The 71,783-nt window shown below is 41.8% G+C and overlaps 3 protein-coding genes, 3 long non-coding RNA genes and 1 gene segment (V, D, J or C); 1 reads left to right on the forward strand and 6 right to left on the reverse strand.

The window, feature by feature from the left end:
- Positions 1–5,646: 5,646 nt before the first annotated feature.
- Positions 5,647–10,209, reverse strand: LOC115133014 (zinc finger protein 17-like). The gene is made up of 7 exons (XM_029665829.2): positions 9,973–10,209; positions 9,488–9,690; positions 9,331–9,411; positions 8,840–8,935; positions 8,640–8,750; positions 8,349–8,469; positions 5,647–8,195 (listed from the first exon to the last, which is right to left on the reverse strand). The coding sequence occupies exons 1-7, from the start codon at positions 10,007–10,009 to the stop codon at positions 6,547–6,549; spliced, it is 2,298 nt and encodes a 765-aa protein (XP_029521689.2). The 5' UTR covers positions 10,010–10,209; the 3' UTR covers positions 5,647–6,546.
- Positions 10,210–10,298: 89 nt separating this feature from the next.
- Positions 10,299–18,967, reverse strand: LOC115133013 (zinc finger protein 419-like). Of its 2 annotated transcripts, XM_029665828.2 has the most exons (8): positions 18,861–18,967; positions 18,267–18,699; positions 14,207–14,409; positions 13,965–14,057; positions 13,526–13,621; positions 13,311–13,421; positions 13,015–13,144; positions 10,299–12,605 (listed from the first exon to the last, which is right to left on the reverse strand). In XM_029665828.2, the coding sequence occupies exons 2-8, from the start codon at positions 18,292–18,294 to the stop codon at positions 10,852–10,854; spliced, it is 2,415 nt and encodes an 804-aa protein (XP_029521688.1). In that variant the 5' UTR covers positions 18,295–18,699; positions 18,861–18,967; the 3' UTR covers positions 10,299–10,851. The 2 variants fall into 2 exon arrangements, with proteins under 2 accessions (XP_029521688.1, XP_029521687.1); XM_029665827.2 differs by lacking the exons at positions 18,267–18,699; positions 18,861–18,967 and adding an exon at positions 14,708–16,849.
- Positions 18,603–28,875, forward strand: LOC115133702 (uncharacterized). The gene is made up of 7 exons (XM_029667188.2): positions 18,603–18,685; positions 20,313–20,505; positions 20,644–20,700; positions 20,874–21,032; positions 21,248–21,404; positions 21,500–21,600; positions 21,843–28,875. The coding sequence occupies exons 1-7, from the start codon at positions 18,603–18,605 to the stop codon at positions 21,984–21,986; spliced, it is 894 nt and encodes a 297-aa protein (XP_029523048.2). The 3' UTR covers positions 21,987–28,875.
- Positions 28,876–32,783: 3,908 nt separating this feature from the next.
- Positions 32,784–35,907, reverse strand: LOC115133800 (uncharacterized). Its single transcript, XR_010464530.1, has 2 exons — positions 34,845–35,907; positions 32,784–34,722 (listed from the first exon to the last, which is right to left on the reverse strand). It is a non-coding gene; the product is annotated as an uncharacterized LOC115133800 (long non-coding RNA).
- A 3,033-nt stretch (positions 35,908–38,940) lies between these two features.
- Positions 38,941–42,060, reverse strand: LOC135572897 (uncharacterized). The gene is made up of 2 exons (XR_010464527.1): positions 41,004–42,060; positions 38,941–40,881 (listed from the first exon to the last, which is right to left on the reverse strand). It is a non-coding gene; the product is annotated as an uncharacterized LOC135572897 (long non-coding RNA).
- On the reverse strand, positions 42,061–42,571 carry LOC135572694 (Ig kappa chain V-III region PC 2485/PC 4039-like). The segment is given in 2 exon segments: positions 42,061–42,395; positions 42,523–42,571. Coding segments are annotated over 2 exon segments (384 nt in total).
- Positions 42,572–45,089: 2,518 nt separating this feature from the next.
- LOC135572898 (uncharacterized) lies at positions 45,090–47,277 on the reverse strand. Its single transcript, XR_010464528.1, has 2 exons — positions 47,172–47,277; positions 45,090–47,047 (listed from the first exon to the last, which is right to left on the reverse strand). It is a non-coding gene; the product is annotated as an uncharacterized LOC135572898 (long non-coding RNA).
- Between the last annotated feature and the right edge of the window lie 24,506 nt (positions 47,278–71,783).

Here is a 71,783-nt window from a genome sequence, read left to right on the forward strand (position 1 = left end):
TCAAGTCCTCAACTGGCAGTTTCATTAAATAGTACCCGCAAAACACCAGTCTCAACTTCAACAGTGAAGAGGCGACTCCGGGATGCTGGCCTTCTAGGCAGAGTTCCTCTGTCCAGTGTTTGTGTTCTTTCGCCCATCTTAATCTTTTTTTGTTGTTGTTATTGACCAGTCTGAGATATGGCTTTTTCTTTGCAACTCTGCCACCAGATAACTAAGGACCCCATGGAAGCAAAACAAATATCAAGACAGTCCACCTGTTGGTTCTGGCATGAGCAACCAATCGTGTCTGTATTGTAGCTCAAAGACTTGCATGACTTTTAAAGGGATAGTTTGGGATTGTTGCATTTAAGCCCTTTTTTCTACTTACCCAGAGTCAGAGGAACTCATGGATACAACGTCTGTGTGCAGTTTGAAGGACGTTAAAAGTACATTAGTTTCTGGAGCCATTGCTAACTAGCGTTAGCGCAATTACTGAAAGTCTACAGGGAGCAGGACGCACGCTACCTTCAACTTTTAACTTTTAAAAGGGTTTAGTTGCCAAAATCTTGAATTATCCCTTTAACCCACGTTAGTAAAAACTATGGCTCAACAGTTTGTATTATCTACACTACAATCTTTAACTTTGCATATTTCCCAGATGGGACATAGTACTCCATGTCATACTCATCATCCAATGTCCTTGTCTGCGCCTCCACCCACTCCTCATGGATGTTTCTGTAGGCCTCTGGAAAGTCTGTACCAAATGCCATGGTTCAAAGAATGATCCTCATAACAGGATGCATTGTTTCCTTAATTACTTGAAGAAACCAGCCTTTTACTTTGGGATCCATAACTGCATGTTTGGGCATTTTCTGGTCTGTAAGAAAAGGCAGATGGAAGTCAGTGATTATCGTTTTAGATAGGTACGGTATAGCTATTTTCATGGTAACAACTCCACAATAAAGCATTTTGATTTAAGTTGTGATTTATTTTAGCTAGGATTGCTTTGCTCTGATTTGTTTTTGAGTGAGTTCAAACCTCTGGTGATTTACATTCAAATAAAATAAAACAATGCTTGCTCAAAATAGACTCAAGAACAAATAATCTATAGAAGTTTTGATTGAGTTAAAAACTTATTTTAAATCTTACCATAACATTTGATGACTATAATGAATGTAACTAAACTCCCCAAAATAACAAGGGGGATCATCAATGTTGAATATTTTGAAGGGTTCTGCCACAATGTATTTGTTGATGAGTGTCCTTTTCATCAACTGTGAAGCCATCTGTAAAAAGAGCTACTCTATGAGAAACAAGCAATCAAGAATTTAATCAGTCAAACATCTTCAATATCTTCCAAAAGTATTCATACCCCTTGGATTTCTTCACATTGTATTGTTACAAAGTGGGATTAAAATATGTTTCATTGTCGTTTTTTGTCAACAATCTACTCAAAATTCTCTGTAATGCCACATTCTAAACATTAAAGATCAATACAAGTTTGATAACTAAAATACAGTCGTTGCATATGTATGAAGCCCCTTTGTTCTGGCAAGCCTAAATTAGTTCAGGAGTCAAATTTGGCTTAACAAATCACATAGGTTAAATGGAATCACTGTGTGAAAAAAATAAAAATGGACAAGTTTTTTTTAATGTCTTACCCTTCCTCTGTCCCCCATGCATACAATATCTGTAAGGTCCCTCAGTCAAGCGTGGAATTTCAAGCACAAATTCAACTTCAAAGACTAGGGAACTTTTTGAAAGCCTCATAAAGGGCAGTGATTGTAGATGTGTAACAATATCAAATCAGACATTGAATATCTCTTTAAGCATGGTCAGGTTCATAATTATGCTGTTGATTATGTATTAAACCACCCAGAAACATCAAAGGTACAGTCATCCTTCTGAACTGAGCTGCAGGACAGAAAGGAAAGTGCTCAGGGATGTTCCCATGAGGCCATTGGTGATTATAAAACAGAGTTTCATGTCTGTGATGGGATACAACTGAGGATGGATCAACAACATTGTAGTGGCTACAATAATGACCCAGGTGAGTGAAAAGAAGAATAAAATACAGAGTAAAAATATTCCAAACATTCATATTTTATGCAACAAGGCACTAAAGTAATACTGCAAAAAAACATGGCAAAGGAATACACTTTTTGGCCTACAATCAAAGCCTTGTGTTTGGGGAAAATCCAACAATATATCACTGAGTAACTGCCTCCTTATTTTCAAGCATGGTGATGGTATTTTCAAGCATGGTGATGGTATTTTCAAGCATGGTGATGGTATTTTCAAGCACGGTGATGGTATTTTCAAGCACGGTGATGGTATTTTCAAGCATGGTGATGATATATACACTGTATTTGCTTACCAAAAAGACAGTAAATGTTCCTTAGTGGCCAAGTCAGTTTTGATTGAAATCTGCTTGAAAATCTATGGCAAGTCTTGAAAATAGCTGTCTAGCCATCATCCCAACCATCTTGACAGAGTTTGAAGAATTATGAAAAGAATAATGGGCAAATTATTTGACAATCCAGGTGCTTTTATAGACTTTTGGCAGCTGTAATCGTTGCCAACGGTGATTCTAACATGTGTTGACTCAAGAAGCTGAAAACTTATGCAAAAACTATATTTTAGTTGTTTCATTTCTTTAATATTTTATATTTTTATTAAAATGCTCTTCCACGTTGACATTCAGTGTTTGTGTAGATTGTTGACAATCAATTAAATCCATTTTAATCCCACTTTGTCACAGAATAAAATGTGAAGAATTCCAAGGAGTATGAATACTTTTTTTCATCCAAAACACATGCATAAATTCATTTAGCTATCTATCTGAAAATGTCTCACCCCACAAAGCAGCGGTGTTGCTTGTGCTCGTTTGTACTTTACAGCGGTAACGCTATGTTTTCGTGAGGCCAGTGGGGATCTCAACACTCAGTCTCAGCAGGAATGATCCGGCAACATTGGGTAGAGGCCCAATGACTCTGACCCGATCTGTCATCACATCCCTATCTCGGGTCAAGTGGACCTTAAGTCCTGATAGGTCAGTGCTTGTCACATGACATGTTAAGGACACGTCCTCTTTGTGAGGTATGGGCTTGGCAAATTTGAAAATCATAGAATAAAACAATGTTGACTGATGTAAATACCACAGTTGTAACAAACAGGGAAGGCTAATTTATTCAGATGCACTATAACTCCACAACCCCAAATCCTGTTATTGTGCACATTAATTCGCAGGTCTTTGTTATTGCATAGTCGCTCGACTGTATCTGTTCATCTCACCAGTCTTATGTTCTACTGCGCCTGCTCCCTCCCGTCTTCATGATATTGGTGAGTGAAGAGCAAGTCATCCTGGAGAAACTCCTTAAACATGTGACTCCTCACTTTGTTTGAGATCCAACTCTGTTCTATGGGGTTTGCCTGTAGAGACTCTGACATCCATGTATGAGAGGTAGGGTCAAAGGTCAGGAAGTTCTCACCATTGAGACCCCATTGGTCAAACCCAGCGGAAGATTCATTCGTGATGTAAGTGCAGCCACGCCGCCTCTGAAGAACATCTAGAAAAGATGGTGTAAGAAAGACTTAGTTGACTGAACTTGTTCAATCAAATCCGGATTTCAGATTATATGAAAATCCCCAAAAAACTTGATAACTGCTGAACAACAGTTACATTTTTGTTTCACTCAGTAAACATTATTTTGTGAGTATAATAATAATAATAATAATATTTTATATAGTGCCTTTAATTATACACAATCTCAAAGATGCTTAAAAACAAAAGTACATGTAATATGAAACGTAACTAAACTGCATATCAGATATTTCAGGAATGAACTGAATACACTTTGAGCTCAAGAAGGTTGTATTGCAACAACAAAAAAGTGTTGCTCATCAAGTTTGTTTCCATTTTTGATCTTACATCACCAAAAATTGTTTTCAGTGAGCATATAATTGCTGACTACCCACATGCTTAAACCCATTTTGATATTAAATATGCAATCATTGTAAATTCTGCATACAAGATCATACACACAAAGACAAAGGGTACTCACCAACTGTAATATTGTTGATCATATGTATAGCTGCCAGAGGACCACTTCATGTTCTGTGTGGCTCTGAACAATCTAGGGTCCTCTCCCTCCATTGTGGGCTCTGATTGACCCAGTTCTGTCTGAGCTTTTCTTTCTTAGTCACACTGTCACAGCTCGATATGACAACTCCACATCAAACACAGTTGTCTGTTCAAACTGTGGTCGATCACCAGACTCTGAGACTATTATAGAGCTCTGAGATCGATATGAACCACAGTTAACATGACAAACATATTTTTCCCATTCTGTTTCGGATGTACTTTTTAATCAATACTGTATTTTCAAGACTGATATGTTTTTTTTTTTTTAGAACTGAGACATGGTCTGGTACATGTTTGAGGTGCCTTTGTGGAATGAAGTTCAACCTGGTCTTGAGGACTTCCGTTTTGTCAGCCGTAAGAGTAAACAATCAAATGAAGACAAAAACAAGTTTACAATAGGTTACAGCTCTAAACCAGGCTTTAATCACTGGAATGTGTGATGTTGGGCACAATATACACCTTGATTAAGTTGATATAAATCCCTATCATTAAAAAATAAAAAATAAACGTTTTATTTTTTATATAGCCTTCACTTTCTTGTTGAGAAAGTCTAATGTTGGTGGGATAAGCGCAGGTGTGGTTTACTGACAATGACCACAAGAGCAGCCGCTCACCGATGACCGCTCTTTCAACTCTGACACAGCCTAAACAAAAGCAAAGAAAGGCTGTGCGTTTGTGGGGGAACATGGCTTAAGCCTACTGTTGATTTAATTGAATCCTGACCTTTTGTTCGTATGAGGAATGCATGTGATTGCATTCGTAGTTGTTATAACCATTTAAAGTCATGTGTAAGTGTTTATTTATTACTAATTCATACTTTTTATGATTTCAAAATAAATGGCTATCAGACTCACTGCTCTTCCTCTTAGGACCACAAGGCATGAGGAATGACATGAGATTAAACAAAAAGATGGAGTGTGGGATTGTGAGTTGGAGAACAACATTCAACAAGACCAAAATGTAATCTGTTACATTTTCACAAAGACGGCTGGAATTCAGTCGGACCTGCATTGCAGAACAGTAGGGTACTGTAACTCTTCTTCGCCATGCACAACTAAAGAATGTATGAGCTAGCCTATTAGATTTCCCTCACAGGTAGATTCTTACACTTTCCAGAATAATACATTTGTGTGTGCAGAGGTTCTTAGTAGTTTTGTTGACGGCAAGTGTAGTTTTGTTGACTTTTGATTGCCAGAGAAATGTGTGAAACACATTCAAAAACAGATGTCAGTAGATCATAATTTAGAGTGATCCAACATTTCACACAGAAAAACTAGACATCTGTTGCAATCTTGTTAGCTATTATTATAAAAATAATATTAACTTAGTGTATTGCTTACCACAAAATGTTGTTGATATCAAAAGACTGATGAGGCAAACTGACAAAATGCCATGATTCATTAAAAAAAATATCAATGACAACTCCAGCATGGCCATAACACCTATGTTCACAATTTACTGTATGTGTGGCACATACTTCTTCAGAGACCGTTTAAGTCCAAAATAAACAACACAAATTCATGTAGCCTTTAAGCTTTTTAATTAAACAAGAACATTGCGATAGAACAAGAAGCACAAATTGAAGAACTACACTCTGTTGAAGTTTGGACCCTAAGATTTTCACTGTATCCGCAATTACACCTGCAACCCTGTACATGTGACTATTAAATAGTGAATCTGAATCACTCTGGTGATTATACTGCGGGAGAAGCCATGACACTACCCAAATCAGGGTTGGAGTAACTGAAATTATTTTCCAATAGGAAGATCCTGAATTAAAAAGTAATTTACCCCCAATCCTGATCCAAGTCGACAGATTAAAACCATGTTCTCTTGAGAGCATACTGTACCTGACAGTGGAGGATGTTTCACTGGTTTACCTAACACACCTCACTGAACATAGTTCCACAGATTCACAATATGAATTGCCGGTCCACAGATTTTCTGGGAGCCTTCAGACACATAACCGGCTTGTATGCATGGCTGTTAGGACTGCAATGCTGCTACCTCCCAAAATAGACCATGTATGACATTCCATGACTTGAAACGACTTTGGACCCTGTACTTGATATGCTGTGTATCATGTAATAAGGGTTTGTATAGTCCCAGTATGTTTGATCAGAGGAAGGGAGGATCATAGAGGGAGGAAGCTAAACTCAGTGAGCAGCAGTCCTGAACAGCAGAGACACTCTTCTCCGTTCAAGTCAATTATCTCACCATCCCCCATCATGTCGCCCCTCTGCACCACAGAGATATGACAGAATGGGGAATGGTGGGATAATGCAGCATTCCTACGACAACACAGAGGAACCCTGGGCTGCCCTACATAACGACCGTACAGCTAACGACATGGAATTGTGACAAAGTTGAATACTATTGTATATTACTGTAGCCACAGTGAAAGGTGTGAACATGTGAGAAAATCAACTCCTTTTGGAGGAATGTCTCCTGCGACGGCTGGTGTGACTGTTTCGCAGCGTGAGCTCAGATGGCTCGGAGTGCGACCGCTCGTGCAACTTCAGGAGACGCAGGTACCTGAAGGCTTTTCCACACTGGCCACAGCTGTGGCCCTCCCCTGTGTGTTTAAACTTGTGCTCCCTCAGGTGCGTGTGTAGTTTGTAAGTCTTCCCACACTCGTCGCAGCTGTAAGGGCGTTCGTTCGAGTGCAGCCCCCGCTTGTGTATGCGGAGGCCCCCGCTGTCTTTAAAGGTCTTGTCGCATATGTCACATCTGTAAGGTTTCTCTGAAGAGTGCCTGCGTACGTGGGCCTGGAGTAGGCTGTTGTTGCCAAACATCTTCTGGCAGACAGGGCAGGGGAGTTTGGGACTGGGGTCATGGTCTTTTTGGTGTCTCTTTAGGTCAAACTCATAGACAAAGGTCCTTCCGCACTGGGCACACAGGAACTGGCGGTTTCCGATGTGGTAGCCCATGTGTCTCTTTAACAAGCTTGGCATAAAGAAGCGCAACCCACACTGCTCACAGGCGTACGGGCGGTCCGTGGTGTGCCAGCGCTGGTGGGAGGACAGCTGGAATTGGGTTGGGAAGCTCTTCGGACAATGAGTGCAGAAATAGGTATTCTCACTTGTATGACAATCCATGTGTCGTTTGCAGTACTGTACCTGTGTGAAGCCCTTGCCACATATGGTGCATTTGTATGGTCTAGCATCCGTGTGGACGCGATGGTGATTCTGAAGGCCAACCTTTCTCCGAAAGCATTTGCCGCACTCGTCGCAGCTAAAGGGCCGCACATCAGAGTGAATTTTCATATGGTTGGTCAGGAGTGCCGACGTCCTGAAGAACCTGCTACAATCGGTGCACTTGAAAGGTTTCTCTCCGGTGTGTATGCGGAGGTGATCCTCCAGCCGTCCCCGAGACAGAAAACGCTTCCCACACTCTTGGCAGGAGTTGGTTGCAGGTTCTCTCTTTTTCAAGCACGCTACTCGTAGTGGCTTTTGCACCCTCTTCCTTTGGATAATGGAACTCTCAAAGAGATCAACCTCTGTTTCCTGACCCCCGATCACCACACTGCTCCCGAGCCCTGTGTCGGCCGACTCCATCTCCTTGTCCAAATGATCGTTTTGTGGAAGGGGTGGCAAGGACTGGAGCGATAAAGTGTAACTGGCAATATGGGGGACCCACTGGTCGACACTCGTCAGCTCGACCGGCTGGTTATCCGTAGCAGGGATGACTATCTGTGAAGGAGAGGCTTCAGTGATGGAAGTATTCATCAGTGATACAAGCTGTTGCTGTCTCATCGTTTGCAGCATACTCCTTACTGTTGGTGCCCCTTTTGATGGTGCCCCTCCCACTAGTCCGCTAACACCTTGAGGACTAGAGCAGACCACGGCACTCTCTGGCAGTACATCCTCATCTTCTCCAGCATGGTCAGAGTCATCTGACATCATTCCCAGATCCTCCAAGTTACTGAAGGGGGCAGGGTTCATGACACTTAGAGCGCCTTCTAATGATTCTGATGGCTCGTCAAAATCTGGCTCCATTGATGGCCTTCCACAAGCGAGGCGGAAGGACAGCGAGGACAGCACACAGTCACCCACCGAAGTCGTGACAGGTACTGAGAGAAAGGGACAAATATAGAAAAATTACATTCTGATTGGTTGATTCCTGTAAATACAGCTAGTTCAAAGTGATCCATGAGAGTTTGGGGAAAACTACATTGTACTTTGTTCAGCTGTTGATAATTCTACTTAAAGTAAAGTAAGCCTACCAAACTGATTCTTATTTAGCAGGTTCTGGTGCTGGAGGAGGATCTTCAGGTGCTCAGGGTCAGACACAGACTGTCCACACTCCTCCAGGTCAGAGGGGGCAGCACTGATAATGGAGGCTATCTGAGAAGAAGAGGTAGAAGCTAAGATCAGCATCCAGGGGGTTTCTTAGAGTGCGCAGGATAAACAACAACATGAAATGTGTTGGCACGTATAAAGTTGTCTAACAATGTCAACATTAGATATGATTGGTGAATTGTTAGTCATAGACTTGTTGTGTAACAGTTCATTACCTGGGAGAGATCTGGCACAGATAGCAGTCGTTCCAGTTTGAGGACCAAGCCTCCCACAAGGGCCTGCAGTGCTGTGTCATACTTGGAGCCATACTGTGTATGGAACTCCTCCTACGGGGAAGGAAACAATAAGTTTAAGTCAGTGTCTTTGAAATGACAAAGTGGACAGTGTGAGAGGAAAGGGAGAAAGTGTGCCGAACCTGGAAGAAGTGCTTCCTCTCGTAAGGGTTTTTCAGCAGGGTTTGGACCAGTGCCACAAAGTTAGCCTGTGACTCCTCCACTTCTGCATCTTGCTGCTGTAATCAGGATGTGTAGGGGTGACAGGGTTTGTAGAAGTCATAAGTCCAACCTGAAAACAACTTTTTATCTCTTACCCCATCCATGTTTGCCCTTTGCAGATCTAAGGAATCAGATGAGTGACAGCAAAGCAAGACAGATGGCCAAAAGCTCCCACAACCCCCACTAGGTGTTAACACTTATGTTGTTTACACTTATCCAGTACCCTCAGATTTTTACACCACAGAGCTAAAGGCTATTTTCAAACCAGACTAATGTGTTACTGCAAATGTTACTCTCTTTTAAGTAGTCGTCCGAGAATGGTATTGACAGAAATCTTTTTGTATGCTGTTACAGGTGTGAGTTGTTCACTGGTATGGGGCAGAATTTCCACACAAGAGAGAAATATTCTTACCCCCAAGATGTTCATCTTTTCCAGGAGACGTTGGATGTCCTGAAGGTTGGGTGGGTCATTGCGGAACAGCTCCAAGATCATCTAAAATAATGGGACAAAATTGTATATGATTTTTCTAATACACAAATGTGTCAAAACCACATATCATGTCACTCACCCTTGCTCTCAGGCCCAGGATGAGTTGAGCCCTCTGTTTGTAACTCAGCAACTTTGGAACAGCTTCAGTCACCACAGTTACAAACTCCTCGACCTTCCCATAGTGCATCACATTGCGTTGATTCACCACATGCCATACAAATGAATACATCAGCCGCAGGGGAGAAACCAATAGTCGCAAAGAGGAGAGAGGAAGTGGGGGAGCTATAGCAAGACGATAGAACAACATGTTAGGGTGTGTGGCTTCATCCTCTAGGTTCTTTAGCAATAAATAACTCCAGCAACATAGCTAACTATCTAGCCAACTTAAATTTAGAAGGCATGCCGAAATAGACATTAGTTTTACACTAAGTTATCCATTGAAGATAGTCGCTAGATAGCTAGCGCTCTGCACTGCAGTGACTTGGGTCTGTAGCCAGGTGCACATTTGTAAAATTGGTTAGATTGCTAATACATGGTTAGCAAGTGTCGTATAATGTAACCTACCCGTACTGGCTGTCCTCTTCTTGACTCGTTTGTCCATGCCGGAATGTTACCAAATATGTACGATAGGCAGAAATCTAACAGTAAAGGTAACTAGCATGATAGATCGCTATCACCAACTTACTAACGATTTATGAAAATGGCGACAACAGATGTAAACGGAACCAAAACCAGAACAGTTTTGACCAGACTATTAACAATAAGATTGGCAGCATAAGATCATTACTGCCACCTATCGTCCTGGAATAAGAGCCGCAATTGAATCCTACTGCTCTTTTCTTGAAATTACATTTGAGATTAAAACACAAATTTCATAATTTTTCTGTATATATTTGGTTGAGTATGAATTTTTATTTTGTGGCTTAATACACTTGAAATGTATTATAAAAAGTCATCACACAGAACCGTTCTAGCATACATTTGGTTTCCCTTGCTGTGAATAAAATAGCAAAACAAATGAGTAGTGGCACACAATTGTGACTATTTGCCTTTATCCAACATCAAATGTTGTGCATATTTTTTGTAAAGGCTTCCGGCAATCATTGACTACTCTCAGAAAGAGATTAGTGAGTAGCTGTCAATTTACATCTTATGTCATTAGAATTTCAACCTATACAAAAAACAACAACAAATAAATATGTTTTAATGACACAATCATGAATTGTTATCTAACAGGAGACATGTTTGTTGCTACATTAATTAAGCCAGACATTATACTATTTTTCAGTGTTCCGTCTATTTAGGATATCCTGAATTATGGTCCAAAATATAAAGTCTACAACAAAAAAATGAGGAATATTATTACAGCTATTGGCAATTTGTCAAGACATTAAAAATAGCATCCCAGTCAGTGTGTGTGGAAGGCAGCCAATGTGCAGAAAATCAACTCATTTTGGAGGAATTTCTCCTGCGTCGGCTGGTGTGACTGTATTTCCTTGGTTGCTCAGATCGCTCTCCTGAGTGCAACCGCTCGTGCGCCTTCAGAAGACGTGGTAACTTGAAGACCTTTCCACACTGGTCACAGGGGTGCCCTTCCGCCGTGTGATGGATAATTATGTGCTCCTTCAGGTGCTGATTTAGCTTGTATGTCTTCCCACACATGTCGCAGTGGTAAGGCCGTTCACCCGTGTGCAGCCGTTTGTGACTGCTCAAGCTGCTGCTCTGTTTAAAGGTCTTGTCACATATGTCACATCTGTAAGGTTTTACAGAGGTGTGCGTAAACATGTGGGCCTTGATGAGTCCGTTGCTGCCAAACACCTTCTGGCAGACAGGGCATGGGATCTTGGGCTTGGGGCCATGGTCCCTTTGGTGTTTCTTCAGGTCAAACTCATAAACAAAAGTCTTTCCACACTGGGCACACAGGAACGGGCGGTTCCCAATGTGATAGCCCATGTGCCTCTTCAGCCCACTGGGATGAAAGAAGCGCATCCCACACTGCTCACAGATGAACGGGCGCTCCATGGTGTGCCAGCGCTCGTGGACAGACAGCTTGTATTGGGTTGGGAATCTCTTCGGACAATGAGTGCAGGGAAAGTTATTTTCACTTGCATGAGACTGGGTGTGTATTCTGCAATAGAATGCTTGGCTGAAGCCCTTTCCACAGATGGTGCATTTATGTGGTTTCGTACCCATGTGGATGAGCTGATGCTTCTTCAGGTCAGCCTTTTTCCGAAAGCCCTTGTCACACTCATCACACTTAAATGGCCGTGCTTCAGAGTGATTTTTCATATGAGTGGTCATGCCTCCTAAGGACCTGAAGGCCCTGCCACACTCAGTGCACTTGAACGGTTTCTCTCCTGTGTGAATGCGGAGGTGATTTTCCAGCTGAGACGGATAGACAAAACTCTTCCCACACTCCTGGCAAATGATGGTTGCCTCAGGGATTTTCCTCTTCGAGGGTACCGTTATTCTTTGTGGCTTGGGCGCCCATCTCCTTCGGATAACAGCCCTCTCAAAGAGATTGGCTTCTGTTTCCTGACCCCCAATTAACACACTGCTTCCAAGACATGTGCCACCTGACCGGATCTCCTTGTCTACATCATTGTTTTGTGGAAGGGGTGGCAAGGAAGGGAGCGAGATCGAGTTACTTGCAATGTGGGAGACCCACTGGTGGACACTCGCTACTTTGACCGGTGGGTTACCCGGTTGGTTCCCAATGGTGACCGTGGCAGGGATGACTAATTTGACTATCTGTAAAGGAGAGGATTTGGTGAAGGAACTACTCATCAGTGATACAAGCGGTTGGTATCTCTCTGTTGGCAGCATACTCCTTACTGTTGGTGCCCCTTTTGATGGTGACCCTCCCACTAGTCCGCTAACACCTTGAGGACTAGACGGGCTCTCTGGCAGTGCATCGTCTTCTTCACTGTCACACACTGCATTTTTCGCCCCACTTCCGTTATCCTTGGCACCCTCTTCTCTCTGCAGAGTACTATCTTCTCCAGCATGGTCAGAGTCATCTGACATCATTCCCAAATCCTCCAGGTCACTGAAGGAGGCAGGGTTCATGACACTTAGAGCGGCTTCTAATGATTCTGATGGCTTGTCAAAATCTGGCTCCATTGATGGCATTCCACAGGCGAGGCGGAAGGACAGCGAGGACAGCACACAGTCACCCACAGAAGAAGTGAGAGGTACTGAGAAAAAATAAAATATGAAAAATATTGAAGTACTTTACATTAAGAAGACTAGGCTTTTTATATATATTCCTGTTTTAAAAAATCATTAAATGGTTCATAATGAACTGAAAGGACCCGTATGTAGCTTTGTGCCAGACCCAACCAAATGTACATAGAAATGTGAGTTATAGATCTGTCTTTCTCATTGTAAGCAAGTCTGAAAAGTGGTATATCGGTCCTATGCGTGCTATTTCTATGCCTTCCGTCCTTTAAGTTTAGCTTTTGCATCTTTTTATTTAAGGTTTTGTAAACTTGTAATGTACTTTGTCTAGCTGTTTATAAATGTACTGTACATACACAGGGAGGATAACAGATAATGATTCAAGTAGAGACTCCAAAGCTTCCTATGGACTGTTTTCAAGCCTACCATTTCTGTTGAACTGGGTTTTATTTAGCAATTTCTGGTGATGGAGGAGGATCTTCAGCTGCTCAGGGTCAGACATAGACTGCCCACACTCCTCCAGGTCAGAGGGGTCAGCACTGATCATAGATGCTATCTGAGAAGGAGAGGAAGAACCAAAGATCAGCAAAAGGGAGGTGGCTTAGCATGTGAGGTAAAAACAATAATATGGCATGTGACATAAATTGTTATCTAATAATGACAGAATTTAGGTATGATCAGTGAACCACTAGTTATAGACTTGTCATTTACCAGTTCAATACCTGGGAGAGATCTGGCACAGATAACAGTTGTTCCAGTCTGAAGACCAAGCCTCCCACAAGGGCCTGCAGTGCTGTGTCATACTTGGAGCCATACTGTGTATGGAACTCCTCCTACAGGGAAGGAAAGAGTGACAGTGTCTATAATAGAACCTACCTGAATGACGAGCCGCTAAATGCAAGTCAGAAGAAATTAAGAGAGAGGAAGTATGTCAAACCTGGAAGAAGTGCTTCCTCTCATAAGGGTTTTTCAAAAGGGTTTGGACCAGCGACACAAAGTTAGTCTGCGACTCCTCCACTTCCACATCTTGCTGCTGTAACACAGAATGTGAATAATTTGATACAAGTATAACTTTTCTGGTTATCTGAATTAAGCTATTAAAATGAGTAGCTGTTACACACTTTGAATGTATGTGTAACCGATGTGAAATGGCTAGCTAGTTAGCGGTGGTGCGCGCTAATAGCGTTTCAATCGGTGACGTCACTCGCTTTGAGACCTTGAAGTAGTGGTTCCCCTTGCTCTGCAAGGGCCGCGGCTTTTGTGGAGCGGTGGGTGACTGTTGTTGATGTGTGCAGGGGGTCCCTGGTTCGAGCCCGGCGAGGGGACGGACTAAAGTTATACGGTTACATATGCAGGAGAGAGAAAAATGTACTTACCCCTGAGGATGCACTGATGTTCATGTTTCCCAGGAGACTTTGGATGGCCTGAGGGTTAGGTGGACAACCCTTGCGGAACATCTCCAAGATCATCTAAATAATGGGAATCATTGCGATATTGAGTAAACTTGCATCTTCCCCGCCCACCTTACACACATCTAGTTTCTACTGGCATTGATACAAATGTGTCAATCAAAGCATAATAAACTACCCCTCCCATGACCACACAACATAACACTCACCCTTGCTCTCAGGCCCAGGATGAGTTGAGCCCTCTGTTTGTAACTCAGCAACTTTGGAACAGCTTCAGTCACCACAGTTACAAACTCCTCGACCTTCCCATAGTGCATCACATTGCGTTGATTCACCACATGCCATACAAATGAATACATCAGCCGCAGGGGAGAAACCAATAGTCGCAAAGAGGAGAGAGGAAGAGGGGGACCTATGGAAAGAAGAGAGAACCGAAAAAATGTTAGGCAGTAGTTGCATAAAAAATGGTTTTGTCTACAACATCAAGGCTATACAAAATATTATGATAAGACTATAACACAGATGGGCGTTAGCAGCAATAGATGGCTACATTTAGAAAGAAAGCCAACATGACATTAACATGAAATGCTATACTAGTAAATTACTTTACAGTTCACTTAGGGCTGCCTGTAAGTTGAATTTTGAGCTACTCTAGCTAACGTTAGCCGGGGTAAATAGCATAGACAGTTAAGAAAAAAAAACTGCCCTACCCGTACTGACGGAAGCTTTGACTCGTTTGTCCATGATGGAAAAGTTGTTATCAAATGTATGTATGGATAACAAACAACAAATCTAACAACATACAGCAGTATATCAACATGCAATCAAAATTAATAAATGTGGAAATGGCAACAACGGTACATCCAGAAAGTAATTAGTGTGTCGTCAGCAACACTAAAAAAGCACTTCCGGGTCAAGGTTTCGGGAAAATGTAAAAATAAGAGTAACGTAAACTCCTACATCGCCTTGGTCCGTACAATTGCCCTTATTTTAGCGCCCCACAAACGTAATATTTCCAGTATTGCATTCAGGACCTCTTTAATTCTTTTTGCAAGTAGTAAGGCTAATATCTTATAGTCATTATTAAGAAGACAAATTGGACGCCAGTTATTGATGAGCAGCACTTCTTTTTTAGGCTTAGGTATCAGTGTTATTAACCCCTGACTCACTGTAGGAGGGAGAACATTGTTTTTAATACTCTCTAAAAATACTTAAAATAGGAAGGGAGCTACTTGTTCAGAAAATAATTTGTAAAATTCTGATGTAATTCCATCAACACCTGGTGATTTATTGTTCTTTAGATGTTTGATAGACTATAATCTCTTCAACTTCGATGGGTTCATCACACTGTTTAGATTCGATATCACTGATAGAGTGAACATTATTCAGTGAGTTTAAAAAACATATCTGTGGATTCCTGACAATACGTAGAGCTATACAATTTTCTGTAAAAATTGCTACAGTATTTAGCGATTAATTTTTTGGTCATCTGTAATAACACCATCAATGTTTAATTTATGGATAGTGTTATTTTTAGAGTGAAATTTTAAAGTCTAGAGAAATAGGATACATTCTGTTCTCCCTCCTCAATCCATTTTCTCCTAGATCTAATAGAGGCTCCTTCTGCTTTTAATTTATATATATATTATCCAGTTTATTTTGTAACTCAATTAGTTCCATCTTCTCCTCCCCGAGAGGTTCGCTGGGGACCTCTGAGAAAGGGAAGTCATCTTAATGATCACATTTTCCTCCTCAGCTCTTCAGGTCTTAGCAAGATTACTACCATATTTACCTAAGGTATTTGGACACCTCACATTTAAAGAACTCCCAGTTCTTGCAATAAGATTTTTCTTCACAAGCCCTTTCCACAAAGTGTGAGAGCAGATCTTTAACCTCAAATGTAACTATATCATTATTTAATAATGAGCTATTTAGCTTCCAGTAGGATGCTCTACCAAGGTTGGTATCAGGGGTAAATATTTTGATATCAATGAGTCATTACATACCCATTTGATGGTTTGTGTCAAATTTGCATCAGTTTTTAGGGCGGTGCTAAAGTGATCTTAGAAGTAAACAGCGGCTTTGAGAATGATGATCGCATGCAACGATGATGCAAAAAATGACTTGGTATCCCCCCTTACCCCCGTCACTGTCCAATTCTTGTTTTTAAAAGATAGAAGTGCTACACCTGGTGGAGAGAGATTGTAAGACAGAAATAGTTGCTTTATGCGTGCCACGATGTAACTGAGGGTCAGTTTTATCAACTTTTCTCCAATACTGAGCCATTACCATGTCGATCAACCCTTCAATAGAAACCTACTTCACACCCCCGATTTTGACGTCAACGCAGTCGCTACAGTCCCACACGCCTTTTCAGTTGGGATTGAGGTCAGGGCTTTGTGATGGCCACTCCAATACCTTGACTTTGTTGTCCTTAAGCCATTTTGCCACAACTTCAGAAGTATGCTTGGAGTGTCCATTTGGAAGACCCATTTGCGACCAAGCTTTAACTTCCTGACTGATGTCTTGAGATGTTGTTTCAATATATCCACATAATGTTCCTTCCTCATGAAGCCATCTATTTTGTGAAATGCATCAGTCCCTCCTGCAGCAAAGCACCCCCAAAACATGATGCTGCCACCCCCGTGCTTCACGGTTGGGATGGTGTTCTTCAGCTTGCAAGCCTCCTCCTTTTTCCTCCAAACATAACAATGGTCATTATGGCCGAACAGTTCTATTTTTGTTTAATCCGACCAGAGGACATTTCTCCAAAAAGTACAATCTTTGTCCCCATGTGCAGTTGCAAACCGTAGTCTGGCTTTTTTATGGTGGTTTGGAGCAGTGGCTTCTTCCTTGCTGAGCGGCCTTTCAGGTTATGTCGATATAGGACTCGTTTTACTGTGGATATAGATACTTTTGTACCCGTTTCCTCCAGCATCTTCACAAGGTCCTTTGCTGTTGTTCTGGGATTGATTTGGACTTTTTGCACCAAAGTACATTCATCTCTAGGAGACAGAACGCGTCTCCTTCCTGAGCGGTATGACGGCTGCTTGGTCCCATGGTGTTTATACTTGCGTACTATTGTTTGTACAAATGAACGTGGTACCTTCAGACGTTTGGAAATTGCTCCCAAGGATGAACCAGACTTCTGGAGGTCTACAGTTTTTTTTCTGAGATCTTGGCTGATTTCTTTAGATTTTCCCATGATGTCAAGCAAAGAAGCACTGAGTTTGAAGGTAGGCCTTGAAATATATCTACAGGTACACCTCCAATTGACTGAAATGATGTCAATTAGCCTATCAGAAGCTCCTAAAGCCATTACATAATTTTCTGTTTAAAGGCACAGTCAACTTAGTGTATGTTAACTTATGACCCACTGGAATTGTGATGCAGTGAATATAAGTGAAATAATCTGTCTGTAAACAATTGTTGGAAAAATTGCTTGTGTCATGCACAAAGTAGATGTCCTAACCAGACTTGCCAAAACTATAGTTTGTTAACAGGAAATGTGTGGAGTGTTTATACATCTTCAGTTTATACATACTTTACACATTTTACAGACACAATCTATTTTACAATAGTTAAATTTAGTTTGTTTTTAGTTCTGGCCTTCCTCTATTTCTGATGTACATCCAGTTTCTATTTGTATCTGTGCTGTTTCACAACAGTTCTGAACCTATGTACATTTCACAGACCACGAATGTTTTACATTTGTTATCTTGCTGTTATTAGTCCCCACCATTCAGCTCCATTCAACCCCTCCCATCTATCTCTTAACGCCATCCATTTTGGATTTCTATTAGCCATATATTTCTGAACTGTGCTGTGATGCTTCACAAAAGTGCTGAACCTTTCTATTCTCATAGTTTCAACAGATTGTAAATTAAAGATAAACATTTTTGCTAAAATAATTATTATATTATTGATCAATTGATTTGAAAAATCACCAGTATTGCTATCTGTAGCGTTAATTCTAGGTAAATGTTGAAGTTCTTCAGCCATTTCTGGACCTGTGATCAAAAACGAGCTAAATATGGACAGTACCAAAATAAATGATCTAATGACTCTGCCTCCTCGCAGCAAAATCTGCAGAGCTGGGAAGATTGTTCTTACTAAACGAGATGTTCTTACTAAACGACACTAACTGTGCTCCCGTCTCTTGCCTGGTAATTTTCTCCACAGCACAAATATTACACCTAAATGTGCATAAATACACACTCACACTGGCATATTACCTGATATTATATTCAGATTGGGCCTTGAGCTTACCTGTATTTGTCATGATAATCCTTGTCATGATAAATATTAATAATGTATTTCAACACAACATTTGTGAAAGTCCCCAGTAGGCAGATTTAGATCACTTCCTCTACAGCTGAGGGAGGTTTTTGTTTGGCTCTGTATCACTGTGTGAACGGAGTAGCTTCATGCTGCTGACAGTAGTAATCTCCTGCATCTTCAGCCTGGACTCCACTGATGGTCAGAGTGAAATCCATATCATATCCAGTGCCTTGATATCGACCAGATGAGAAACCTGTGTTAAAGTCGATGATGAATTTAGGAGCTTCTCCAGGTTTTTGATGGTACCAGGCTAAGTCATCGTCAATGGCACTACTGGCTTTACAGCTGATCGTGGCAGACTCTCCAGACTGGACCATGACAACTGCAGGAGTCTGGGTCAATAGAATGTCCCCTGCACAGCCTGGAAGAGATAAACAAATATGAATTTGCAGTCTTTGATTTAGATTAAACCTGTTTCAGTTCAAATACGAATATTAGAATAAAGACTTTCTGTTCAAATTAGGATAATAATATTAAAATAGAATGCTTTAAGGTCAATTACTGAAGTAATTCCTAACTTACCATTTGTGTAAAATGCAAGGACCAAGATAGTTACGGAGATAAAAGTCATTTTTGTCTTATGTTGTGTGGCTTCTATAAAGCACACGTTTAACTCACAGGACTATAAACACTTTAAGAACACTGAAGCATGTGCTACCAATGCAAATTGTCTTCATATGCAAATGGGGCAACAGTCTGATGATACAGGACACCTGTGATATGAACGCGGTTGAAAACAGTGAGATGACCAGAATTTTAGTGTGGTTTATTTATTCATAAAAAAAAGCAGTATCAATACTGTCCCATATTGTAAGACAGACACTAATATAAAAACATTGTCTAGATATATTTGTGTTCACTTTAGAGTTACAGTATCTTCCTTCCCTTGTAAATACATCTGGCACCTTGTTTTTCTTGTTCTCCATGCGTTTCGTACCACCTCCCCTATTGGCTCCTAACGTCCTACACAGACACAGACAAAATGTACTTTGTTAAGTAACCTTGTGTGTGCCTGATCAAAACATTACAACGAGTAACAAGTGAGTGATTTGTCACGAGTTGTACGTTCATCCTCCACCATGATGTCTGACTCATATATGCTACCAACCACTCTGTGCACTCTCACCGAGCAACTTTTGTTGTCACAAGATCTCACAGACACTCTCCCTCGCTTACACACACACACACACACACACACACACACACACACACACACACACACACACACACACACACACACACACACACACACACACACACACACACACACACACACACTATGTGACTGAGTGTCTGACTGAGTGACAGTGAACTGGTACACAATGCTGTCCTTGTGCCGTACACAAAAGGTCAGATGAATCAAAGCATATGAATCACAGACTGTCTTTCCTCTCAGGCTCTCAGACATACTTCTAATCCATATCACAGCCAAATATCCTCCTCATATTCTTGGATACTACACTGGATATTGATTCACAATCTATTTGATAACATTTATGATAAATATTTAGCTGGAAATGTTAGGGAATCAGCACAGAGACGTTTTTGTGAGATGGTGCTTGGTACCTGAAGAGGCTCAGGGCAGGTTATGAACGGAAACGGGACTACAACTCTTTTAAAAAAAGCGATTCCCCCATTTAGATAGACCACAAATATCAAACAAGTAAGAGTTTCTAAAATGTGTGCGTGCGTGCGGGTGAGTGACAAACAGTAGTGCCCGTAGGCGGCCCTTGCGACACTAGTCAGCCGGACCCTGGTCTATAGTATTTACATGTCATCATGACAAGTCCTCTGCCTGAAGAAAGAAACATTGGATTTCAAGTCTTCCTCATTAACTTCTCAAGTTCCATATGAAGAGCAAAGTGAGTAGAAATCCATATTTTTTTATGTATTATCAGATTTTCCTGAATATTTTGTGATTTTTGTTTTTAGAACGTTTCTATAATTAACTTGAGGGTTGATGAGAAAGTGAAGTCATATACAGATTCAGAAAAGAAAGCCATGTACGGAGGGGCTGGGAGAGGAAAGTCTTCCCTTTCTGATATGCTTCCTCTGTCAGATTCGGACGGCCACGTGTGTCCTCCTATTTCTGTTCACAAGTCTTGGAGTATGCTCAGGAGGATTTGGGAATCCTGTCACAGATGACGTGAGCAGGCTGATGTTATTGGTAAGATACTCTAACCTGAACTCTACTATGCAAAACTAGTCTGGTGATTATTTAGAGTTTATTTCGTCTAAAAACAACTTTAAATCTCTTCTTTTGATACAGAAAAATGGGCCAAATAATACTAATTTATTTTTTCAGAAACACAATATTCCAAAGGATTATAACATTTCTATGCATTATATTCCCAAAGAGAAGGTGAGTAGAATTTCTCAAAAACAAAACATCATGCAGAAACTTTTAGAAGGAGAGAAGTTGGGTGGCCTTAAACTTTGGCAGCATTTTTGTACAGGAACATTTTTGTTTTATTTACAATCTGTAGATAGGAATCATATGTAACCTAGTCAGTTTTCTCCCTTTTCTTACTCCAGAGTGGTGTGTGCTGGGTTCTACTGAATATCTATCCACTGGAACAAAGCCTCAGGGAACTGGCCCGGGTGTTTGGTGCCATTTCTTCCAACAAAGATAATATTATGATCTTCATCACCATGCTGCAAAATCTACGCTTCAAATTTGATCATGAGGAGCTGGTAATGCCTGTCAGTTCTGCCAGTAGATCCAGTTACTGTAGACCCAGTTACTGTAGACCCAGTTACTGTAGATCCAGTTATTGTAGACCCAGTTACTGTAGACCCAGTTACTGTAGACCCAGTTACTGTAGACCCAGTTACTGTAGACCCAGTTTATTGACTGTATTAAGTGGTGCAACCATCCTGATGTTTACTTTGTTTGTCTGTACTTTCAGGAGGCAACAATGCAAGTCTTTAAATGCCACTATAAGGCGGTCAAATGGCCGTCTGGGCAGTATTTCGACTATATCAGAGACATTTTGAATTCTGCAGCTCAGGGAGAAGGAGGATTCCGCTGTGTGCCTCCACCCTGCCCTGCCCCTACTACACCAGGTAAGAAACACGCCCCAACACACAGTATCGATTCAGCCCCAACATACAGCATTCACAAGTCTCTTCCTCACAGAGCATGTTGTTGTCTCTCTCAGGAAGTGAAGCACAGGATCATGAACAGACTCGGTCAAGGGGGAGTCTGCTGTCCCTGCTACTGATCCCAGTCACAGCCTGCGTGTTCCTCATTGTGTGGGCGGTAAGTTAACAATGTGAATGGCTTGCTCAGGCTGTATGACAGTGTCTGGCCCAGAAGACCTACAGGGTATGCTGACTCTTGTTCCAGCCCAGTGCTACTACTACACACCTAAATCAACATTTCAACTAATCATCAAATGTGTTAGTACTTGGCCAGAACAAAAGCCTGCACACTGGCTCTCCAGGACTGAAGAGCACTGGTGTATGGTATTGAATGATTCAACGTGATATTCTGTTCCATAGATTAAATCTAGAAGAGGAGGCTCCCCAGAGAGTAACCTTGAGAGAGGCCATAGAAGGCTGTCCACTGATGTGGAACGGACCATAACCATCCCTATTCCACCAGTCACCAGTCCAACTGACACACCAATAATGGGGGAAGCCTGATCACCACTGAGGGAGCAGAAGAAGCCAACATCAAGCACTGCATAGAGATCAGAAAGCTCCCCGTCTGGACTGGTGTCACTCTGGACTGGTGTCACTCTGAACTGGTGTCACTCTGAACAGGTGTCACTCTGGACTGGTGTCACTCTGGACTGGTATCACTCTGGACTGGTGTCACTCTGGACTGGTGTCACTCTGAACAGGTGTCACTCTGGACTGGTGTCACTCTGGACTGGTGTCACTCTGGACTGGTATCACTCTGGACTGGTGTCACTCTGGACTGGTGTCACTCTGGACTGGTGTCACTCTGAACAGGTGTCACTCTGGACTGGTGTCACTCTGGACTGGTATCACTCTGGACTGGTGTCACTCTGGACTGGTATCTCTGATTCTTCTTGGGTGATATCCCTGAGAGAACAGAGCTGAAATCTCTTATTTTGTATCTTTGACATATCGTCGCTGATACCTCTATAATATAAGGGCTGATATAAGGTCTCACTTAAACAAGGGACAACGGCAATAAGACATTAATCAACCGCTTACTAGAACTATATAATTTGGACTGTCATATATTTTGACACAACACCATGTATCGCAGGTTCCTACCTTGTCTATGTCTGTCTAATCAGAGATTTTGACATTACACAACATCAGAGACATTCTCTACTGAGACTGGACTTTGTTGTTGCCTAAATATCTATTGCTGCTGTGTGGCCACATAGTGTGTGCTGACACTTTTTTGTTTCACCCCCTCTTTGAGTCACATCATCAGTGTGTGTGACCACAGTATGACAGTTTAACTGCCCGCTGTGTGTGTGTGTGTGTGTGTGTGTGTGTGTGTGAGTAAGCTATCCTGCTCTGGATGATCTCAGTGAGGGCCATAAGAGGGGCTTGTTCTCGTCACAAAAGAAAAAAGCCGTAGGCTGAAGGAAATACCAGTTCCATGCTAACCGACAGAGACAGATCCTTATGAATCAAAAAACGTTTGATCCTCAATCCCCAGACAGCAGGAAACCATGTTTCTCTGCCATCTCCTCTCATGTTGCACTATCACACGCATTATGAAGCCTTACCACTGGGCACAGACGTCAATTCAACGTCTTTTCCAAGTTGGTTCAACTTAATTTGATTGAAACGATGTGGAAACAACGTTGATTCTATCAGTGTGTGCCCAGTGGGATAGGACTGACTGATTTCAAGCATAAGTTATGGCTGCTTTTTAACTCCCCTCTAGTGGTCAGATACAATAACTATACTTGATTCCCTCAGCACCTACAGTAGGTCCCAGCTGTAGCAAGACAGTCACTGTGCAGTCTGACTGAGGGAGGTTTTTGTACAGATCTGTATCACTGTGGAACACCTAGACACTTTATGTAGATAGTGTAGTGTAGTGTAGTGTATTGTAGTGTAGTGTAGATAAAAGTGTGTATGTAGATAGTGTATGTTGTAGATTGTGTATGTAGTGTATGTACTGTAGTGTAGATAGTGTATGTTGTATAAATTATGTAGATAGTTTATGTAGTGTAGATAGTGTATGTAGTGTAGTTTAGACAGTGTATGTAGTGTAAATTATGTAGATAGTTTATATAGTGTAGATGGTGTATGTAGTAGTGTAGTGTAGATAGTTTATGTAGATACTGCATGTAGACAGTGTAGGTTGTGTAGTGTAGATGGTGTATGTAGTATATATAGTGTATTTAGTGTATATAGTGTATGTAGCTAGTGTATGTAGTGTAGATAGATAGTGTATGTAGACAGTGTATATAGATAGTGTAGATAGTGTATGTAGATTGTGTAGGTAGTGTATGTAGTGTAGATCATGTATGTAGTGTAGATAGTGTATGTAGTGTAGTGTAGATAGTGTATATAGACAGTGTAGATAGTGTATGTAGCTAGTGTATGTAGTGTAGATAGATAGTGTATGTAGACAGTGTATGTAGATAGTGTAGATAGTGTATGTAGATTGTGTAGGTAGTGTATGTAGTGTAGATCATGTATGTAGTGTAGGTAGTGTAGTGTAGATAGTGTATGTAGATAGTGTATGTAGTGTAGTGTAGATAGTGTATATAGACAGTGTAGATAGTGTATGTAGTGTATGTAGTGTAGGTCGTGTAGTGTAGATAGTGTATTTAGATCATGTAGGTAGTGTATGTAGATAGTGTATGTAGTGTAAATAATGTAGATAGTGTAGGTATGTCGTGCAGATAGTGTATGTAGATAATCTATGTAGATAGTGTAGATAGTGTATTTAGATAGTGTATGTAGTGTACATTATGTAGATAGTTTATATAGTGTATGTAGTAGTGTAGTGTAGATAGTTTATGTAGATACTGTATGTAGTGTACATGTGTCTCATGTTTGAGTCCAGCGTCATTCACAGTCTCATTCACAGATCTAGCAGTTAGTAATCTGCTCATGAAAAAAAGTTAATATAATGCTAGAAGATTGCATCAATTTAAATCAGACATTTGGTTAAAGGTCCATATGAGGACTTGTTTTGGGGGCTGAAGTGATTGTAACTTTGAAGTAATGTTGAGGTCATAACATATTTTGTTTTACTCCTATGGATCTTGCTTTGCATATGGACAGGTATTGTGTTTCAAAACATCAAGTAACTTTAATTGACACTTTCAGGCCATGACAAATATAACAAGTCATAACCATGATGATGATGGTCATGTGATCTGAATGATTGCTTTGTAACCATATTGTATCACGTCACAGTTGACCTCCTCTAGTGACCAGTGTTCTATGTCACTGTCTCTTCCCTCTCAGACACTGCAATCTGACCGAGGGAGATTTTTGTATGGCTCTCTATCACTTTGTGAACACATTACCACTGTGCCAACTCTGATAGTAGTGATCTCCTGCATCTTCAGCCTGGACTCCACTGATGGTTAAAGTGACCTAGTCCTGGACTGAATATCTTTATAGATTAAGTGTAACTAGTTGTTTATCCTGTGTGTATTGTTGATATGAAAGGTGTTAACTGATAATGCAGTGTCTCTTCTTTCCTCTCCGCTACAGCACCCTGAGCAAGGCACGCTGGGAAAGGGGAGAGGTGTACACCTGCAGGGTGGTCCTCGACGATATCAGTGAATTCCGCCGCATTCCAGAAAAGTCACTGTTGTCTAGAGACAGGAGAGGCAATTGTAGGGGGCTAGAGAGTCCCCACATGGTGCTAGTTCTGGAAACAGTGTTTTAGAGCTGACTGTTACAGTATAATAGTGAATAATATCATTAGTGCTGTGTGCTAAATTAACTACTTTGAGATTAAGTTGTACATGTCTTCTTTCCTCTGAGATCACATACAGCTTGTTTTAATTTAAATATAACCACAAAAGTTACTTTAATCACAATTCCTGTGATCACTGTCTAATGAAGGCAGCACATTTCATACACATTTTGATTAAAAGGGCACCTAACCTAATATCTGCTCTCAGAGATCACACTGCTAAACAGTACATTTCCATAACTTATTTATTTCAAATGTTTATTTACTAATATGATTTTATTAAATAGTTTCTGCTATGGTTTTTAACCATGTGTGGTCTACACTGTAGCTTCCCTGGGTTTTCTCTACCTTCAACCCCCTGGGGACAGAATGAACATCTGGTGCCAGTGCTGCTCTATTCTGGGACAAGCAGAACCACCCAACCCTGCCTATGCAAATCTCAGTTTCACTCAAATCAAGTCAAATGTATTTATACAGCCCTTCTTACATCAGCTGATATCTCAAAGTGCTGTACAGAAACCCAGCCTAAAACCCCAAACAGCAAGCAATGCAGGTGTAGAAGCACAGTGGCTAGGAAAAACTCCCTAGAAAGGCCAGAACCTAGGAAGAAACCTAGAGAGGAACCAGGTTATGAGGGGTGGCCAGTCCTCTTCTGGCTGTGCCGGGTGAAGATTATAACAGAACATGGCCAAGATGTTCAAATGTTCATAAATGACCAGCATGGTCAAATAACAAGTAGTTGTCGAGGGTGCAACAAGTCAGCACCTCAGGAGTAAATGTCTGTTGGTTTTCAAAGCCGATCATTAAGAGTATCTCTACCGCTCCTGCTGTCTCTAGAGAGTTGAAAACAGCAGGTCTGGGACAGGTAGCACGTCCAGTGAACAGGTCAGGGTTCCATAGACGCAGGCAGAACAGTTGAAACTGGAGCAGCAGCACGGCCAGGTGAACTGGGGACAGCAAGGAGTCATCATGCCAGGTAGTCCTGAGAGAGAGAAAGAGAATTAGAGAGAGCATACTTAAATTCACACAGGACACTGAATAAGACAGGAGAAGTACTCCAAATATAAAAGACTGACCCTAAACCCCCGACACAAACTACTGCAGCACAAATACAGGAGGCTGAGACAGGAGGAGTCAGGAGACACTGTGGCCCCATCCGATAATACCCCCGGACAGGGCCAAACAGGCAGGATATAACCCCACCCACTTTGCCAAAGCACGCCCACACCACTAGAGGGATGTCTTCAACCACCAACTTACCATCCTGAGACAAGGCCGAGTATAGCCCACAAATATCTCCGCCACGGCACAACCCAAGGTGGGGCGCCAACCCAGACAGGAGATCACGTCAGTGACTCAACCCACTCAAGTGACACACCCCTCCTAGGGACGGCATGGAAGAGCACCAGTAAGCCAGTGACTCAGCCCCTGTAATAGGGTTAGAGGCAGAGAATCCCAGTGGAGAGAGGGGAATCGGCCAGGCAGAAACAGCAAGGGCGTTTCGTTGCTCCAGAGCCTTTCCGTTCACCTTCAGACTCCTGGGCCAGACTACACTCAATCATATGACCCACTGAAGAGATGAGTCTTCAGTAAGGACTTAAAGGTTGAGACCGAGTCTGCGTCTCTCACATGGGTAGGCAGACCATTCCATAAAAATTGAGCTCTTTCGGAGAAAGCCCTGCCTCCAGCTGTTTGCTTAGAAATTCTAGGGACAATTAGGAGGCCTGTGTCTTGTGACCGTAGCGTACCAAATCGGAAAGCTAGGTAGGCGCAAGCCAATGTAATGCTTTGTAGGTTAGCAGTAAAACCCTGAAATCAGCCCTTGCCTTAACAGGAAGCCAGTCTAGAGAGGCTAGCACTGGAGTAATATCAAATTTTTCCCACAACTCCAACTGATAACACAGCCACAAAGTAAAAATTCCGTAGACAAATTAGCTTTCTGGTCTTAAATTTCAGGTGGGGTTTGTCGGAATAATGACTTTATTTCTGTGTTAAGTAGTGACGACCCAGTTTCACTCTCTGAAATACCCTAGACTGGGACAGATGTGGAGAGAGGGGTTGGGCTGGTATAAACGTTTCTATGATAACTACTACACTAACTCATGGAATTGTTCTAAAATAGTAATAACATGGTCCAAAAAGCAATTTAATTCTCTATTTTAGGACACCTGGGGCATCAGTGTAAAAATTGTGTGGCGCATTCATTGGATAAAGACAGAATGATTGCAATTAGGAGGACTTTTTTCTAATGTCTGAGCCCCACATCTTGTTCCTGATTGACAGATCCGGCAGTCCGTAACCTGCTCATGACAATTAATAATTCTAAATGATCAGAATAATTTTTATCACACCATATGAGGACTTTTAGGGGGCTGAAATGTTTGTAATGTTGATTTAAAATGTGATGATTTAATATTTTGACTTCCGTGGGGTTACTTATGTACGTACACTGAACAAAAATATAAATGCAACATGTAAAGTGTGGGTCCCATGTTTCATGAGCTGAAATAAAAGATCCCAGAAATTGTCCATAATTATGCACAACTAGCTAATTTCTCTTAAATTTTGTGCACAAATGTATTTACATCCCTGTTAGTGAGCATTTCTCTTTTACCAAGATAATCCATCCAGCTGACAGGTGTGGCATATCAAGAAGATAACTAAACAGCATGATTATTATACAGGTGCACCTTGTGCTGGGGAAAATAAAAGGCCACTCTAAAATGTGTAGTTTGTCACACAATACAATGCCACAGATGTATCAAGTTGTGAGGGAGCGAGCAACTGGCATGCTGACTGCAGGAATGTCCACCAGAGCTGTTGCCAGAGAATGTAATGTTCAACGTCGTTTCAGAGAATTTGGCAGTACGTCCAACCAGCCTCACAACCGCAGACCACATGTATGGCATTGTGTGGGCGAGCAGTTTGCTGATGTCAACTTTGGTAATGGAGTGCCCCATGGTGGCCGTGGGGTGATGGTATGGGCAGGCATAAGCTCTGGAATGGCCTGAATACTCGCCAGACATGTCACGCATTGAGAAGTTTGGGATGCTCTGGATCGACATGTACAACAGCGTGTTCCAGTTCCCGTTTTATCTCCATCTCTACATTTAAAGACTAGATCATGGACACTTTTTCTGACACTTGTGGCTGATTCGTGTGACATATTGTTGTATATACCTTTTTGCTCTTTATGCTGTTGTCTGTGCCTAACAATGTTTGTACCATGCTTGTGCTGCTACCATGTGTTGCTACTGTGTTGTTGTCATGTTGTGTTGCTACCATGCTGTTTTGTCATTTGTTAGTGCCGTGCTGTGTTGTCTTAGGTCTCTCTTTATGTAGTGTTGTGGTGTCTCTCTTGTCATGGTGTGTTTTGTCTTATATTTTTCTTTTTAATTCCAGCCCCTGCAGGAGGCCTTTTGCCTCTTGGTAGGCCATCATTTTAAATAAGAATTTGCTGTTAACTGACTTGCCGAGTTAAATAAAAAATATCCAGCAAATTCGCACAGCATTTGAAGAGGATTGGGACAACATTCCACAGGCCACAATCAACAGAATGATCAACTCTATGCGAAGGGGATGTCACACTGCATGAGGCATCTTTTCTGCTACTCTCGTGTTTTCAAACATAATTAAAAGGGAATCTGATCCAACAAATACTCTGCAATCATTTCTACAACTGAATGAGCCTGTTATAATGTAGCTCCAATACCAGTGAGAATAATTAGTGATATTAGATAATAAACCTCTAAGATCTGCTCTCAGAACTCACACTGCTAAACAATTACTTTCCATAACATATGTATTTATGTTTCATTCTCAATATGACGACAGTGCTGCTCTATTCTGGGACAAGCAGAACCATCCTGCCCTGTCTATGTAAATCTCAGTTTCACTCACACAGCTACGAGTCAAGCAGTTGAACAGTTTCGCTGAGTGAAATACTCTGGACTGGGCCAGATGTGAGGGAGTGGACTGGTTTAACATCTATGGTGGATTCACCATGTAATTAATGACAGATTCGACAGATATTATACTTTATGATAACAGTGTGTAGTGTATGTCTCTACATCAATGTGTCATGTTTGAGCCCAGCATCATGTCTCATTCACAGATCTAACAGCTCATGAAAAGGGTTAATACATGCTAGATGATCACATCATTAACTGGTTGTGAAGTGCATGTAGGGAATTGGTTTGGGGGGCTGATACGTTTCCTCTTACTTCTGTACATCTTACTCTACTATGGACTGGTATTGTCTTCCAAAACTACAAATAACTTTTACTGTATATACACTTTCAGTTCATGTCCAAAATAACAAGTTGTAACCTTGATGATGATAATAATGACGATGATGATGATGACGACGTTGGAGAACGTGTGTTCTGAATGATATTTTCTAACCATTTTCAAAGTTGACCTCCTCTACTGATCAGTGTTCCATGTCACTGTCCCTTCCCACTCAGCACCTGCAGAAGGTCCCAGCTGTATCAGTACAGTCACTGTGCAGTCTGACTGAGGGAGGTTTTTGTCCGACTCTATATCACTGTGTGAACACATAACCACTGTGGTAACTCTGACAGTAGTAATCTCCTGCATCTTCAGCCTGGACTCCACTGATGGTCAGAGTGAAGTCACTCCCTGATCCACTGCCACTGAATCTAGATGGAGTCCCAGACGGAAGGGTTTTAGCATAGTAAATATGGAGTTTAGGAGCTCCTCCAGGTTTCTGTTGATACCAGTGCAAATAGTGTCCATTGCTGTTACTGGGTACAGCACTGCTGGTCTTACAGCTGAGACTGACTGAGTGACCCACTGAAACAGCTTTCACTGCAGGAGTCTGAGTCACAGTGACCTGGCCTCTTGACTCTGAAACAGATGGCATGTATAATTAGCATTACATTATTTGTTCATATAGCATATTCACTAAAACAGTAATAAGGTTATATAGCCTAATATTGCAATTTTCCAGAAAATGTTCTGTAAAATATATTACCTTGGAGACAGAGGGCAAATATCCAGATGAAGATGGTGATACAAGTCATGATTGTTGTGGGTTCTGTTGTCATGAAGGACAGCTCTCAGTCATGAAGTGTTAAACTCACAGGGATATAAACACTACCAGAGCACTGAAGCATGTGCTGGCTATGCAAAGTGTTCTATATGGAAGTAGTCCAACATGTAAATAGTCTTCTTGGACAGTCAGAATGATGTGATGTAGATACATGATAGCTTTGTAATCACATAATTTGTTTATGTCATAAGTGCTGAATGGGGACTAATACATGATTATTATTATAGACATCGACAAATGGAGCATATTGTTATTACTGTCATTCGACAAGATATAGCAGATTCTATGTCTCCCTCCATTGATCAGGGACAGGAACTGCAGTCTGTGTCTGGACTGTGTGATGCTGCTGACTGACTCTGATGCAAAGGGGAGATCTCCAGAGCTCTGACGTCTACAGACTCCTGTTTCCCCTGCTGCTCTCTGGAACTACCACAGTGGTGTGAGGGAGGATGTCTGGGTAATGTTCAGGGGCTTTATTGTATGTGTTTGAATCATCTTGATTAAATTATAGCTATTCAAAACACATGACATCTTTAGGGGTTTGGATCAATGCACATCATCTCTATTCAGATTGGTTGATAGTTTTCCTTGAGTTACTCAACAGAGTCAACATGTAGTTAATGGTCAGAAGAAACATTTAGTGATGAGTTATGATCTAAGGTCTTCTACAAATAGCTCTAGTTTGACTCTATTGTTGTTCAGCTCTACTACACACTGCGTCATTGTCAAATATGTGATCACTGTCTAATGAAGGCAGCACATTTCATACACATTTTGATTAAAAGAGCACCTAACCTAAGATCTGATCTCAGAGATCACACTGCTAAACAGTACATTTCCATAACTTATTTATTTCAAATGTTTATTTACTAATATGATTTTATTAAATAGTTTCTGCTATGGTTTTTAACCATGTGTGGTCTACACTGTAGCTTCCCTGGGTTTTCTCTACCTTCAACCCCCTGGGGACAGAATGAACATCTGGTGCCAGTGCTGCTCTATTCTGGGACAAGCAGAACCACCCAACCCTGCCTATGCAAATCTCAGTTTCACTCCCACAACTCCAACTGATAACACAGCCATAAAATCAAGTTCCACAGCCACAAAGTCAAAATTGCTAAAGACAAATGAGCTTTTTGTTCTTAAATTTAAGGTTGGGTTAGGTGGGGTTTTTCAGAATTATGACTTTGTTGCTGTGTTAAGTAGTGACGACCCAGTTTCACTCTCTGAAATACCCTAGACTGGGACAGATGTGGAGAGAGGGGTTGAGCTGGTATAAACCTCTATGGTTGATTGGCTTCTGATATTTTTTTCTATGATAACTACTACACTAACTCATGGAATTGTTCTAAAATAGTAATAACATGGTCCAAAAAGCTATTTAATTCTCTATTTTTGGACACCTGGGGCATCAGTGTAAAAATTACGTGACGCATTCATTGGATAAAGACAGAACGATTGCAATTAGGAGGACTTTTTTCTAATGTCTGAGCCCCACATCTTGTTCCTGATTGACAGATCCGGCAGTCTGTAACCTGCTCATAACAATTAATAATTCTAAATGATCAGAATAATTTTTATCACACCATATGAGGACTTTTAGGGGGCTGAAATGTTTGTAATGTTGATTTAAAATGTGATGATTTAATATTTTGACTTCCGTGGGGTTACTTATGTACGTACACTGAACAAAAATATAAATGCAACATGTAAAGTGTGGGTCCCATGTTTCATAAGCTGAAATAAAATATTCCAGAAATTATCCATAATTATGCACAACTAGCTAATTTCTCTTAAATTTTGTGCACACATGTATTTACATCCCTGTTAGTGAGCATTTCTCCTGTACCAAGATAATCCATCCACCTGACAGGTGTGGCATATCAAGAAGATAACTAAACAGCATGATTATTATACAGGTGCACCTTGTGCTGGGGAAAATAAAAGGCCACTTTAAAATGTGTAGTTTGTCACACAATACAATGCCACAGATGTATCAAGTTGTGAGGGAGCGTGCAACTGGCATGCTGACTGCAGGAATGTCCACCAGAGCTGTTGCCAGAGAATGTAATGTTCAACGTCGTTTCAGAGAATTTGGCAGTACGTCCAATCAGCCTCACAACCGCAGACCACGTGTATGGCATTGTGTGGGCGAGCAGTTTGCTGATGTCAACTTTGGTAATGGAGTGCCCCATGGTGGCCGTGGGGTGATGGTATGGGCAAGCACAAGCTCTGGAATGGCCTGAATACTCGCCAGACATGTCACGCATTGGGATGCGTTTGGCATGCTCTGGATCGACATGTACAACAGCGTGTTCCAGTTCCCGTTTTATCTCCATCTCTACATTCAAAGACTAAATCATGGACACTTTTTCTGAAACTTGTGGCTGATTCGTGTGACATATTGTTGTATATACCTTTTTGCTCTTTGTGTTGTTGTGTTACGACAAATGAGTGAAGAGGTGTGGAGTCAGGCGCAGAGAGCAAAAGATGTGGAAAAAACACACTTTAATGTCCAGGAAAAATAACATGAACAAAAGTAGGAAAACAAATGATCAGAAATAATAACGGACAGCGTGAAACCCGGAAATGCAAAATACACTCAAACACAGAACAGACGAACAAGCCCGCACAAAACAGAAGCGGGCTGAACAAACTTATATAACCCCACCCTAACAACCAAACAAGAAACAGGTGAAAACAATCAGACAAAACCAAAGGAACACAGAACAACGGATCGGTGATAGCTAGTAGACCGGCGACGACGACCGCCGAGCGCCACCCGAACAAGAAGGGGAGTCACCATCGGTAATATTCGTGACATGTTGTCTGTGCCTAACAATGTTTGTACCATGCTTGTGCTGCTACCATGTTGTGCTGCTGCCATGCGTTGCCACAGTGTTGTCATGTTGTGTTGCTACCATGCTGTTTTGTCATTTGTTGGTGTCATGCTGTGTTGTCTTAGGTCTCTCTTTATGTAGTGTTGTGGTGTCTCTCCTGTCATGGTGTGTTTTGTCTTATATTTTTCTTTTTAATTCCAGCCACTGCAGGAGGCCTTTTGCCTCTTGGTAGCCCGTCATTTTAAATAAAAATTTGCTGTTAACTGACTTGCCGAGTTAAATAAAAATATCCAGCAACTTCACACAGCATTTGAAGAGGATTGCGACAACATTCCACAGGCCACAATCAACTCTATGCGAAGGGGATGTCACACTGCATGAGGCATCTTTTCTGCTACTCTCATGTTTTCAAACATAATTAAAAGGGCATCTGATCCAACAAATACTTTGCAATCATTTCTACAACTGAATGAGCCTGTAGCTCCAATACCAGTGAGAATAATTAGTGATATTAGATAATAAACATCTAAGATCTGCTCTCAGAACTCACACTGCTAAACAATTACTTTCCAAAACATATGTATTTATGTTTCATTCCCAATATGGCGACAGTGCTGCTCTATTCTGGGACAAGCAGAACCATCCTGCCCTGTCTATGTAAATCTCAGTTTCACTCACACAGCTACGAGTCAAGCAGTTGAACAGTTTCGCTGAGTGAAATACTCTGGACTGGGCCAGATGTGAGGGAGTGGACTGGTTTAACATCTATGGTGGATTCACCATGTAATTAATGACAGATTCGACAGATATTATACTTTATGATAACAGTGTGTAGTGTATGTCTCTACATCAATGTGTCATGTTTGAGCCCAGCATCATGTCTCATTCACAGATCTATCAGCTCATGAAAAGGGTTAATACATGCTAGATGATCACATCATTAACTGGTTGTGAAGTGCATGTAGGGAATTGGTTTGGGGGCTGATACGTTTCCTCTTACTTCTGTACATCTTACTCTACTATGGACTAGTATTGTCTTCCAAAGCTACAAATAACTTTTATATACACTTTCAGTTCATGTCCAAAATAACAAGTTACAACCATGATGATGATGATGATGACGACGTTGGAGAACGTGTGTTCTGAATGATACTTTCTAACCATTTTCAAAGTTGACCTCCTCTACTGATCAGTCTTCCATGTCACTGTCTCTTCCCACTCAGCACCTGCAGTAGGTCCCAGCTGTATCAGTACTGTCACTGTGCAGTCTGACTGAGGAGGGTTTTGTACGACTCTGTATCACTGTGTGAACAATCCACTACTGTGGTAATTCTAACAGTAGAAATCTCCTGCATCTTCAGCCTGGACTCCACTGATGGTCAGAGTGAAGTCACTCCCAGATCCACTACCACTGAATCCAGATGGGGTCTATGGAGTTTAGGAGCTCCTCCAGGTTTCTGTTGGTTACAGGCTAGGCAGGGATAAGAGCCATACACATCACTGTTGGTTTGACAGTTCAGAGCGACTGCTGTCCAACATGAGCAACTTTCACTGTAGGAGTCTGAGTCACAGTGTACTGTCCCCTGGATTCTGAAACAAAGAGAGAAAAAAAATATACCTCACCAGGAATAAATAGCACATTCTCAACAAAATTTCAGTTTACTCATTGCTTACTTTTTAGCATAAAAACATATAACTTTCAATTGTTTTACCCTTCATGTAAGAATACAAAAATCCAGATGAATATGATGATAGAAGTAATGGTTGTTGTGGGTTCTGGTGTCTTGAAGGACAGGGGGCGGGGGTACTGTCACGAATCCCGCCGAAGATGGTGCCTCTTCCTATTCGGGCAGCACTCGGCGGTCGTCGTCGCCGGCCTACTAGCTGCCACCGATCCCCTTTTCTGTTTCATTTAGTGTTGTCTGATAAGTTGCATCTGTTTCTTGTTTAGGTTTTGGTTTTGGGCTATTTAAACCCGGTAGGCCCGCCGGCTTTTGTGCGGGCTTGTTTTTTGTTAATTGGTGTGTGTGATTTCTGTGGACGTTATTTTTTCCCGAACCGTTTCGTCCTGTTGTTTTGGACTGGGTCTTTTAGCACCCGAGTGTGTGGCGTTGACCGACACTGTTGCTTTGGAAATAAACTATCCACGTATCTACTACCCTGCTCTCTGCGCCTGACTCCTCCACCCACTAGTTCTAGAAGTACTGACAAAGATGTCCTCATAGACAAACGTACCAGTGAGTCTGTGATCTCACATCCTGATAACTGATATAAAGGTACAGTGATGTGTTAGAGGGCTTGAGTTTGGTTACCAATCTAACACCATCATGGTAGAGTGACTATTGTATGCAGGTAAGATCCTGGGGCAGAATATCACCATGGTCCAACAGAGGCTAGAAACTGGCTGCAACAAGGCATTTTCTAACTCTAAATGAAAATGTTCCTAAACAAAAGGCCATCTTAAGTTTAGTGATCTGTTGAATGCACAAAATCATTTCTGGTATCATCTGTTTCAGAAGATACCAGATTTGAACCCATTGAAGATAGATGGGTTCATTGTTCTCCATGAGATACTCAAGACAAATGTGTGAAAATGATATAATGATGCCACGAATGACTGAATATGATAAGTTATAAGACAGATATTGTTGTTCAGCTCTACTACACACTGTCTTTGTACTGGATCATCTCCTCCCCTCAGCACCTGCAGAAGGTCCCAGCTGTATCAGTACTGTCACTGTGCAGTCTGACTGAGGGAGGTTTTTGTACGGCTCTGTATCACTGTGTGAACACATTTTTACCATTGATGTAGTGGTAACTCTGACAATAGTAATCTCCTGCATCTTCAGCCTGGACTCCACTGATGGTCAGAGTGAAGTCACTCCCTGATCCACTGCCACTGAATCTAGATGGAGTCCCAGACGGAAGGGTTTTAGCATAGTAAATATGGAGTTTAGGAGCTCCTCCAGGTTTCTGTTGATACCAGTGCAAATAGTGTCCATTGCTGTTACTGGGTACAGCACTGCTGGTCTTACAGCTGAGACTGACTGAGTGACCCACTGAAACAGCTTTCACTGCAGGAGTCTGAGTCAGAGTGACCTGGCCTCTTGACTCTGAAACAGATGGCATGTATAATTAGCATTACATTATTTGTTCATATAGCATATTCACTAAAACAATAATAAGGTTATATAGCCTAATATTGCAATTTTCCAGAAAATGTTCTGTAAAATATATTACCTTGGAGACAGAGGGCAAATATCCAGATGAAGATGGTGATACAAGTCATGGTTGTTGTGGGTTCTGTTGTCATGAAGGACAGCTCTCAGTCATGAAGTGTTAAACTCACAGGGATATAAACACTACCAGAGCACTGAAGCATGTGCTGGCTATGCAAAGTGTTCTATATGGAAGTAGTCCAACATGTAAATAGTCTTCTTGGACAGTCAGAATGATGTGATGTAGATACATGATAGCTTTGTAATCACATAATTTGTTTATGTCATAAGTGCTGAATGGGGACTAATACATGATTATTATTATAGACATCGACAAATGGAGCATATTGTTATTACTGTCATTCGACAAGATATAGCAGATTCTATGTCTCCCTCCATTGATCAGGGACAGGAACTGCAGTCTGTGTCTGGACTGTGTGATGCTGCTGACTGACTCTGATGCAAAAGGAGATCTCCAGAGCTCTGACGTCTACAGACTCCTGTTTCCCCTGCTGCTCTCTGGAACTACCACCGTGGTGTGAGGGAGGATGTCTGGGTAATGTTCAGGGGCTTTATTGTATGTGTTTGAATCATCTTGATTAAATTCTAGCTATTCAAAACACAGGTCATCTTTAGGGGTTTGGGTCAATGCACATCATCTCTATTCAGATTGGTTGATAGTTTTCCTTGAGTTACTCAACAGAGTCAACATGTAGTTAATGGTCAGAAGAAACATTTAGTGATGAGTTATGATCTAAGGTCTTCTACAAATAGCTCTAGTTTGACTCTATTGTTGTTCAGCTCTACTACACACTGCGTCATTGTCAAATATGTGATCACTGTCTAATGAAGGCAGCACATTTCATACACATTTTGATTAAAAGAGCACCTAACCTAAGATCTGATCTCAGAGATCACACTGCTAAACAGTACATTTCCATAACTTATTTATTTCAAATGTTTATTTACTAATATGATTTTATTAAATAGTTTCTGCTATGGTTTTTAACCATGTGTGGTCTACACTGTAGCTTCCCTGGGTTTTCTCTACCTTCAACCCCCTGGGGACAGAATGAACATCTGGTGCCAGTGCTGCTCTATTCTGGGACAAGCAGAACCACCCAACCCTGCCTATGCAAATCTCAGTTTCACTCCCACAACTCCAACTGATAACACAGCCATAAAATCAAGTTCCACAGCCACAAAGTCAAAATTGCTAAAGACAAATGAGCTTTTTGTTCTTAAATTTAAGGTTGGGTTAGGTGGGGTTTTTCAGAATTATGACTTTGTTGCTGTGTTAAGTAGTGACGACCAAGTTTCACTCTCTGAAATACCCTAGACTGGGACAGATGTGGAGAGAGGGGTTGAGCTGGTATAAACCTCTATGGTTGATTGGCTTCTGATATTTTTTTCTATGATAACTACTACACTAACTCATGGAATTGTTCTAAAATAGTAATAACATGGTCCAAAAAGCTATTTAATTCTCTATTTTTGGACACCTGGGGCATCAGTGTAAAAATTACGTGGCGCATTCATTGGATAAAGACAGAACGATTGCAATTAGGAGGACTTTTTTCTAATGTCTGAGCCCCACATCTTGTTCCTGATTGACAGATCCGGCAGTCTGTAACCTGCTCATAACAATTAATAATTCTAAATGATCAGAATAATTTTTATCACACCATATGAGGACTTTTAGGGGGCTGAAATGTTTGTAATGTTGATTTAAAATGTGATGATTTAATATTTTGACTTCCGTGGGGTTACTTATGTACGTACACTGAACAAAAATATAAATGCAACATGTAAAGTGTGGGTCCCATGTTTCATAAGCTGAAATAAAATATTCCAGAAATTGTCCATAATTATGCACAACTAGCTAATTTCTCTTAAATTTTGTGTACACATGTATTTACATCCCTGTTAGTAAGCATTTCTCCTGTACCAAGATAATCCATCCACCTGACAGGTGTGGCATATCAAGAAGATAACTAAACAGCATGATTACTATACAGGTGCACCTTGTGCTGGGGAAAATAAAAGGCCACTTTAAAATGTGTAGTTTGTCACACAATACAATGCCACAGATGTATCAAGTTGTGAGGGAGCGTGCAACTGGCATGCTGACTGCAGGAATGTCCACCAGAGCTGTTGCCAGAGAATGTAATGTTCAACGTCGTTTCAGAGAATTTGGCAGTACGTCCAATCAGCCTCACAACCGCAGACCACGTGTATGGCATTGTGTGGGCGAGCAGTTTGCTGATGTCAACTTTGGTAATGGAGTGCCCCATGGTGGCCGTGGGGTGATGGTATGGGCAAGCACAAGCTCTGGAATGGCCTGAATACTCGCCAGACATGTCACGCATTGGGATGCGTTTGGCATGCTCTGGATCGACATGTACAACAGCGTGTTCCAGTTCCCGTTTTATCTCCATCTCTACATTCAAAGACTAAATCATGGACACTTTTTCTGAAACTTGTGGCTGATTCGTGTGACATATTGTTGTATATACCTTTTTGCTCTTTGTGTTGTTGTGTTACGACAAATGAGTGAAGAGGTGTGGAGTCAGGCGCAGAGAGCAAAAGATGTGGGAAAAAACACACTTTAATGTCCAGGAAAAATAACATGAACAAAAGTAGGAAAACAAATTATCAGAAATAATAACGGACAGCGTGAAACCCGGAAATGCAAAATACACTCAAACACAGAACAGACGAACAAGCCCGCACAAAACAGAAGCGGGCTGAACAAACTTATATAACCCCACCCTAACAACCAAACAAGAAACAGGTGAAAACAATCAGACAAAACCAAAGGAACACAGAACAACGGATCGGTGATAGCTAGTAGACCGGCGACGACGACCGCCGAGCGCCACCCGAACAAGAAGGGGAGTCACCATCGGTAATATTCGTGACATGTTGTCTGTGCCTAACAATGTTTGTACCATGCTTGTGCTGCTACCATGTTGTGCTGCTGCCATGCGTTGCCACAGTGTTGTCATGTTGTGTTGTTACCATGCTGTTTTGTCATTTGTTGGTGTCGTGCTGTGTTGTCTTAGGTCTCTCTTTATGTAGTGTTGTGGTGTCTCTCCTGTCATGGTGTGTTTTGTCTTATATTTTTCTTTTTAATTCCAGCCCCTGCAGGAGGCCTTTTGCCTCTTGGTAGCCCGTCATTTTAAATAAAAATTTGCTGTTAACTGACTTGCCGAGTTAAATAAAAATATCCAGCAACTTCACACAGCATTTGAAGAGGATTGCGACAACATTCCACAGGCCACAATCAACTCTATGCGAAGGGGATGTCACACTGCATGAGGCATCTTTTCTGCTACTCTCATGTTTTCAAACATAATTAAAAGGGCATCTGATCCAACAAATACTTTGCAATCATTTCTACAACTGAATGAGCCTGTAGCTCCAATACCAGTGAGAATAATTAGTGATATTAGATAATAAACCTCTAAGATCTGCTCTCAGAACTCACACTGCTAAACAATTACTTTCCAAAACATATGTATTTATGTTTCATTCCCAATATGGCGACAGTGCTGCTCTATTCTGGGACAAGCAGAACCATCCTGCCCTGTCTATGTAAATCTCAGTTTCACTCACACAGCTACGAGTCAAGCAGTTGAACAGTTTCGCTGAGTGAAATACTCTGGACTGGGCCAGATGTGAGGGAGTGGACTGGTTTAACATCTATGGTGGATTCACCATGTAATTAATGACAGATTCGACAGATATTATACTTTATGATAACAGTGTGTAGTGTATGTCTCTACATCAATGTGTCATGTTTGAGCCCAGCATCATGTCTCATTCACAGATCTATCAGCTCATGAAAAGGGTTAATACATGCTAGATGATCACATCATTAACTGGTTGTGAAGTGCATGTAGGGAATTGGTTTGGGGGCTGATACGTTTCCTCTTACTTCTGTACATCTTACTCTACTATGGACTAGTATTGTCTTCCAAAGCTACAAATAACTTTTATATACACTTTCAGTTCATGTCCAAAATAACAAGTTACAACCATGATGATGATGATGATGACGACGTTGGAGAACGTGTGTTCTGAATGATACTTTCTAACCATTTTCAAAGTTGACCTCCTCTACTGATCAGTCTTCCATGTCACTGTCTCTTCCCACTCAGCACCTGCAGTAGGTCCCAGCTGTATCAGTACTGTCACTGTGCAGTCTGACTGAGGGAGGGTTTTGTACGACTCTGTATCACTGTGTGAACAATCCACTACTGTGGTAATTCTAACAGTAGAAATCTCCTGCATCTTCAGCCTGGACTCCACTGATGGTCAGAGTGAAGTCACTCCCAGATCCACTACCACTGAATCCAGATGGGGTCTATGGAGTTTAGGAGCTCCTCCAGGTTTCTGTTGGTTACAGGCTAGGCAGGGATAAGAGCCATACACATCACTGTTGGTTTGACAGTTCAGAGCGACTGCTGTCCAACATGAGCAACTTTCACTGTAGGAGTCTGAGTCACAGTGTACTGTCCCCTGGATTCTGAAACAAAGAGAGAAAAAAAATATACCTCACCAGGAATAAATAGCACATTCTCAACAAAATTTCAGTTTACTCATTGCTTACTTTTTAGCATAAAAACATATAACTTTCAATTGTTTTACCCTTCATGTAGAATACAAAAATCCAGATGAATATGATGATAGAAGTAATGGTTGTTGTGGGTTCTGGTGTCTTGAAGGACAGGGGACGGGGGTACTGTCACAAATCCCGCCGAAGATGGTGCCTCTTCCTATTCGGGCAGCACTCGGCGGTCGTCGTCGCCGGCCTACTAGCTGCCACCGATCCCCTTTTCTGTTTCATTTAGTGTTGTCTGATAAGTTGCATCTGTTTCTTGTTTAGGTTTTGGTTTTGGGCTATTTAAACCCGGTAGGCCCGCCGGCTTTTGTGCGGGCTTGTTTTTTGTTAATTGGTGTGTGTGATTTCTGTGGACGTTATTTTTTCCCGAACCGTTTCGTCCTGTTGTTTTGGACTGGGTCTTTTAGCACCCGAGTGTGTGGCGTTGACCGACACTGGGAATAAACTATCCACGTATCTACTACCCTGCTCTCTGCGCCTGACTCCTCCACCCACTAGTTCTAGAAGTACTGACAAAGATGTCCTCATAGACAAACGTACCAGTGAGTCTGTGATCTCACATCCTGATAACTGATATAAAGGTACAGTGATGTGTTAGAGGGCTTGAGTTTGGTTACCAATCTAACACCATCATGGTAGAGTGACTATTGTATGCAGGTAAGATCCTGGGGCAGAATATCACCATGGTCCAACAGAGGCTAGAAACTGGCTGCAACAAGGCATTTTCTAACTCTAAATGAAAATGTTACTAAACAAAAGGCCATCTTAAGTTTAGTGATCTGTTGAATGCACAAAATCATTTCTGGTATCATCTGTTTCAGAAGATACCAGATTTGAACCCATTGAAGATAGATGGGTTCATTGTTCTCCATGAGATACTCAAGACAAATGTGTGAAAATGATATAATGATGCCACGAATGACTGAATATGATAAGTTATAAGACAGATATTGTTGTTCAGCTCTACTACACACTGTCTTTGTACTGGATCATCTCCTCCCCTCAGCACCTGCAGAAGGTCCCAGCTGTATCAGTACTGTCACTGTGCAGTCTGACTGAGGGAGGTTTTTGTACGGCTCTGTATCACTGTGTGAACACATTTTTACCATTGATGTAGTGGTAACTCTGACAATAGTAATCTCCTGCATCTTCAGCCTGGACTCCACTGATGGTCAGAGTGAAGTCACTCCCTGATCCACTGCCACTGAATCTAGATGGAGTCCCAGACGGAAGGGTTTTAGCATAGTAAATATGGAGTTTAGGAGCTCCTCCAGGTTTCTGTTGATACCAGTGCAAATAGTGTCCATTGCTGTTACTGGGTACAGCACTGCTGGTCTTACAGCTGAGACTGACTGAGTGACCCACTGAAACAGCTTTCACTGCAGGAGTCTGGGTCACTGTGACCTGGCCTCTGGACTCTGAAACAGATGGCATGTATAATTAGCATTACATTATTTGTTCATATAGCATATTCACTAAAACAATAATAAGGTTATATAGCCTAATATTGCAATTTTCCAGAAAATGTTCTGTAAAATATATTACCTTGGAGACAGAGGGCAAATATCCAGATGAAGATGGTGATACAAGTCATGGTTGTTGTGGGTTCTGTTGTCATGAAGGACAGCTCTCAGTCATGAAGTGTTAAACTCACAGGGATATAAACACTACCAGAGCACTGAAGCATGTGCTGGCTATGCAAAGTGTTCTATATGGAAGTAGTCCAACATGTAAATAGTCTTCTTGGACAGTCAGAATGATGTGATGTAGATACATGATAGCTTTGTAATCACATAATTTGTTTATGTCATAAGTGCTGAATGGGGACTAATACATGATTATTATTATAGACATCGACAAATGGAGCATATTGTTATTACTGTCATTCGACAAGATATAGCAGATTCTATGTCTCCCTCCATTGATCAGGGACAGGAACTGCAGTCTGTGTCTGGACTGTGTGATGCTGCTGACTGACTCTGATGCAAAGAGGAGATCTCCAGAGCTCTGACGTCTACAGACTCCTGTTTCCCCTGCTGCTCTCTGGAACTACCACCGTGGTGTGAGGGAGGATGTCTGGGTAATGTTCAGGGGCTTTATTGTATGTGTTTGAATCATCTTGATTAAATTCTAGCTATTCAAAACACAGGTCATCTTTAGGGGTTTGGGTCAATGCACATCATCTCTATTCAGATTGGTTGATAGTTTTCCTTGAGTTACTCAACAGAGTCAACATGTAGTTAATGGTCAGAAGAAACATTTAGTGATGAGTTATGATCTAAGGTCTTCTACAAATAGCTCTAGTTTGACTCTATTGTTGTTCAGCTCTACTACACACTGCGTCATTGTCAAATATGTGATCACTGTCTAATGAAGGCAGCACATTTCATACACATTTTGATTAAAAGAGCACCTAACCTAAGATCTGATCTCAGAGATCACACTGCTAAACAGTACATTTCCATAACTTATTTATTTCAAATGTTTATTTACTAATATGATTTTATTAAATAGTTTCTGCTATGGTTTTTAACCATGTGTGGTCTACACTGTAGCTTCCCTGGGTTTTCTCTACCTTCAACCCCCTGGGGACAGAATGAACATCTGGTGCCAGTGCTGCTCTATTCTGGGACAAGCAGAACCACCCAACCCTGCCTATGCAAATCTCAGTTTCACTCCCACAACTCCAACTGATAACACAGCCATAAAATCAAGTTCCACAGCCACAAAGTCAAAATTGCTAAAGACAAATGAGCTTTTTGTTCTTAAATTTAAGGTTGGGTTAGGTGGGGTTTTTCAGAATTATGACTTTGTTGCTGTGTTAAGTAGTGACGACCAAGTTTCACTCTCTGAAATACCCTAGACTGGGACAGATGTGGAGAGAGGGGTTGAGCTGGTATAAACCTCTATGGTTGATTGGCTTCTGATATTTTTTCTATGATAACTACTACACTAACTCATGGAATTGTTCTAAAATAGTAATAACATGGTCCAAAAAGCTATTTAATTCTCTATTTTTGGACACCTGGGGCATCAGTGTAAAAATTACGTGGCGCATTCATTGGATAAAGACAGAACGATTGCAATTAGGAGGACTTTTTTCTAATGTCTGAGCCCCACATCTTGTTCCTGATTGACAGATCCGGCAGTCTGTAACCTGCTCATAACAATTAATAATTCTAAATGATCAGAATAATTTTTATCACACCATATGAGGACTTTTAGGGGGCTGAAATGTTTGTAATGTTGATTTAAAATGTGATGATTTAATATTTTGACTTCCGTGGGGTTACTTATGTACGTACACTGAACAAAAATATAAATGCAACATGTAAAGTGTGGGTCCCATGTTTCATAAGCTGAAATAAAATATTCCAGAAATTGTCCATAATTATGCACAACTAGCTAATTTCTCTTAAATTTTGTGTACACATGTATTTACATCCCTGTTAGTAAGCATTTCTCCTGTACCAAGATAATCCATCCACCTGACAGGTGTGGCATATCAAGAAGATAACTAAACAGCATGATTATTATACAGGTGCACCTTGTGCTGGGGAAAATAAAAGGCCACTTTAAAATGTGTAGTTTGTCACACAATACAATGCCACAGATGTATCAAGTTGTGAGGGAGCGTGCAACTGGCATGCTGACTGCAGGAATGTCCACCAGAGCTGTTGCCAGAGAATGTAATGTTCAACGTCGTTTCAGAGAATTTGGCAGTACGTCCAATCAGCCTCACAACCGCAGACCACGTGTATGGCATTGTGTGGGCGAGCAGTTTGCTGATGTCAACTTTGGTAATGGAGTGCCCCATGGTGGCCGTGGGGTGATGGTATGGGCAAGCACAAGCTCTGGAATGGCCTGAATACTCGCCAGACATGTCACGCATTGGGATGCGTTTGGCATGCTCTGGATCGACATGTACAACAGCGTGTTCCAGTTCCCGTTTATCTCCATCTCTACATTCAAAGACTAAATCATGGACACTTTTTCTGAAACTTGTGGCTGATTCGTGTGACATATTGTTGTATATACCTTTTTGCTCTTTGTGTTGTTGTGTTACGACAAATGAGTGAAGAGGTGTGGAGTCAGGCGCAGAGAGCAAAAGATGTGGGAAAAAACACACTTTAATGTCCAGGAAAAATAACATGAACAAAAGTAGGAAAACAAATTATCAGAAATAATAACGGACAGCGTGAAACCCGGAAATGCAAAATACACTCAAACACAGAACAGACGAACAAGCCCGCACAAAACAGAAGCGGGCTGAACAAACTTATATAACCCCACCCTAACAACCAAACAAGAAACAGGTGAAAACAATCAGACAAAACCAAAGGAACACAGAACAACGGATCGGTGATAGCTAGTAGACCGGCGACGACGACCGCCGAGCGCCACCCGAACAAGAAGGGGAGTCACCATCGGTAATATTCGTGACATGTTGTCTGTGCCTAACAATGTTTGTACCATGCTTGTGCTGCTACCATGTTGTGCTGCTGCCATGCGTTGCCACAGTGTTGTCATGTTGTATTGCTACCATGCTGTTTTGTCATTTGTTGGTGTCGTGCTGTGTTGTCTTAGGTCTCTCTTTATGTAGTGTTGTGGTGTCTCTCCTGTCATGGTGTGTTTTGTCTTATATTTTTCTTTTTAATTCCAGCCCCTGCAGGAGGCCTTTTGCCTCTTGGTAGCCCGTCATTTTAAATAAAAATTTGCTGTTAACTGACTTGCCGAGTTAAATAAAAATATCCAGCAACTTCACACAGCATTTGAAGAGGATTGCGACAACATTCCACAGGCCACAATCAACTCTATGCGAAGGGGATGTCACACTGCATGAGGCATCTTTTCTGCTACTCTCATGTTTTCAAACATAATTAAAAGGGCATCTGATCCAACAAATACTCTGCAATCATTTCTACAACTGAATGAGCCTGTACCTCCAATACCAGTGAGAATAATTAGTGATATTAGATAATAAACCTCTAAGATCTGCTCTCAGAACTCACACAGCTAAACAATTACTTTCCATAACATATGTATTTATGTTTCATTCCCAATATGGCGACAGTGCTGCTCTATTCTGGGACAAGCAGAACCATCCTTCCCTGTCTATGTAAATCTCAGTTTCACTCACACAGCTACCAGTCAAGCAGTTGAACAGTTTCGCTGGGTAAAATACCCTGGACTGGGCCAGATGTGAGGGAGTGGACTGGTTTAACATCTATGGTGGATTCACCATGTAATTAATGACAGATTCGACAGATATTATACTTTATGATAACAGTGTGTAGTGTATGTCTCTACATCAATGTGTCATGTTTGAGCCCAGCATCATGTCTCATTCACAGATCTATCAACTCATGAAAAGGGTTAATACATGCTAGATGATCACATCAATAACTGGTTGTGAAGTGCATGTAGGGAATTGGTTTGGGGGGCTGATACGTTTCCTCTTACTTCTGTACATCTTACTCTACTATGGACTGGTATTGTCTTCAAAAACTACAAATAACTTTTATATACACTTTCAGTTCAGGTCCAAAATAACAAGTTACAACCATGATGATGATAATAATGACGATGATGATGATGACGACGTTGGAGAACGTGTGTTCTAAATGATACTTTCTAACCATTTTCAAAGTTGACCTCTTCTACTGATCAGTCTTCCATGTCACTGTCTCTTCCCCCTTATCACCTGCAGTAGGTCCCAGCTGTATCAGTACAGTCACTGTGCAGTCTGACTGAGGGAGGTTTTTGTACGACTCTGTATCACTGTGTGAACAATCCACTACTGTGGTAATTCTAACAGTAGTAATCTCCTGCATCTTCAGCCTGGACTCCACTGATGGTCAGAGTGAAGTCACTCCCAGATCCACTACCACTGAATCCAGATGGGGTCTATGGAGTTTAGGAGCTCCTCCAGGTTTCTGTTGGTACCAGGCTAGGCAGGGATAAGAGCCATACACATCACTGCTGGTTTGACAGTTCAGAGCGACTGTCTGTCCAACATGAACAACTTTCACTGTAGGAGTCTGAGTCACAGTGTACTGTCCACTGGATTCTGAAACAAAGAGAGAGAAAAAAAATGTACCTCACCAGGAATAAATAGCACATTCTCAACAAAATTTCAGTTTACTCATTGCTTACTTTTTAGCATAAAAACATATAACTTTCAATTGTTTTACCCTTCATGTAGAATACACAAATCCAGGTGAATATGGTGATAGAGGTCATGGTTGTTGTGGGTTCTGTTGTCTTGAAGGACAGCTCTCAGTCATGAAGTGTTAAACTCACAAGGCTATGAACACTCCCAAACCACTGAAGCATGTGCTGCCAATGCAAATTTTCCTATGTAAATTATATTCCTAGTAAGGACCCACATTCATAAGATTATACAGAAACAAACTCTTTTATAATGTTTTAAGTACCTTATACTGTAAATCAGCGACCCACGGTGATAATACTCATAGCAAAAAACTATCCGTCCTTATTGTATTATACTGTACAAGTACTGCAGCACTATCAGTCCCGACTGTATTAAAATAGTACTTCGGTATTATCTGTCCCTATTGTATTATACTAGTACTTCAGTACTATCAGTCTATATTGTATTATACTAGTACTTCAGTACTATCAGTCCTTATTGTATTATACTAGTATGTCAGTATTACCAGTCCCTATTGTATTATACTAGTACCACAGCATTATCAGTCCCTATTGTATTGTACTAGTACTTCAGAGCTATCAGTCCCTATTGTATTAAAATAGTATGTCAGTACTATCAGTCCCTATTGTATTATAATATACTAGTCCTTCAGTACTATCAGTCCCTATTGTAATACACTATAGTACTTTAGTACTATAAGTCCCTATTGTATTATACTAGTACTTCAGTTCTATCCATCCCTATTGTATTATACTAGTACTTCAGTACTATAGGTCCTTGTTGACCTCTCTGTAGACCTTTATGTGATAAACAGAGAGATCTACTTTCTTGGGGACATGAATATTGACTGGTTTTCATCAAGCTGTCCATTCAAGAGGAAGCTTCTTACTGTAACCAGTGTCTGTAATCTGGTTCAGGTTGTTAATCAACCTACCAGGGTGTTTACCAACGCTACAGGAACAATATCATCCACATGTATCGATTACATTTTTACTAATACTGTAGAACTTTGTTCTAAAGCTGTATCCGTACCCATTGGATGCAGCGATCACAATATAGTAGCTATATCCAGGAAAGCCAAAGTTTCAACAGCTGGGCCTTAATTAGTGTTTAAGAGATCATACAACAGATTTTGCTGGGACTCTTATGTGGATGATGTTAAAAAATATTTGTTGGTCTGATGTGATTCACGAGGAGCATCCAGAAGCTGCACTCGATGAATTTATGAAATTGCTTCTTCCAATTATTGATAAACATGCACCTGTTAAGAAACTGACTGATAGAACTGTTAAGGCTCCATGGGTTGATGAGGAATTGAAAAACTGTATGGTTGAAAGAGATGGGGCAAAAGGAGTGGCTAATAAGTCTGGCTGCACATATGACTGCAAATTGAGAAATTATGTGACTAAACTCAACAAAAAGACGAAGAAACTTTATTATGAAGCCAAGATCAATGATATTAAGAATGATGGAAAAAGCTTTGGAGTACTGTAAATGAAATTATGGGCAGAAAGACAAATTCAACTCCATCTTTCATCAAATCAGATGGCTTATTCGTCACAAAACCATTTGATGTTGCCAATTATTTGAATGATTATTTCATTGGCAAAGTGGGCAAACTTAAGCAGGAAATGCCCATGACAAACAGTGAGCAATTCTATTAATGTATAAAAAATATAAAAAAATACTGAAAGAAAAGCAAGTTTGAATTTTGTAAAGTTAGTGTGGGAGAGGTGGAAAAAATATTGTTAACAAACAATAATGACAAACCTCCTGGCATTGACAACGTAGATGGAAAGCTACTGAGGATGGTAGCTGACTCTGTAGCCACTCCTATCTGTCATATTTTTAATCTGAGCCTAGAGGAAAGTCTTTGTCCTCAGGCCTGGAGGGAAGTCAAAGTAATTCCGCTACCCAGTAAAGCGGCCTTTACTAGTTCTAACAGCACACCTATAAGCTTGCTGCCAGATCTTAGCAAACTGTTGGAAAAAATTGTGTTTGACCAAATACAATGCTATTTCTCTGTAAACAAATTAACAATAGACTTTCAGCATGCTTATAGAGAAGGGCACACAACATGTACTGCACTGACACAAATGACTGATGATTGGTTTAAATAAATTGATAATAAGACAATTGTGGGACCTGTACTGTTAGATTTCAGTGCAGCCTTTGATATTATAACCTGTTGTTGATAGAGGAAAATATGGTTGAAATGACTAATTATGTATACATTCCAATCAGAAACTGACTAGTCCAAATGCTATAATGTACGGTACATGTGAGTTTTCCCTCTTGCTCCCTTTCCCAATTGTATATAATGTAGTCAGGAGTTAGTAACAATGTAGGTCTGTTCCTTAGTTCATTCAGTTGTACAAATCTCCAGGTGGTGGGAACGGGCCATCTCCAAATGGTTGGGAATGTTGATTTATGCTGACTGGCCTTGACTTCGTGCTGATAACGCGGAGGCTTGAGAGTTAGAGGGGCCCTCTGTTTGTGAAACGGAACGTTTGGAAAACGCTGACATCATTTTCAGTTTATAACCTGTGGAAATGTGTGTAAGCATTCAGTACTCTCTGGAATTAAACGCTCTTTACCTGGCTTTTAAGACTGGTCTCGATCTACTTCATGCATAATTAATGAACTTACAATTCATTAATGAATTAGAAATGAGTGCTAATTGATTTTGGCAATTAAAGCATAAAGGAATTTAGAATTCCTCTATCAATTTGGTCCTTCGAAGAGCCGGATCTAAAATATCCCTCTCTGTGCCTGTAGGTAGTACGCTGGAAAATCGTGCACGGACGAGTTTTGACTCGTTTTACTAAAGACCTGACCTCTGAATTGAGGTTAAAATTGAAACAGGCCTGCGTATTATCACAGAGGACAGAGAGGGTGACTAGATTCAAACGAACAATGCTTATCCCAGTCGGCAGCAGGTAAAGTAGCCTTTATTCTCGAATTTGGGAGGGATTATTTAGGATATTTATTGATTAAAATGTTATGAAGGAGTTGAATTTGATCAATAATAGGTGCTTGAATATTCCGAACAAATAAAATGGGTTTCTACCGGGGTATTAACCAGGATATCGATAAAATGGAAGCAGGCCCGAAATTGACCTGAGGTAAGGTGCGCTACCAACAAATAAACTAGAGCTTAATACGGCCTGGTTTTGCAAGCCAAGGATTATTAAGGAGTGATATAGTACGCATTGGAGAATTAGGACGCTTGTTCCGTACAAATAGGATGGCCAATAATTCAATAAACATACCTAAATAAAGTTTTTACCTAATAGTCTATCTGTATATGGGAAACTGACTGTGGAAAGTAGCAGATAGATATGTTAAAACAGGTGAGGATAAATTAGGCTTGGTGAGAAGGCAGGGTAATTCTAGGCGAACAGAATAAATGAACCTGTACAATGCTGAAAGAAATTAATATCAAATGATACGTGATTAGTCTAGAGTAGTGAGATTTGAGACATTTTACGTTGAAAGTCCCAAAAGGAATATCCTACGGGTGAAATTGAATGTCCGATCAAAAGTCTTCTATAGACGTGGTTCACAGGAGAGGTCAACTTAGTCTAGAGAAGTGAGATTCGAGACATTTAACGTTGAAAGTCCCAGAAGGAATATCCTATGGGGAAAATGTGATGTCCGATCAAAAGTCTTCTATGGACGCGGTTCACAGGATGGAAAATACATACTGATTATTTTTAAAGGGACACACACATAGTCAGACAGAATAGTAACTAGAAGTAACTAAGTAACGGTAAATTACAAATTTATAGAACTGCACGCACATAGAATTTAAAATTATATAGAAGGGCATAGATAAGTGTTTAAAGACCATAGCTACTAGTAACGGTAAGGATTAAGAATGGGGAGAAATGCCTCGAAAGAAGCCCCAGAACTGACGGGAGATCGAGCGATGTATGTATGGGGGGGTCTTTCCCGGTTTTTAGTAGTCAGTGTTCTTGATAGTGAAAAGTGATCGTGTGGTTGAGGTTCCCTGGGAAGAAACGGAACAGGTGATTTTATGCCATCAGCTTTCAAGAATAGGCACTGCAGGATTGGTTTTGGGACTGGCCACGGTCCATTTGTTTTCGGTCAACTTTACAAGTAGGCTATGTTTGGAGCGACATAGTTTAAGTTAAAAGTCCTAAAGGAACGATGATTACTGTATACGGGTGAGTTAAATGTCAGATTGAACAATGTATCCAGCGGAAAGACGGAACAAGTGACCCCATAGATATATAGATCTTGACAATAGACACTGTTGGTGGTCTTTATTTAGATTATGGGGAACAACTGAGTTGCTTTTCCGATGGTCATTTTCAATCAACTCTACAGATTAAGCTATATTTGGGGCGATATTTTAGTTCAAAGTCCTATAGGAATAGGGATTACTGTATATTACTGCAGTGATCGCTGTATACGGGTGAAAACTAATATCAGATTGAACGACGAGTGGACGGAGACTCTTGAGACTCGGTCTATTTGTCTTCGGTCAACCCTACAAATAGGCTGATTTGGAGCGACAATCTTAGTAAAAGTCCTAAAGGAACAGTGATGTATTGTATACGGGTGAGACTTAAATGTCAGACTTTAGTAGATGAGGATTCCAATAAAAGAGATATTAACCATAAGGTGTTAAATATTGGAATTACTAGGCGTAAGTAAATAAGGATTCCAATAAAGAGAAATTAACATAAAGGGTTGAAGATTGGAATTATTAGGAGGGGCAGGAATTTATTATAATGGGTAGTAACCTTTCTAAACTGCTTTCTGCAGAGACGGAAGATTACCGTTATATGAAACAAAAAGATGGGAAAAATGGAATGGTTTTGACGGACGCCTAGATGTCGAAAAATTAGAATCCCTTCTAAAACAGATACAAAGGGAGCGAGATTAATGAGAATCCTAAACTGAGGGAAAACGTTTGGGCGTTTAAATTTGGGCTATTTTCTGTTGTCTACATGTCGGAGTAACAACTTCAGATAACTGTAAAAATGGGTATATTTGCGGAGAGTCTCGGTCAAATTCAGAGCGCTGGTAGTATAGTGGCGAGAGCAACAGTCTCACCAACGGTAATCCACGGTTCGGTTCCCGGCCGAGGTTTTAACTAAAATTGATTTTTAGATCGTAATTGACCTATTTGCATGTTTTGCCTGAAAAATACGGTCGGCAGTGTTTGCAAAAGATATAACTGAACGGATATTATGTGTTCTAGATAGAATTGATAAAAGAAGTCATTAAAAATAACGGCGAAACAATTTCGATGTAAAACGCTATTTCGCCCAAAATGATCTGGTGGAATAATGTATTGAGATGGGAGTCGTATTTAAATAGATGTATCATAGAAGAGAGTTACCTAAAGTTAAATGGAGGGGATAACGGAGAGATACAATACAATTCCAGCCTGCCTGGACGTTACGGCTATTTATGAATCAATTGACATGAGAAGTTTAACACAAAAACATGGTACGTTTAATGTTAGGGTATAGTAAATTGAGAAGTTCGGTTGGGTTTACTCTGATGATTAGAATTTAAAACTGAACTCAATCTGAATAGGGAATATATATTTTACAAAGGCGGGCAGATTTGTGTCTATAGCCAAGCAACGGAATTGCTAGACACTCAATGGGGCTATATAGTGCAACGCTTTGGACTATAAATTAGGTAAGAATAGTTTAATCTTAAGAAGTTGTGATTGTTTTTCTGATTATTGATTTTTGGTTAAGGTAACACCAGTGAATTTGAACAAAAAGTAACGTATTCTAAAAATGATCTGATTTCCGTTGCGGGGAACAAATGAAAAGTCTTATCTTAAAGGGACAGTGCACGGTAATCACAGTGGTTTGAGTGTATGACAGTGGAAAAAATATTGTGGGACGACAATTCGAAGAGAGAAAAATAAGTTACATGATACATCAAGAGATTTAAAACGAACGACGTGAAGGGATCATAAGAATTATTGGGTGTCATTGTAGGAGTAAATGTTTGGGTTAAGGTGATTTCCCTGTTCCCAGAGACAAGGCATTTTTAAGGCGAGCACTCACTAATGCTGGTCTGAGTTGTAATTGGACAAGTGAATAACGTATTGGGAATAGAGTTGTAATTAAAATACTAAGTCAAAGACGAGACAGGTATTTAGAGCAAAATGGATTCTAAATGATAACAAAGAGACAATTATGGTTTATGCCCATCGAAAAGCTTTTATAAAATTGGCGAATTTAGAGATGTTGGTTGGGGTGGTAAATTATAATTCAGGATTAGAACAGATGTGATAAATTAGGTTTGGTTAATCGAACAAGAATTATTTACAATCCATTTGAAGTCGCTACGAATTGGCAGGTTGAGCGCTTGATGATGACGTCACTAGCGAGACACTTTTGTCACCAGAGACTGGGAATAACGGAGCAAACTGTATGGCTGTTAGTGTGTATCGAGGCTTCGAGTAACCTTTCAGAAGTTGAGATAAAAGTGTTTTGTTTATTTGTTTATTGGTTATAGTCAATTTTAGGGTTTGATTTAACTTAGTTGAACAGTGTGTTCTGGCGGGTTTTAGATAGAACTCTTTGTTCCGGAACGGATGAAAGTTACCCATAAGTAAGTAAATTAAAGGAGCCATGAGGGAATGCGAATGCATATTTATTAAATATCGGGGATTAAATGACGGATTCCTTACACTGTGAAATGTACGACATTTGCGGCAGAGAGAAAAAGTAATGCATTGAATAATAATGTTATCGGGTTAATTGTATCTAAAGGTAGCATGGTCATTTAAGTAAACATATCCGTAGACGATGTTTAAAACTTATGATTATTGATTTGAGTCTAAGGGGAATTATCATTAGGTTTTAGAGGCACGCTCACACAGGTGACTATTTTTATTGTAAGGATCAAGGGATCTTTATGTCTAATATGGTATGGCCTTTTGACCTTATCATGACTGGCTTCTGAGGTCTGATCAGCCTCAGGGGAGAGTCATTTGTATAATGAATGGAGTCATATTAAGTTGCTAGTTTTAAGGTAAATTCATTAGAAATGAAGCAGTTTTGGTTGAGGGTTTAGAATTACTGTTTGAACCGCAAATGAGAAAGTGGTTCAGGATTCTGTCTTATAACATTAGCTGTGAAGTTTTTTGAATGGGCTATTAGGGAGTTGGTATTGTAACAGAGAGAAAGTCATATTCATCATTGAGAATAAATAGGGGAAGATAACATATTTTGAGCCAACGGGGCAGGGAAGAAATTAAGGTATTTTTATTTGATTTTAACACCCGTGTACAGGAGTGTCAAAAGACGGGGGACATTACCTGTGTAATGGGGGAGGGTGTCCGTATGGGGATTACATGATAACCAACTTGGGACAGTTCTGGGACTGGAGAAGAGGATATCCTTATGGCATAGGGAATCCCACAAAGGTGGATAGGTTTTCCATGATATGGGGGAAACCTGGGAGTACTGTTGAACTTTGTAAAGGTGATGAAATCCTACTAACCATCAAAACTATTAAGCTCTCTGATGCAGGCACTTACACCCCCAGACTACAAAGGACCGGGACAGACACGGTGGGTGTGTTTTCTATTAAGGTACTGCCAAAACCAGAGGTCTCAGACGAGCCAGGGGGCCAGACACACTCCTCTACCACCCCTGGACCGAACCTGCCACCACTGTGCTAAAAATCCCATTCAGGTAATTAATGTTAGACTATTCAGCTATTGATCAATTAGGCACGGAGACTGGTTTTGATGGTAGGGACAATTTGTGGCTGTCTTATACAGAATAGACTTGCTTAGAATATGCTTCTTGCTAGGCAGGGGGGAGTCTGCAAGATGTTCGGTAAACAATGTTGCACGTATATTCCTAATAATACCAGTCCAGATGGTAGTATATCTAAGGCCCTTAATGGGCTTGATGCACTATCTGCTAAGATGAGGTCCATGGCGGGGGTGGAGGAGTCTGACTGTTCAAATGAGTTGGGAGCCTGGTTTGGTAAGTACACTGGTATGGTGGTTACGGGATTTCTGACCCTAATTCTTGTATTATTTGTTATTGATGTAATGTGCTGCTTGCATCATACCGTGTTTTAAGAAGTCTGTTACAGATGTGGTGAAGGCTTCAGGCATGATGCCTTTGCTTGATGCTCCAGTTGGAGAGGCTGAGGTGAAGCATGCTGTGGCAAACCTCTTCAAGGTTAGGAGCGTTTGTCACAAACTAAGTGGTAAACTGTCACCAAATCACCCAAGAATGAGAGTTCTTTCGAACAGGACAGTACCTGTGTGTTTGTCCTGGTCCACCCAGGCCGTAGGCGAGGTCAAGGATAGCAGGGTTCGGTACACGAATCGGGTTCTCGGTAGGTCCAGGTCCAAACGCCAACAGGTAAGTCCAAAACAATCCAGCTCATACACGGTAAATCCAGCCAATCTCTATAGTCTCTTTCTCTATTGTTCATAGCTCCTTCCAGCACTCTCTCCCTCTCTTCCTGGTTTTTCTTGACCCTTTATCTGTGAGTCGGCTCCACCTTCTGGGACTTGTAGTTTTGGCGGTCGGCCATTTTGTGATCTGTAGTTCTGACAGGGGTGGCCATTTTAGTGATCGGGCAGAGCCCGTTTATTAGTTCTGCTCTCACATATCTGCCACTTATCACTCGACCCCCTTCTTTGCCACATATCTCTCCCCCTAGATCCGACCTAGGTCGGGCTACCGCAGCAAAATATGCATGCATGCGGGATAACCCATCCGCGTTTCCCATTTCCTTCCCTGCTCTGTGTTTCAAGTCAAAATGAAACGGTTGGAGACTCAAAAACCACCGCATCACCCGAGCGTTCTTCTCTTTAGCCCTATGCATCCAGGTGAGTGGGGCATGGTCACTGATGAGGGTGAAGTGGCGCCCCAGCAGGTAGTACTTCAGGCTTTCTAGAGCCCACTTTACTGCCAGCGCCTCTTTCTCAACGACTGAGTAGTTGGTTTCCCGTGGTTCCAGCTTCCTGCTTAAAAACAGGATGGGGTGTTCCACCCCTTCTACCTCTTGGGATAGCACTGCTCCCAAGCCGACCTCTGAGGCATCCGTCTGAACCACAAACTCTTTCTCAAAGTCTGGTACCACCAGCACTGGATTACAGCAGAGAGCCTCCTGTAATGTCCTAAATGCTTTGGTGGCCCTTTCATCCCATTTGACCATGTTTGGCCCTCTGGCTCTAGTCATGTCGGTAAGTGGGGCGGCCACTGTGGCATAACTTGGGATGAACTTCCGGTAGTAACCGGTCAGCCCTAGGAAGGCTCGAACCTGCTTCTTATTTACTGGTTTCGGCCATTCTCTAATTGCCTTCACCTTCTTATGTTGGGGTTTGATTAACCCTCTTCCCACAGTGTATCCCAGGTACTCTGTTTCCTCTAACCCCACATAACACTTGGCAGGGTTTGCTGTGAGCCCTGCCTTTCTAAGGGCGTCTAACACTGCCTGTACCCGGGGTAAGTGGGATTCCCAATCTGGGCTGTAGATCCCCACGTCATCTAAATAAGCTGCGGCGTATGCTTTGTGCGGTTTTAGGACTTTGTCCATGAGCCGTTGAAAGGTGGCTGGGGCCCCGTGTAAGCCGAATGGCATGACGGTGTATTGAAACAAACCGTCAGGTGTTGCAAAGGCTGTCTTCTCTTTGGCCCTGGGGGTCAGAGGAATTTGCCAGTACCCTTTTGTCAGATCAAGGGTCGTAATGTACCGAGCATGACCGATTTTCTCCAGTAGTTCATCTACTCGGGGCATGGGGTAGGCATCAAACTTCGAGATTTCATTTACCTTCCGAAAGTCGTTACAGAACCGCAAAGACCCATCGGGCTTGGAGACCATCACAATTGGGCTAGACCACTCACTATGTGACTCTTCGACCACTCCAGCTGTCAACATTTTCTCAGTCTCTGCTCTAATCGCGGCCCGTCGAGCCTCGGGTACCCGATATGGCCTCATACTCACTTTTCTCCCTGGTAGGGAAACGATATCATGAGCCGTAACCTCAGTTCGGCCAGGTACCTCTGAAAACACATCTCTGTTTTTCTGGATCAGGGTCTTTACTTCCTGTACTTGCGCTGGGGACAGAGTGGGTGAAATATTTACTTCGGCTGTCTCCTGAATGTGTGTGGGGTATGTGACCATTAGTGTTTCTCTCTCTCTCCATGCTTTTAACAGGTTTATGTGATAAATCTGTTCCTGGGGCCGTCGACCTGGCTGTCGGATCCGATAATTGACCTCTCCTATTCTCTCCAGTACTTCATATGGTCCTTTCCATGTGGCTAGTAGTTTACACTCTACCGTGGGGATCAGCACTAACACCTTATCTCCCGGTTGAAATTCCCTCAGGGTAGCCTGCCGGTTATAAGTGTGCCGCTGGTGTTCCTGTGTTTGTCTCATGTGCTCTCTGACGATGGGCATGACTGTGGCTATCCTATCTTGCATTTCCGTGACGTGCTCTATGACACTAGTATACGGGGTGGATTGGTGCTCCCAGGTTTCCCGGGCGATGTCTAAGATTCCCCGGGATGCCTCCCATATACCAGCTCAAAGGGAGAAAACCCCAGCGAGGCTTGAGGAACCTCTCTAATGGCAAACATCAGATACGGCAACATGCAATCCCAGTTTTCCCATCCTTATCGATTACCTTCCTGAGCATTGACTTCAGGGTTCGGTTGAATCTCTCAACCAGCCCGTCCGTCTGAGGATGGTAAACCGATGTCCTCAACTGTTTCACCTGCCACAGTTTACAAGGTCCGCCATAAGGCGGGACATAAAGGGGTCCCCTGGTCGGTAAGGATCTCCTTTGGAACCCCTACCCTGGTGAACAAGAGCACTAATTCCTTTGCGATATTTTTGGAAGTCATCGTCCGAAGGGGAATGGCTTCTGGGTAGCGAGTGGCATAATCTAGAATGACCAGAATGTATTGGTGCCCTCTGGCGGATTTGGGTAGTGGGCCCACTAAATCCATCGCTATCCTCTCAAATGGCGTTTCGATTATGGGGAGTGGCACTAACGGGCTTCTAAAAGCTGGTCGGGAGCTGTTAACTGGCACTCCGGGCACTCTCCACAATGCCGAGCCACTTCAGCTTGAATTCCTGGCCAGTAAAACCTCCTTACAATCCGGTCTCGGGTTTTATCGATACCAAGGTGTCCACCCAGAATGTGCCCATGAGCTAGATCCAGTACTGTCCTCCGGTACCGAGTGGGAACCAACAACTGTTCCACCACATCAACCCCTATTTTCGAGACTCTGTACACCAAACCCTTTTTCATGATGAAGTGGGGAAAACTATTAGGCATCATCCCAACATTTATGGGAGTACCATCTACGACCTGCACATCTGCTCTGGCTTGCTGCAGCGTTGGATCCTGGTTTTGGGCCGTCCCAAAATTAGTCAAGGACCCTGCCAGGTCTGCTGGTTCTAGATCGTCGTCCTCTGGATTCAGATCGACCCCAGCCCCACTAGTACTGGGCTGTTCGTTATCAGCGAGGTTTGCCACTTCATCCTCCTCCTCCCCTACTAGCACCTGTGATGTTGTCCCCTGGGAGACCTCTTTTCTTGGCTTCTCAAATATGCCATTCTTGTGGCCTAACTTCGCAAAGTTAGGAAAGTCTCGACCCAATATTACATCATATGGCATCTTTGGGACCACGCCGACCTCATAATCCAGCAGACCGTCCTCTGTTTGTATGCTCACTAAGGCCGTGGGGTACAGACGGGTATCCCCATGAATGCATGTAACACTGATATCCTGTCTTGTATCCAGTTTATGATTCGGCACTAGGCCTGCAACGACCAGGGTTAGCATACTGCCGGAATCCAGCAGTGCTTCAACCTCTTTCCCTTCAACCTTCACCCTGCACATATGTTTGTTTCTTGATCTTTCAAGTACAGTGGTTACAACAGGACATGCATACCGTATATCATCTTCATTTTCACCAAGGTTACATTGCATTGGCTCTTCTTTAATAGGGCAGTAGGCTGCAATATGTCCTGGTTGATTACAATTGTAACAGATAATAGGGGTTCGGGGGGGACCCCTCGACCCCCAGTCCCGGTTTCCGTTTTTTCCCTTAGTGTCTTGGCCTGATTCTGATTCTTTCCTCATGGCCCCACGCTGCTCTCTTCCCCCTCTAAATGTTGGGACAGCCTTACCCCGTTCGCTGGTTCGCCCATGCCTGGGGAACGGGAATCTTTCCTCCTGTGCCTGCTCAGCTGTTCTTGCCGTACAATACCGTTCAACCAGGCCCACGAGGTGGTCGGCGGAAAGTACCTCGTTCTGGCCAACCCATCGTCTCACTTCTTGGGGTAGACCTCGATGAAACTGGTTGAGTACGATGGTCTCGACAATCTCGGCGGATGATCGGGTCTCTGGTCGCAACCATTTCCGTGCCAGGTGAATCAAGTCGAACATCTGTGTTCGTGGGGGTTGTCCCGGTCGGTAAGACCACTGGTGGAAGCGGTGTGCCCTCACGGTATCAGTCACTCCCAGTCTAGTCAGGATCTCTCCCTTTAGTTTATCGTAATCCTGTGCATCTTTCAACTCCAGGTCGAAATACGCTTTTTGAGCGTCCCCTGCCAGGTATGGTGCCAGAAGCCCTGCCCATTCTTCTTTCGGCCACTTCTCCCTCTCTGCCGTCCTTTCGAAGGTGGTAAGATATGCTTCCACATCATCCTGCGCTGTCATTTTTGAAGAAAATGATTGGCCCTCCTTTGGGTATTTGCAGCTGGTAATTGAGCCCCAATTTGGTCCGCTAGCCCCTTTAGGCCTTCTCTTAACTCCCGGGTGTTTCTCTCTTGCTCTTCTGTGAGCAGCTGGTTGGTGCGGTGCTGGATCTGTAACGTGTCCTGATACATTCGCATTGCATCCTGATGAACTATTTGTTGAGCTCTAGTTGCCTCTTGTTGGGCGGCCGCCTTGTAACAGGGCCTGTATGGCTCCCTCCATACTCATTTTCCTGAAAAACTGTCCTAACCAAACAAAGCCAAAACAAAAAAAAACCTGACTCCCCTTTGGAGTGCTAACTGAACATTTATTTTTTTTAAAAAATTTTCTACCTAACCAGTGGTATGTTAGTCCATGCCCGCATCCTCCACCACGTGTGGCAAACCTCTTCAAGGTTAGGAGCGTTTGTCACAAACTAAGTGGTAAACTGTCACCAAATCACCCAAGAATGAGAGTTCTTTCGAACAGGACAGTACCTGTGTGTTTGTCCTGGTCCACCCAGGCCGTAGGCGAGGTCAAGGATAGCAGGGTTCGGTACACGAATCGGGTTCTCGGTAGGTCCAGGTCCAAATGCCAACAGGTAAGTCCAAAACAATCCAGCTCATACACGGTAAATCCAGCCAATCTCTATAGTCTCTTTCTCTATTGTTCATAGCTCCTTCCAGCACTCTCTCCCTCTCTTCCTGGTTTTTCTTGACCCTTTATCTGTGAGTCGGCTCCACCTTCTGGGACTTGTAGTTTTGGCGGTCGGCCATTTTGTGATCTGTAGTTCTGACAGGGGTGGCCATTTTAGTGATCGGGCAGAGCCCGTTTATTAGTTCTGCTCTCACATATCTGCCACTTATCACTCGACCCCCTTCTTTGCCACAATGCTTTGAGGGGAGGATAAGACTGACTGAGGATGACCCATGTATGTTTGTTCTCCCTGTCGTGAAGGGTGGCATGGTGCCCACCTGGTGCTGGATAAGAATAGCTGAGAGGACCAGATGGGTTATAAGAATGCTTTGTTCTGCTTTACTCTGTTTTACAGGACCAAAGTTTTATTCCACACTTTGCAACACATTAAATCCATGTTATTGTCAGATAGAATACTGAGGGTCCCCAAGGAGAGGGCTTGTTAGTGTAGGAAGGATTTTTAATATGGTTAGCATTTATTAGATTATACGTTTTTAAATAGTATTATATTTAACAGGAATATAGGACATCTATGAGGAGTTAGGATTATTGTTAGGATTAAGATAGATTGATTAAGGAATTTGGAGAAAAGCCGCTCATAGACATGTTTTTTTTTCTAAAAGAGGGTCCATGGGTTTGGATGGAGCCAAACAGTGAGATATGTAGTTCAAATTTGGAAAACATGACAAACATAGCTATAGGCAGACAGAGGAGCCCTCCCCCGCACTGCAGAGACCTTGAAGGTTAGAGAGCAGAGAAGTTTTAGAAGGGGGGCCAGGACGAGCAAAGATAACATAGTGGGTAGATAAGTTACTGAGTGGAGACAAAAGTGAGAATTACAGACCAGTATCCCTTCTTTCTTTTCTCTCCAAAACTCTTGAACGTGCCGTCCTTGGCCAGCTCTCCCGCTATCTCTCTCAGAATGACCTTCTTGATCCAAATCAGTCAGGTTTCAAGACTAGTCATTCAACTGAGATTGCTCTTCTCTGTATCACGGAGGCGCTCCGCACTGCTAAAGCTAACTCTCTCTCCTCTGCTCTCATCCTTCTAGACCTATCGGCTGCCTTCGATACTGTGAACCATCAGATCCTCCTCTCCACCCTCTCTGAGTTCTACCTGACAGGTCGCTCCTACCAGGTGGCGTGGCGAGAATCTGTCTCCTCACCACGTGCTCTCACCACTGGTGTCCCCCAGGGCTCTGTTCTAGGCCCTCTCCTATTCTCGCTATACACCAAGTCACTTGGCTCTGTCATAACCTCACATGGTCTCTCCTATCATTGCTATGCAGACGACACACAATTAATCTTCTCCTTTCCCCCTTCTGATGACCAGGTGGCGAATCGCATCTCTGCATGTCTGGCAGACATATCAGTGTGGATGACGGATCACCACCTCAAGCTGAACCTCGGCAAGACAGAGCTGCTCTTCCTTCCGGAGAAGGACTGCCCGTTCCATGATCTCGCCATCACGGTTGACAACTCCATTGTGTCCTCCTCCCAGAGCGCTAAGAACCTTGGCGTGATCCTGGACAACACCCTGTCGTTCTCAAATAACATCAAGGCGGTGGCCCGTAACTGTAGGTTCATGCTCTACAACATCCGCAGAGTACGACCCTGCCTCACACAGGAAGCGGCGCAGGTCCTAATCCAGGCACTTGTCATCTCCCGTCTGGATTACTGCAACTCGCTGTTGGCTGGGCTCCCTGCCTGTGCCATTAAACCCCTACAACTCATCCAGAACGCCGCAGCCCGTCTGGTGTTCAACCTTCCCAAGTTCTCTCACGTCACCCCGCTCCTCCGCTCTCTCCACTGGCTTCCAGTTGAAGCTCGCATCCGCTACAAGACCATGGTGCTTGCCTACGGAGCTGTGAGGGGAACGGCACCTCAGTACCTCCAGGCTCTGATCAGGCCCTACACCCAAACAAGGGCACTGCGTTCATCCACCTCTGGCCTGCTCGCCTCCCTACCACTGAGGAAGTACAGTTCCCGCTCAGCCCAGTCAAAACTGTTCGCTGCTCTGGCCCCCCAATGGTGGAACAAACTCCCTCACGACGCCAGGACAGCGGAGTCAATCACCACCTTCCGGAGACACCTGAAACCCCACCTCTTTAAGGAATACCTAGGATAGGATATTAGGATAAGGATAGGATAAGGATAGGATAAGTAATCCTTCTCACCCCCCCCCCCCCTTAAAAGATTTAGATGCACTATTGTAAAGTGGCTGTTCCACTGGATGTCATAAGGTGAATGCACCAATTTGTAAGTCGCTCTGGATAAGAGCGTCTGCTAAATGACTTAAATGTAATGTAAATGTAATTGGACATGTGGAAAATGAAAGGGACACTCCTAAATGGAATTTCAGACATAAGGATAATTCACTAAATCTTATCTAAGTCATTGTATAAGAATAAGGCAAGGTTGTTACCTGGGCAGAGCCAGGTAACGAAAGGGGGATGGGTAAATAGTGTTCTAGAATAGGATGTGACCTACGGGATAATTAACTAATAAAAAAAAAATTGTGTTAATTGGTTTGACGAATAAGAAACTGTTTTATTAACCTCTTGCCTCTACTTGGGACGCTTGCGTCCCAACTAGAGCTCTGGAAATGCAAATGCGCTACGCTAAATGCTAATAGTATTAGTTAAAACTCAAAAGTTCATTAAAATACACATGCAGGGTATCAAATTAAAGCTACACTCATTGTGAATCCAGGCAACAAGTCAGATTTTTAAAATGCTTTTCGGCGACAGCATGAGAAGCTATTATCTGATAGCATGCACCAATACACTACAACAGAAAAGCACAGCAGGGGACGTAAACAAAATAATTAGCATTTCGGCGTTACACAAACCGCACAATAAAATAGAAAACAGTCATTACCTTTCACCATCTTCTTTGTTGGCACTCCTAGATGTCCCATAAACACTATTGGGTCTTTATTTCGATTAAATCGGGCCATATAAAGCCAAGATATCGTTATATGTAGACTGTGTGATAAACGAAAAAAACAGCGATTTCACAACGTAACGTCATTTTTTAAAATTCAAAAAGTAGACGATAAACTTTCACAAAACACTTCGAAATACGTTTGTAATGCTACTTTAGGTATTAGTAAACGTTAATAAGCGATAAAAATCATCCTTAGGCGATGTAAAAATCATTAGCTGTCGTCTTGGAAAAAATTTCAGGAGAGAGCTCTTCCGGAATGATCTGGGCGGAGACCGGAGGTAAGTGGTGCCCCTGTTTTGGTTCAACCAAGAATCAAAGATGATTCAATTCACAAGACTCTAGACAACATGGGGATGCTGTGGGAGTTGAATGCTCGGCCTTATCTAATTCGGCTCACTGTTAACAATTGCTGGAAGTGGCGCAAGGATATTTATTTCCATTTTCTGTGATCAGGTTTTCCTGCGCTTTCCGATGTAACACACGTTATGTTATAGCCACAGTCGTGATTTAACCAGTTTTAAAAACGTCCGAGGGTTTCCTATCCACACATTCTAACCATATGAACGTACTATATTCCTGGCATGAGTAGCAGGGCGCTGAAATGTTGCGCGATTTTTAACAAAATGTTCAAAAAAGTAGAGGGTAGGAGCAACAGGTTAAGTGCTAGACCTCAGCTGAATCTGGTAATGAATGGTGTGGCTGTTGAACAAGTTGAGGAGACTAAATTACTTGGGGTTACCTTAGATTTTAAACTGTCATGGTCAAAACATATAGATTCAATGATTGCAAAGATGGGGAGAGGTCTAGCCGTAATAAAGAGATGCTCTGCTTTTTTGACACCACACTCCAAAAAGAAAGTTCTGCAGGCTCTAGTTTTGTCTAATCTTGATTACTGTCCAGTCGTGTGGTCCAGTGCTGCAAGGAAATACGTAGTTAACCTCTTGAGTGTAAGGGGCAGTATTTTGATGTTTGGATGAAAAAAGTACCCAAATGAAACTGCCTATTTCTCAGGCCCAGAATATGCATATAATTGTCAGATTAGGATAGAAAACACTCTAATGTTTCCAAAACTGTCATAATATTGTCTGTGAGTATAACAGAACTGATATTGCAGGCAAAAACCTGAGGAAAATCCAACAAGGAAGTGCTGTTTTTCCTGAAAGCTCTCTGTTCCATTGCAAGCCTTCCCTCCCTTTAAAGGGATATCAACCAGATTCCTTTCCCTATGGCTTCCACATGGTGTGAACAGTCTTTAGACATAGTTTCAGGAGTTTATTTTCAAAAATGACCGAGAAAGATCACATTGCGTCATTGGATGGCTGGGTGCCAGCAGCGTTTTGCATTTTCTCTCTCTCTCTCCTATTGAAGAAGCTACAGTCCGGTTGAAATATTGTCGATTATATATTGTAAAAACAACCCGCAGATTGATAATAAAAAACATTTGACACGTTTCTACGAACTTTATGGATACTATTTGGAATTTTCGTCTGCCCCATCGTCCTCGAGCCTGTGGATTTCTGAACATAACGCGCCAACCAAATGGAGGTATTTTGGATATAAAAATAATCTTTATGGAACAAAAGGAACATTTATTGTGTAACTGGGAGTCTCATGAGTGCAAACATCCGAAGATCATCAAAGGTGAGCGATTCATTTTATTGCGTTTCTGACTTTCGTGACCAATCTACTTTGCTGCTTGCTGTTTGTAATGTTTTGTCTGCTGAGAGAGATGTCCTTACATAAACGCTTGGTATGCTTTCGCCGAAAAGCTTTTTTGAAATCTGACATGCCAGGTGGATTAACAACAATCTAAGCTGTGTTTTGCTATATTGCACTTGTGATTTCATGAAAATGTAATATTTTTAGTAATTTAATTTGAATTTGGCACTCTGCAATTCAGCGGATGTTGACGAAAATGATCCCGCTAATGGGATGGGTGCGTCAATAAGTTTTAAGCTGCAGCTGGCCCAGAACAGAGCGGCATGTTTTGCTCTTAATTGTAATCAGAGGGCTAATATTGATACTATACCTGCCAGTCTCTCTTGGCTAAGAGTTGAGGAGAGACTGACTGCATCACTTCTTCTTTGTATAAGGTTTCTTATACAAAGAAGAAGTGATGCAGTCAGTCTCTCCTCAACTCTTAATGTTGAAAATCCCAAATTGTTTGCACAGTCAAGTTACACACAGTTCTGAGACACACACTTAGCCCACCACACATGCCACCAGGGGTCTTTTCATAGTCCCCAAATACAGAACAAATTCAAGAAAACATACAGTTTATATAGAGCCCTTATTGCATGGAACTTCCTTCCATCTCATATTGCTCAAATAAACAGCAAACCTGGTTTCAAAAAACAGATAAAGCAACACCTCACGGCACAACGCCTCTCCCCTATTTGACCTAGATAGTTTGTATGTATACATTGATATGTAGGCTACGTGTGCCTTTTTAAAAATGTATGTATTTCTGTCCTTGAGCTGTTCTTGTCTAATGATGTTCTGTATTATGTCATTCTGTATTATGTTTCATGTTCTGTGTTGAACCCCAGGAAGAATAGCTGCTGCTTTTGCAACAGCTAATGGGGATCCTCATCAAATACCAAAATACCAAATACCTGTTGTATTAAAATAGTTATTCGGTACTATCAGTCCCTATTGTATTATACTAGTACAGTACTTCAGTGCTATCAGTCCCTATTGTATTGTACTAGTGCTTCAGAATTATCAGTCCCTGTATTATACTAGTACTTCAGTACAATCATGGTAATATGGTGTATTGTCTTTGGCATCTTTATCAAATAACTCTCTGTAATTATTATTATGCAATTAAACTGATTAATCATGTAACTGTAATTAACTAGGAAGTCGGGGCACCAAGGAAAATATTCAGATTACAAAGTTATAATTTTCCTAATATAACTTTTCAGATATTTTCATATCTGATCAATAGTCTTCTGAATGAATTAATTATTTATTTGACCTCACGTTAGTCTCATTGCAAACGTCATAAATTGTTGGTTATCTTCACTATGAGTCATCCATACATAAATTGTCTTAAATCATTTATTTATTAACTAACTAAACAATCACAATAGTGCACACACAAACCAACAAAGTAAATATGGTTACAAGAAATGATAGGAGAATGTGCCCTAGTGGGCTAAACCGGCTTGGCGGCTTGTTAGATAAAAGGGGAGTGGGGGTCAGATGAGAAGTCACTACAGAGTTAATAATTATAACAATTGAAATGCTAATCCTTTGCACATGAACGCTCACTCATTCGGGAACAATTGCAATCAATATATATATTTACGCTCAGTTTATCGTCTTGATCGCTGTTGAAAAGTTTGTTTATTTTGTAGAATTGTTCGTCTCTCTCTCTCTGCCGTGGTCAGAATGGATACTTCAGAGTAACATTCAGCAATGTTGTTATAGGATAGATGTTTTGGTGGTTGTCGGTCTTCCCGTTCAATTGATACCGAATTCCTAGCTGCAGACTAGTAATTAATATCAAAGACTTGTTCTTACTCTGTCGGTATCGATAGTCTAAGAGTTTAACCACGTGGGATGGTTAAAAGATTCAGCAGTCTGGTCTCAAACCTTGGCCCTCTCGTTATCGAGGTAAGCTGGTCTGCAACCTTTGTCCTCTCGTAATGGAGAGAAACATGATCTGTTGAGAAATTCTCAAGGTGGGGTTTTATTCGGAATTGCAGAAAAGGGCCTGTCCCAGGATGCCCGACCCTAACTGGGCTCATGGGTGGTCCTCTGATTTAGTTAAACTCTAAACGGAATTGGAGTTTCCTTCATTAAAAAGTCCAAAATCACATTACACAATTTTACAAACAGTATCATCCTCATTCATCTTATACAACAATTAGATGTAAAACCTCATATCTGAGGCTATTATATAAACAGCGTTATGGTAATGTGGCCGCACCATCTCCCACGAGCCCCACAAAATTGCACCAAACGGAACAGTTTGTAGCTGGATTCTTCACTGATCTTTTATACCTTTTCCGGAACATAAATGTTGTTCTGTGAGGTGGAATGTTTTCGACCTGCTTGATTTATAGATTTATAAAGACAGTAATATAATGTTATTGAACATTTGACGCACATAATAATACAAGTATCACAGCTTCAACATAGTCATTGAGTCTTCTCTACCTCCAACCCCTTGAGGACAGAGTGAACATCTGGTGACTGTGCTGCTCTATTCTGGGACAAGCAGAACCCCTCAGCCCTGTCCATGCCATTGCAGTTGAGCAGTTTCATTGCCTAAAATACCTTGGACTGAGTGAGATGTGAGGTAATGGACTTGTTTTAACCTCGATGGAGGATTAATAACAGATCAAATTGATATGAATGTAGATATGTCTAATGCCTGAACCCAGCATCATGTCTCATTCACAGATCTAACAGTCAGTAACCTGCTCATCAAAATAGTTTAATATAATGCTAGATGATCACATCAATATTTGGTTGTGAGGTGTATATAGGGATTTGATGTAATGGGGCTGATGCTGATGTAACATCACCTCACTTGAATATGGACTGGTATTGTATATGATTCATAGCATCAAAAAAAGTTTATATGTGCACTTTCAGGCTGTGACAAATATAATGAGTCACAACCATGACATTATGATGATGCTGATGATGGTGATGATGATGACGATGATGGAGAACATGTGTTTTGAATGATGCTTTCTAACCATATTCAAAGTTGACCTCCTCTACTGATCAACCTTCCATGTCACTGTCTCTTCCCCCTCCGCACCTGCAGTAGGTCCCAGCTGTATCAGTACAGTCACTGTACAGTCTGACTGAGGGAGGTTTTTGAATGGCTCTGTATCACTGTGTGAACACCCAGACACTGTTGGGAAGCTGGAAACTCTGACAGTAGTAATCTCCTGCATCTTCAGTCTGGACTCCACTGATGGTCAGAGTGAAGTCACTCCCAGATCCACTGCCACTGAATCTAGATGGAGTCCCAGACTGAAGGGTTTTAGCATAGTAAATGGGGAGTTTAGGAGCTCCTCCGGGTTTCTGGTGGTACCAGGCTAGGATGGGATTGGAGCCTCCTGCACCATTCACATTACTGCTGGTTTTGCAGTTCAGAGAGACTGCCTGTCCTGGGAGAACAGTTTCCACTGCAGGAGTCTGAGTCACAGTGACCCGTCCTCTGGATTCTGAAAAATAGAATAGAAACATTTATATGAATGAAATATTACATATATTAATGAACAGTTCTTAATTAATAGAAATAGTATTAATGATCCAATTTCTGTTGTGTAGATGTAATCATTTTTCAACAACAAAATTCAGAAAACGTTAAGCAAGTGTCCAGATGAAGATGGTGATACAAGTCATTGTTGATGTGGGTTCTGTTGTCATGAAGGACAGATCTCAGTCATGAAGTGTTAAACTCACAGGGCTGTAAACACTCCCAGAGCGCTGAGCATGTGCTGCAAATGCAAAGTGTCCTCTCTGTGCAAATATGCCTCCTGGAGTATGCCTCATTTGGTAATATATGGGATATACATTGAGTGTACAAGACATTAGGAATGCCTTCCTAATATTGAGTTCCACCCCCTTTTGCCCTCAGAACAGCCTCAACATGTCGGGTCATGTACTCCATAAGGTGTCAAAAGCGTTCCTTCCACAGGGAAACCATTCTTGATATTCACGGGAAAGTGTTGAATGTGAAAAACCCAGCATCATTGCAGTTCTTAACACACAATACCCCATTAAAGGGTACTTCATTATTTTGTCTTGCCCATTCACTCTCCGAATGGCACACATATACAGTTCATGTCTTAATTGTCTTAATTGTCTCAAGGCTTAATAGTCCTTCTATAACCTTTGTCCTCCCCTTCATCTACCCCGATTTAAGTGGATTTAAGTGACATCAATACGGGATCATAGCTTTCACCTGGATTCACCTGGTCAGTCTGTCATGGAAGGTTCCTAGTGTTTTGTCCACTCAGTGTGTATCATCCACTGAGTGACTGTTTTCAGTTTAAGATGTTGGTTGGTCAAATAATAAAGGGAACAAACCTATGATACTCTCTAGACTGTAGTCCTCAACACTATCACTGGTCTAGTCCTCAACACTATCACTGGTCTAGTCCTTACACTATCACTGGTCTAGTCCTCAACACTATCACTGGTCTAGTCCTCAACACCATCACTGGTCTAGTCCTCAACACCATCACTGGTATAGTCCTCAACACTATCACTGGTCTAGTGCTCAACACCATCACTGGTCTAGTCCTCAACACTATCACTGGTCTAGTCCTCAACACTATCACTGGTCTAGTCCTCAACACTACCACTGGTCTAGTCCTCAACACTATCACTGGTCTAGTCCTCAACACTATCACTGGTCTAGTCCTCAACACTATCACTGGTGTAGTCCTCAACACTATCACTGGTCTAGTCCTCAACACCATCACTGGTATAGTCCTCAACACTATCACTGGTCTAGTGCTCAACAACATCACTGGTCTAGTCCTCAACACTATCACTGGTCTAGTCCTCAACACTATCACTGGTCTAGTCCTCAACACTATCACTGGTCTAGTCCTCAACACCATCACTGGTCTAGTCCTCAACACTATCACTGGTTTAGTCCTCAACACTATCACTGGTCTAGTCCTCAACACTATCACTGGTGTAGTCCTCAACACTATCACTGGTGTAGTCCTCAACACTATCACTGGTGTAGTCCTCAACACTATCACTGGTGTAGTCCTCAACACTATCACTGGTCTAGTCCTCAACACTATCACTGGTCTAGTCCTCAACACTATCACTGGTCTAGTCCTCAACACTATCACTGGTCTAGTCCTCAACACTATCACTGGTCTAGTCCTCAACACTATCACTGGTCTGGTCTAGTCCTCAACACTATCACTGGTGTAGTCCTCAACACTATCACTGGTGTAGTCCTCAACACTATTACTGGTATAGTCCTCAACACTATCACTGGTCTAGTCCTCAACACTATTACTGGTCTAGTCCTCAACACTATTACTGGTGTAGTCCTCAACACTATCACTGGTGTAGTCCTCAACACTATTACTGGTATAGTCCTCAACACTATTACTGGTGTAGTCCTCAACACTATCACTGGTCTAGTCAACACTCAACACTATCACTGGTCTAGTCCTCAACACTATTACTGGTGTAGTCCTCAACACTATCACTGGTCTAGTCCTCAACACTATTACTGGTGTAGTCCTCAACACTATCACTGGTGTAGTCCTCAACACTATTACTGGTGTAGTCCTCAACACTATCACTGGTGTAGTCCTCAACACTATCACTGGTGTAGTCCTCAACACTATCACTGGTCTAGTCCTCAACACTATCACTGGTGTAGTCCTCAACACTATCACTGGTCTAGTCCTCAACACTATCACTGGTCTAGTCCTCAACACTATCACTGGTCTAGTCCTCAACACTATCACTGGTCTAGTCCTCAACACTATCACTGGTCTAGTCCTCAACACTATCACTGGTGTAGTCCTCAACACTATCACTGGTCTAGTCCTCAACACTATCACTGGTCTAGTCCTCAACACTATATACTGGTCTAGTCCTCAACACTATCACTGGTCTAGTCCTCAACACTATCACTGGTCTAGTCCTCAACACACTGGTCTAGTCCTCACTGGTGTAGTCCTCAACACTATCACTGGTGTAGTCCTCAACACATTACTGGTGTACTCAACACTATCACTGGTCTAGTCCTCAACACTATCACTGGTCTAGTCCTCAACACTATCACTGGTGTAGTCCTCAACACTATCACTGGTCTAGTCCTCAACACTATCACTGGTGTAGTCCTCAACACTATCACTGGTCTAGTCCTCAACACTATCACTGGTGTAGTCCTCAACACTATCACTGATGTAGTCCTCAACACTATCACTGGTCTAGTCCTCAACACTATCACTGGTCTAGTCCTCAACACTCACTGGTCTAGTCCTCAACACTATCACTGGTCTAGTCCTCAACACTATCACTGGTCTAGTCCTCAACACTATCACTGGTGTAGTCCTCAACACTATCACTGGTGTAGTCCTCAACACTATCACTGGTGTAGTCCTCAACACTATCACTGGTCTAGTCCTCAACACTATCACTGGTCTAGTCCTCAACACTATCACTGGTCTAGTCCTCAACACTATCACTGGTCTAGTCCTCAACACTATCACTGGTCTAGTCCTCAACACTATCACTGGTGTAGTCCTCA

This window comes from Oncorhynchus nerka, linkage group LG8 (genome assembly GCF_034236695.1).
Source record: "Oncorhynchus nerka isolate Pitt River linkage group LG8, Oner_Uvic_2.0, whole genome shotgun sequence".
NCBI classification, from domain to species: Eukaryota; Metazoa; Chordata; class Actinopteri; order Salmoniformes; family Salmonidae; genus Oncorhynchus; species Oncorhynchus nerka.

Excerpts from the sequence above, each read along its gene's own strand:
- LOC115133013 (XM_029665827.2), bottom strand. The coding sequence starts at position 14,741 with ATGGACAAACGAGTCAAAGCTTCCGTCAGTACGG. Across the intron at positions 14,058-14,206 it reads TCCTGGGCCTGAGAGCAAGG|ATGATCTTGGAGATGTTCCG; the intron begins GTGAGTGTTATG and ends CCCATTATTTAG. Across the intron at positions 13,622-13,964 it reads ACATCAGTGCATCCTCAGGG|CAGCAAGATGTGGAAGTGGA; the intron begins GTAAGTACATTT and ends TCTGTGTTACAG.
- LOC115133702 (XM_029667188.2), top strand. The coding sequence starts at position 18,603 with ATGGCACTACTGGCTTTACAGCTGATCGTGGCAGACTCTCCAGACTGG. Across the intron at positions 20,506-20,643 it reads TGAGCAGGCTGATGTTATTG|AAACACAATATTCCAAAGGA; the intron begins GTAAGATACTCT and ends TTATTTTTTCAG. Across the intron at positions 21,601-21,842 it reads TGTTCCTCATTGTGTGGGCG|ATTAAATCTAGAAGAGGAGG; the intron begins GTAAGTTAACAA and ends TCTGTTCCATAG.
- LOC115133014 (XM_029665829.2), bottom strand. The coding sequence starts at position 10,009 with ATGGACAAACGAGTCAAGAAGAGGACAGCCAGTACGG. Across the intron at positions 9,412-9,487 it reads TCCTGGGCCTGAGAGCAAGG|ATGATCTTGGAGCTGTTCCG; the intron begins GTGAGTGACATG and ends CCATTATTTTAG. Across the intron at positions 8,196-8,348 it reads GCTAAATAAGAATCAGTTTG|TACCTGTCACGACTTCGGTG; the intron begins GTAGGCTTACTT and ends CCTTTCTCTCAG.